General features: G+C 49.6%; 3 protein-coding genes across 4 annotated transcripts in view; 1 reads left to right on the plus strand and 2 right to left on the minus strand.

The window, feature by feature from the left end:
• The window catches only part of Rps6kl1 (ribosomal protein S6 kinase like 1), a 14,939-nt gene extending 10,483 nt beyond the window's left edge, over window positions 1-4,456 (minus strand). Inside the window, exons 1-4 of the mRNA XM_051196343.1 lie at window positions 4,290-4,456; window positions 2,770-3,054; window positions 1,384-1,508; window positions 448-540 (exon numbers count right to left, since the gene is read on the minus strand). Coding sequence (XP_051052300.1) covers window positions 448-540; window positions 1,384-1,508; window positions 2,770-3,034 — 483 coding nt within the window. The 5' untranslated portion in view covers window positions 3,035-3,054; window positions 4,290-4,456. The remainder of the gene's footprint in view (window positions 1-447; window positions 541-1,383; window positions 1,509-2,769; window positions 3,055-4,289) is intronic.
• Window positions 4,457-16,502: 12,046 nt separating this feature from the next.
• Window positions 16,503-27,051, minus strand: Pgf (placental growth factor). Of its 2 annotated transcripts, XM_051196346.1 has the most exons (7): window positions 26,642-27,051; window positions 25,446-25,491; window positions 21,313-21,509; window positions 20,990-21,069; window positions 19,203-19,232; window positions 19,032-19,094; window positions 16,503-17,317 (listed from the first exon to the last, which is right to left on the minus strand). In XM_051196346.1, exons 1-7 carry the CDS (start codon window positions 26,717-26,719, stop codon window positions 17,290-17,292), a joined length of 522 nt encoding a protein of 173 aa, XP_051052303.1. In that variant the 5' UTR covers window positions 26,720-27,051; the 3' UTR covers window positions 16,503-17,289. The 2 variants fall into 2 exon arrangements, with proteins under 2 accessions (XP_051052303.1, XP_051052304.1); XM_051196347.1 differs by lacking the exon at window positions 19,203-19,232.
• A 36,844-nt stretch (window positions 27,052-63,895) lies between these two features.
• Eif2b2 (eukaryotic translation initiation factor 2B subunit beta) overlaps window positions 63,896-70,217 on the plus strand; it is a 6,789-nt gene continuing 467 nt past the window's right edge. The window contains exons 1-8 of the mRNA XM_051196354.1: window positions 63,896-64,132; window positions 64,244-64,364; window positions 64,544-64,692; window positions 66,314-66,477; window positions 67,200-67,295; window positions 67,849-67,986; window positions 68,998-69,064; window positions 70,177-70,217. The exon at window positions 70,177-70,217 is cut by the window's right edge and continues 467 nt beyond it. Coding sequence (XP_051052311.1) covers window positions 63,970-64,132; window positions 64,244-64,364; window positions 64,544-64,692; window positions 66,314-66,477; window positions 67,200-67,295; window positions 67,849-67,986; window positions 68,998-69,064; window positions 70,177-70,217 — 939 coding nt within the window. The 5' untranslated portion in view covers window positions 63,896-63,969. The remainder of the gene's footprint in view (window positions 64,133-64,243; window positions 64,365-64,543; window positions 64,693-66,313; window positions 66,478-67,199; window positions 67,296-67,848; window positions 67,987-68,997; window positions 69,065-70,176) is intronic.

Genomic DNA, 70,217 nt, shown 5'->3' on the forward strand with positions numbered 1-70,217 from the left:
CGAACTCACAGAGATCCACCTGCCTCTGCCTCCCAAGTGCTGGAACTAAAGGTGTGCCCCACCAATGCCCGTGTAATTGGTTTAATAAAGAGCTGAATGGCCAATAGCTAGGCAGGAGAGAAAAGGCGGGACTTCCTGGCAGGGAGGAACCCAGGAGTTGAATCTAGGTGGCATGAGATACCAGAGAGACATGGATTAAGTTGGACACACAAAATGGAATAGATATAAAAAAGCCACATGGCAGAATGCTGAAGTTATAAGAGCTAGTTGGGAATGTGCCTAAGCTAAGGCCAAGGTTTCCTAAGTAATACGTCTCCGTGTCATTATTTGAAGGCTGGTGGTCCAAAGATAATCTGACAAGAAAGCTTGCTATATTTCCATCCTGCCCCACTGTGCCCTCACCTGCCACCCCAGTTGCTTCCCTTCCCACACCCAGCGCTTGCTCACCTTCTCAATGATCCCAACCACCCTGCATCCCTTCAGCTGCTCCAGGGCAGAGCTCAGGGTGCGGATGGGCCGGAGCCTCAGGCTGCTGAAGCCCTGCAAAGCAAGGAGACAAGGCCTCAGCCAGGGCTGCCTCGGCTTGGGCTATGGGCGGATGCTTCCGGATGCCAGGAGAGTCCCAGGGACTGGGATAGGGCTTGGGGTCCAGGAAGACCCCACCTCACAGGGACAGACTGAACAGACTACCCCATTCTTGACTCAGTTTGGGAGCACACCGATTCAAGGCATCCAGGCTGACTTTGTGCTCAGCCCCTTCTGGGTCCTGCTAGGAGAGCTTCTTGGGGACTTAGAAGCCTCTTCTCAAAAGCCTTGCCTACAAAGGGCAGATGATCTTAGGGTTGGGGGTAGGAAAATACTTAAAATTTTGACAATCTACTTTTGTAAAAGAAAAGCCACAGGACTCAGTGAGCCTAGGAGTGTGTGGGCCTGTGGCATGGGGAGTGCCTTTGGTCAATGGGTCAGGAGCATTGAATGCATAGTAATAAGAGGAGCATTGAATGAATAGTTATTCGAGAGTTTGTGTGTGTGTGTGTGTGTGTGTGCGCGCGCGCGCGCGTGCGTGCGCCTGTGTATGCATTACAAATACTTGTGGTTTACCCACTTAACAGAATCCAGAGGCTCTGCGAGCACATGTGAGAATGGCATGGAGTCCCATGCAAACTGGGGTGGGTGCCTATGTCATGTATGCCAAGTGCTCTGTGAGGCTGAATGAAGTGTGAGGGTGTGGGAGAGAGGATGGGAGGGCACACCTGCCTTGCACTTGGACTCACACCCTCCACTACCCACTCTTCCAGAAGCAGGAGGGAACGGGGGTGCGAAGTGACTGTCTCCCCCAGAGCCCCCTCCCCTCCCTGAGGGACCCAGGGAGGCTGCCCTCACCGTGTTGGGGCTGGCTCCGCTGCCCAGCGTCCGCTGCAGGTGGCAGTTGAAGATCTCCTCTGCCCTCCGTAGGTACTTAGTGATTTTCAACTTCACAGCTTCACATCTCTCCTTGTTGGGGTCAACTGTGGGGGGGTGGGCAGGAACACGGTCGCCATCTGTGGTCACCAGGGCTGCACCCCCATCCTCTATCCCCAGCTTTGCTGGTTGGCTGAGACGCCGTCTCCTGATAACTACCTCTGCCTATCATGGCCAATGCCTCGTATTTCCCAGGCAGTTTTAGCTGGTTCATCCTCTGTGTTTGAGCCCCTGCTCCGGGGTGAGAGCAGGGGCTGAGAAGAAAAATGGGGAGGGAACTGGGGGCCACAGGTGGTACCCACCACCTCACTGGCTGTCCTCACATTATGGGATGGAGCAAGGTAGAGATTTGTGTGCCTTTTTCCTTCAGAAGAAGACAGAGAAGCTTCCAGAATACAGTGCTTCCTCTATTTCTGCCAGCCATGGAAAAGACCAGGGTGGAGACCAGATTAGCTAGAAAAGGAAGGCACCTGGCACTCCTGAAGCTTAGGCACCGCAGGGTCTCTTCATCAGAGGGTTAGGGTGACTGTGGTCACCATAGGCTGGTTCCAGGCTCTAGAGTCTCTGCCCTGATCAGCCCTTCCCTTCCCCCTATGAGCCTGACCCCCCCCTTCTTCAGAACACTGCCAGGTCCTCTGGGGGACAATACACATACTGTCCTTCAGCAGTCCCGTTACTTCTCAGGTCTAGAACACATCCCATGCGAGGCCCATCCGACCTCAGTTTTCCTCTTCCCTCCCTTTGACCTCCCCGCCTTTCTCTCCCCACCCAGGACTACAATTCCGCTGTCAGTCAGCCCTCTCCCCTCATCTGGAGCACAAGCTTCCAGAGGGCCACTGCCCAGCCTGCCTCCGCGGCCAGCCAAGAGCAGCGGGCCAAGTATAGAGCAGCAGGAGCTGAAACAGTTCCAACTCCCGAAGTACTTGGTGTGGAGTCTTTGTCGAGCCTTGGGCAAGCTCTCCAACTGCTCCGTGCCTCAAAAATTAGTACGAAAGTTAGTTCTTGAACAGAGCCACACATATTTGTAGTCTGAGCAGTCAGGAGACTGAGATAGGAAGGCCTATCTCAGATAATGATGGTGATAACAATTCCTGAATACTTGTAACTACCTGCAATAAAAAATCTATTAGTGTGAGACTCAAGTGAGTTACTACAGGCCAAGCCTAGTGGGTTCTACCTTGTAGGAATGCCTTAATAAATTCAAGCCCTCATTACTGTCCTTCACGGAGGCCTGGCAGGGTTAGCACAGTGCCCCGCACCCCTTTCCTGCCCCCCTTCTTCCCGAGCCCCAAGCATCACCGCCCTCACCATGTACACCACGAAGCAGCACATCCACACCGTTCTGGTAGTGGTTGAAGGCCGCCTCATAGTCCTCACTAACATCTCGTTCCAGTGCCAGGTGGATCTGTGTCGCCGCATCTACCAGGTAGTCATGCTTGCTCATGTCAGATGTCCCTGTAGCTACCCGGTTACGAATCTGTTCCAGGTACGTGCAGGCCTGGGACCGTGCACGCGAGCAGGGCTCCGGCTCCAGGCCTGGGCCAGGTGGACATTCACAGGCTACCAGGCTCATAGCAGCCCTGCAGCTATGACCTGCAAGAAGCAAATGCATTAGGGAGGCGCTTGCTGGGAGCCACACCCCCCAACCTGTACTCCAGCTTCCTGCGCTAAATAAACACTGGAGAGGTGGATACCCACGTGCAAAGGCTGGAGGGATTCAGCTAAGGCTTGCTAAGGTCCCTTCCTTGAGCTGGGTCCCACCTCAGTGGTGGTAATGATAGATTAACACAATTGGGACCTTTTCTTTTCCATTTAAATTCACTTCCACAAGTTTTTCCCCAGTATGTTGTCTGTGCCGGGCTCTGAGAGCGGGAGGTGCCTGTGGTCCACAGCTGCCTGCAAGGGGTGTCCACAGAGCGAACTCAGCGTCGAGCATGCAGAAAGCAGACCGAGCCACACTGACTCAAAGCTTCTGCTCCCACGGCTCCCCACCTCCTCTCCCCCCACTTCCCTTGTGGAATTTCATTCAACCTTGGGCTTCAGCTCAGTGGTACCTCTCCCCTAGACAAAACACATGTCTCAGATTTTTGTTAGCTTTGCCCCTGAGGTCTGGAGTCAGTGAGTAAGGAACCCCCTCATCCTCCAGGGACCAAGCCGGCTTGCAGAGCCCATCAAAGCCCCTTGGCAGATGAAGTGACTGACAGATTAGATGACAGTTCACGTGGAGTTCAATGACTGTCAGGGTGAGTTAATGGCTTTTTCTCCTGACCAGGAGGCCAGTGCGCCCTCCCAAAGACCTGACACCAACCCCTCCCTAAGCAATGAGCGACAACGGTGGCCCAAGGGGTAAGAGCGGCAGCTGCCAGAGGGGAAGGAACTGAGAGAAAGCAGCCAGCACCGTGGTCTCTGACCTTCATAGCAGCCAGGCAGCCACCTCTGCTGTCTCAGGTACTCTGGAAAATGGCTAGGGAGCCACAGGATAAAGGGGGGGGGGGGAGGAAATACACATCTCCAAGCAGCCAGGAGCTAAGCCTTGGCCAAGATGAGGCCAGGGGATGAAGAAAGGCGGCCCTCCTGCTCTGCCAGGCACAGCGGGACAGGTAGCTTTGAGGCCTGAGCTCGGGTCACCAACGCCTGCTGCGCAGGGCTGCGGGTTTCGGGTCCAGCCACACGCCTAAGACTACACCGGCAAGCAAGCAGCACGGGCACGCCCCGGGCACACAAGGTGCATCATTCCAGGGAAAGTCCAAGGAGGTCGGGCTGAGGAAAAGAGAGGAAGGCTCCTCCTCGCCTGGAAGGATGGCTGAATAGCAGAGCAAACACTGTACCTGTCCGCGTGCCAGTTCCGGGCCTCCCTGCTAAAGCTGTCCTCCCTACACCACTGCAAGGATCCGTGCCTACCACCCTTCCGCAGGTGCCTGGGGGAAGGGGTGGGGCGTCTAGGCGGGTGCCTGCTGGCCATTGGCTACGGATGAGCTCATCCTCAATCCGTTAGAATAAACCTCCAATCACCGTCCTCCTCCTCGGCTTCTGGCAGCTCTTAAAGCCCTAGAATTTGCAAGGCCTGAAACAGGGACTGGGGTTTGGGAATGAGTGTGATGGATGGGGATGAGTGAGTTTAGGGTGGAGAGAAGAGGTCTATTGTCACTCAGGGATGTGGGAGGGGCGGCCTCAGACCTCTAGGCCAAATGAAAAGCACCACACTTCTGAGATTTTTCTCATTCACCACTTCAGTTAGTCGATGTATCTTTATTGGGTGTGTCATCTACCCCAGGGCCTAGGTGTAGGGATGCCTCAATGGCCTCGACGAACCTTACTGCATCTTCCTGGGCTTTTATGTCGAGTGAGTGGTACAGCATTGAGTAGCACAGAAGGCTATGGCCTAACCTAGAATCAGAAAGGCATTCCCAAGGGAGCCACATGTGATGTGACAGTTACCTGCCAGAACCGCCCTGCACTCCCCAATGGCCTTGTCTCTTTGATAGCTTTCCACTATGCTGTCCTCTGGCTCCTCCACCACAACCCCTCGCAACCAGAGCTGTTGCTTTCTCTGGGGATCAAACTCAGGTCTCCAGGCTCAGATGGCAAGCACTTTACCCACTGAGCCGTCTTAGCAGCCCCAGGTTTACCTCTTTATTGATATAATAAAGCATCTCAGACCCAACAAGCTACAACAAAACTAAAGCATAACCCATAAAATGGGAGGGAATGTTTGGAAATCAAGTATCTGATAAGGGTCTGGTATCCAGAACATACAAAATAATTCTCACCGTGCTATTGCTCTGAAGAGACACCATGCCTGGGCCACTCTTATGTAAGAAAACTGGGGGCTCAGAGGTTTAGTGCATTAGCATCATGGCAAGGAGGAGCAAGACAACATAATAGAGCAGTAGCTGAGAGCCAAATCCTGACCCAGAGGCAGAGAAGCCACGGCACATATGGAATGCAGCGGACAACTTACAGGGGTTGGTTCTCTCCTGCTACCACACAGTTCCAGAGAGCAAGGTCTCGGGTTGCCAGCTCACCAGCTTTGGTAGCTGGTGACAGTCCCACCCTGAGCCATCTCACTGTCCCTGTTTTTGCTTTTAGGACAGGATTTCCCTGTGTTGGGCAAGTTCTCTAATTCATTAAGTCTCCTAACTCTGCAACGTTGAGATTACAAGCATAAGTTACCTTGCCCAGTCTTACTAATTTATTTTTCAAAAACATAAACAAATTGGAGACTGGAGAGATGGCTCAGTAGTCAATAACACTTGCTGCTCTTCTAGAGGACTCAGGTTCGATTCTCAATTCGCAGCACCAGCAAGGCAGCTCTCGATGGTCTGTAATTCCAGTCCCAGGGGAGTTAACACCCTCTCTGGCCTCTGTTGGCACCAGGCAAACACATGGTACAGACACAGATGCAAACAAAACACCCAACACATGAAATAAGTAACCATAAAAATTGCACATAGTAGCCGGGCAGTGGTAGTACAGGTTGTTAATATCAACACTCAGGAAGCAGAGGCAGGGGGATCTCTGTGAGTTTGAGGCCAGCCTGGTCTACAGAGTGAGTTCTGGGACAGCCAGGGCTAAGTCTCCAAAAACAAAACAAACAAACAAATAAAAAGAATGTACATAGTGGAGTTCCTGAATCCAGATACGTATACTTGACTTACTGTTGGAGAACCCTCACCTCATCCTCCTCTTTCAAATTTTGTCCTAAATGTAACTGACAGTGCCACCTTGGTGAGCCCCTCCTAGCGTAAGATTCTGCCCCTCTTTGCTCAAACCTATGAGGGTTCCCATCTTGCCCCAAAATGTACTCAAGGACCTCCTGTGACAACCCCCCCCAAGGCCCTTTTCATTACCCTTCCTAATTTCTTCTCCCTTACTGACCTCACCTATCCAACTTTAGCTCAACATACCAATCATGGCTTACTCCAAGGCCCTTGCCCTGGAGCTGTCCCCTTCCAGAATAGTCTTCCTCAGAAATCTGCCTAATTCCCCTTTCCCTGAAATAATAATCTTCTACTCCCCTTCTCTTCCCTAGACTGACAGCATGGCCTCTAATCCACTCATTTCTTTCTCTACACTCACGTTTTTTTCCTACCTCTGGTGTGAGAACCACACAGGCTTTTGTCTGCTTTGTTCCCTGCTGCACCCCAAATGCCAAGAATGGCTCTGTCATGTAGCATTGCTCAAGGAATGTTGGCTAGTGAGCTCTAAATCATAAGAAGAAATTAACCAGGGAATGCAATTGAGGAGGTTTGTGGAGGAGAAGGTTCTGGGCAGAGACTAGATATGTATGAATGCCTTGATAAAGTAAGGGTGGAGGTGGTGGGGTATCACATCTGCCGATCAAGCAGAAGGCATGAAGTCATTGACAGACATTAGCACTATTTCCTGATGGAGGCAGACACTTCTTCACAAACTAAGCAAAGCTCACAGATTTTCTTCTTTACTTGATAATGGGTTATCTCCCAGAAACAGAACATACCCCATATGTAACTTAGAAGCATTCCCACAGCCAGTCATCCTGGCAGAAGGCAGGATCATGCTTCTCCAACCATTTGCAAGTTAGGCTGAGTCATCGGACTTTCTTTGAAGTGCTCTGGGATGAAGCATGTGGTATTTTAGGGTGGGAGCTTCAAAAGCTGGTGGATAATTCATCTTCCCCTCCCTCCCACCAGAGTGATCATGGAAGCAGAGAGCCTAGATCCCTGGGAAATAGCAATAAGGGCCTCTCCTCCAACTGTGACATCACTTGGGTATGAATTGTGAGTGACAGAGAAGTTTTTATTGCAAAGAACTCTACAGAGATTTACAGTAGAGGATGCCTTTGATGTCCGAGGCTCTGTTTTTTGAAGCAAGAATCTTCTGCACACAAAGAGCTATCTCCAAGGATGATCATCACAGCTTTCTTAATAATAACCATCACTAAAATCTAAATGCCCAGTAGTGCATCTGTTGACCAAATTATGGGAATTCCAGATGATGAAAAACAACTCAGGACTTAAAGTCGTGTCATAGAAGAATAGCTAATGTCATTGGAAAAGGTCCACACTGGATGATTAAAAAAAAAAAAAGATTTTATTTACTTTTATTTTATGTGTATGAGTGTTTTGCCTGCCTTACAGGCAGGCTATGTAAGAGCACCACATACATGCCTGGGACCCACTGAGATCAGAAGAGGCATCAGATTCCTGGATGCTGTGTCATGTAGGTGCTGAACAGCCAGTGATCTTAACCACTGAGCCATCTCTCCAGTCCCCAGACTAAGTTCTTTTTAATTAATTTTATTTTATACTCATTGCTATTTTGACTGTGTGCATGTTTGTGTGAGAGTGTCAGGTCTAGAACTGGAATTATAGACAGTTGTGAGCTGCCATGTGCATGCTGGGAATTGAACCAGAGCAGGCAGTGCTCTTAACCACTGAGCCATCTCTTCAGCACCTGACCAGCCTAAGTTTGAAAAGCAGGCTATGAACTAAAGCATGGATCTTAGTTTCATTTGCATCTTATGCAAAGCAGGCTTGCAATGGCTCTGCATCTCTTTTCTGTCTCCATCCTGTTTGGTGACATAAAACACCCCATAAAAATGATGACAGGAGAGGCACAATCTTCTTTGTCCAAAGAGGGACAAATGAGGATGGGCCACAGACATTCACTCAGGATTGAGCCGGGTTCTGATGGAGAGGGCAGCGAAAAGGAAGAGGTAGAAATAATTTCTAGGGAAATAGTTTCTGTCTGCAGCCTAGGCCAGTTTTGTACCAAAGCTTTAATACAAATGTTTTGCTTGTTCTTTGGATTTTGGGAGAATTTGTGGTAGATCATAAGAAAGATTTCGGAGGAGACTATTGGAAGAATATAAGACCACCAATTACGTGAAACAAGAAGCAGTTGCTGCTTGCTTAAGCAATGGAGAGAGATGTGTGGGCACAGCATCTCTGGGGGAGGGTAGAAAGATTATTGTTACCCAGTAGTCCCCTTTTTCCTCAGGGGTAGGTGTTCCAAGACTCCCGGCTGATGCCTGAAAACCTGCCTAGTACCAAGCTCCATACACAAGCATCGTGGCACCACCACAGCTGAACTTAAAGTCAGCAACCGACAGCTAGTAAGTGACTACTAACGGGAGGGTAGCACATGCAGTGTGGACACACAAAGAGAGGGATGAGGCACATTCCTGGTGGGATAACACACTCCGGGACCCACTATGGTGGGATTTCAACACTACCAAGAGCAGAATACAATTTTAAAATTACAGATCGTTTATTTCTGGAATTTTCCACTTTATGTTTTGCAATTCTAAGTAACTGAAATGTTGGAAAGTGAAAACATAGATAGACTACTGTAGGGGTCTGGGGAAAGGACAGTGTTCGGGAATGAGCCAACTTTTATTGGCTGTCCTTTGATGCTAGGAGCATCGCCAGTAGAATAGGGCAGCTGCTAATGGCTAGTTTCAGAGACTCGGGCCTCTTACTGACTGGGTGTGGGTTTCAGGAGTCTGATTAGTGACCAAGTGGCCATGTAAATCAGGTTTATAATCTGTCCTAAGAGATACCTGTTATCATAGCTACATAATGATCAGGCTGTCTTAAGAGTATTAGATACAGCCAGGTGTTGGTGGCACACACCTTAATCCCCACACTCTGCCTCCCTAGGACTGGGATTACCCCCTTGTGCCACCACACCCAGCCTGGGGCTGTGTGTCTGTGGTGGAGCTAATTTCCACTGGCTAGGACTCCTCTCTCACGAAGGAATCAGAAAGGGGCCAGAGAGATGGCTCAGCAGTTAAGAGCACTGACTCTTAACTTCTTCCAGAGGTCCTGAGTTCAATTCCTAGCAACTGTTTATAGTGGGATCTAATGCCCTCTTCTGGCAAGAAGTTTTACATGTAGCTGGAGCACTCATATACATAAAATAAATACATTAATCTTAAAAAAAAAAAAAAAAAAAGGGGAGTCAAAGGCACCTAGGGATTCCTAAAGATTTTGACATGAATGGGGTCCTCATGACCCCCTCAGCTGCCTGTGGGGTGAGAGCTTGTATTTCCAGTTTCCTGGGGAGCACTGATCTAGGATTTATGAGTTCTAGTTGAACCCCGCCGCACACACACACACACACACACTCACTCACACTCGGCCCACAGGCCTGGATGCACAGGAGAGGAAGGAATGACACTCCATGTGATCCTAGCCTGCTGGGGCTGGCTTTGCTCCCTCCCTCAGACTGTGGCTTCTGTGTCTGTGGTAGCCAGCCGTGGCCAGCTGTCAGTGTCTGACCCTCCAAGATGCTGGCTGGAGAAGGAATTCCTTGGGCTGATCTCACCCCTGGGGACCTGTTTAACAAGTGAGAAGAACTTCACAGGCTTCTTGGGCCCACTGATGGCCCTGGGGGTGAGGGGGTGGGTGACAGTGTAGGGGCTGTGCAAACTCATGCTGAATCTCAGACCCTCCTGGGTCGCCGTGTTTCTCAACGTTGTCACTGTGGGTTGGGAGGCCGGAGGTTCCTGTTACTGCAGTGGCCTTTTGGTGTTGGGTGGCCCTGGCTGAGGCATGTCAGGGCAGGGCCACAGAGGAGGAAGCGGGGACAGGAAGACTGAACTGAACAGCCGCACAGAGGGGCAATGTTGCCTCACCTGCCATCCAGGTGACTTCCCATAGCCCAACTATGAGGGTGCCTCAACCCCTTCCTGCCTGCAGGCCATCTGATGTTTGCCATGGCTACAGAGACCAGAAACACCATGTTTCGGGCCTGGCATCTTTAAGGTGGGAGGGAGCCTCATATTCCTCAGACACAGCGAATATTATGGGAGGGTGTGCTCAGGCTTCCCTCAGGAAAGGGAGGGGTTGGGCTTTTCTAGAAAAACAGCTGTTAAGCTTTGTTTCTGACAGACAGCCATCTTTCCACACTGAGTCTCTGCTGTCACCGCCCTGTCTGGAGCCTTGATTTCCCACCCGAGTTTGTGGAAAGGCCTTTTGTGCAGGCCCACCCAGACACACCTCACAGATGGTTTGGCCAGCTTCTCCAGTGGGAAGTAGGATTCTCTCCTCCTCCCGAGTCTGCTCTCCATCCTGTGGAGGAGACACTGTGGCAAGGGGCAGGGAGCAGGGCTTCAGGTCTGGATTCCATCCATGTCAGTCCGTCCTGGTGAGCTTGCGAATCTGGCTCAATTAATCTACATGGCTTTTGACAACCCAGACCTCCATGTCTTCATCTGTACAAGGAAGGGAAAAATCGGAAATTTTTCTTTCAGTTTTGTAGTGTTTGTTTAAAAAAAAAAAAAAAAAAGTCAGCGGCTCCCAGTTCCCAGGAACTGCTTGAGAATGAACTCTGTTCAACACATGTTTCCCAATTCAGTCAACAGCTGGCCCTCACCTAGAGCTGGGAGGTGATTTGCTACCCCCACCCTGTCTCTGTGTGTGTGTCTGTGTGTGTCTGTGTGTGTGTGTGTGTCTGTGTGTGTGGTGTGTTATTTTATTTGTTGAAGCACCATCTGGCTATGTTGTTCAGGCTGGCCTTGAACTCATAACCCTGCTTCCTCATCCTCCTGAGTGCATATGCCACCGCATTGGTCCACGATGAGTCTAATCTTTAAGGTACAACTCAGTTGCCACTGACGTTTCCTTCCTTCTAGTTATAATCTTAATCCTTTGACTAACCTTTTTTTTTCTAGTTCTGAGAATTGGACCTAGAACCTTCTGTGTGCTAGGCAAGTGACCTACCCCTGAGGTATACCCCCTAGCCCTTTCAATGAATATTCTTATAAATATAAGATAAATGTAATAACTATTAAACCTTTTAAAACTTGATTTTTATGTTATGTGTATGAGTGACCCTCATGTATGTATACCACATACACGCCTGGTGCCCAGGGCAGCAGGAGACGGTGATAGCTCCCCGGGTGCTGGAGTTAAGGTTGTGAGCCACCATGGGGTGCTGGGAACCAAACGTGTGTTCTTAATCAATGAGCCAGCTCTTCAACCCCTTTTAACAAAAGTTCTATGGGCAGAGACGATGTTTCACCAGCTCCAAATGATCCCGCTGGGCTTGGTACCGAGTAGACCAAGATTCTGCTTGGTACTGAGTAGACTCTCAAGTAACTCTAGAGCCTTGCTTAGCACTGGGAGGCACAGCACAACGCCCTTCCTTCGTGCCCCAGGCTGTTCTTCCCCAACAAAGGCTCCTTGACAAAACTCCAAACGCCTTTTCCACTCCCAGGCTCTCTCTTCATTTGCCTTTTCTCTTTGGTTTTTAGGTAGACCAGCTTAGTCTCTCAACTAAGACTGCTCTGTAGTGGCCTAAATTCTTTAGTATGGAATTTCCTTTAGCAGATGGGGAAGTGGGAGGGGGAAGGGTGTTTGCATGCAAATATATTTTGCCCCATCACAGTCTACTATCTACTACCACTATCTATCTACCCCAAAAAAACCTGGTCCTAAGACTCGGTTGATGCTCAGAAACCAGCTGGACAGTCAGTGTGGCAGGAACACCCTCCATCTCCCCATCCCTCTGTACCCTGCCCCTCTTACTAGAACCATCTACCATAATTGTGCCCAAATTTTCTCCAGTCCTATAAAGCATTTATGACCTCTCAACTTTGTGTCCCTAGAGAACATTTTCCAAGTGACAGGTAGAGTGATCTTTCAAAAAGGTATCCAGTGGTAGCTAGGCAGTGGTGGCGCACACCTTTAATCCCAGCACTTGGAAGGCAGAGGCAGGTGGAGCTCTGTGAGTCTACAGATCTTGTCTCAAAAAACAAAAACCAAAATAAAAAAAAAAAAAAAAGCAAAGACAAAAAAGCTGTGTGTTGATGTCTTCTATAGCTTAACACCCTTTGGTGGTTTCCTGTGACATTACACCCAATTTTGATCTGCTACCAGCCTTTAGGGTAAAGCCATTGGCTCTGCCTCCTGACTTCCTCCCTTCCCATCATGCTCCAGTCATACTGGGACCCATCCTAACTCCATCATCCATGTCCTCAGTTTGGAGCAGTGTTGTCTCTGAATGGCCATAATATCATAAACACTGTAAATGTCCTATCCATGATGAAGTTTCCTGTGGCCTCCTGGTCCACAGTATTTCCCTGGTACATTGCCTCTTTGCCTTTTCATTTCTGGGTACTTACTGTCGAAGAGCAAACTTCTCTAAAACAATCTTGTCATGGTGTCTCCGGACCTCACCAGTTAGGGAAGGAAGCATGGTGGGAGCAGTTTGTCTTTGCTCTGTGAGGTCTGAACCCTCAGATGAGTCCTATAAAGCCCTTTCTAACTTGTATTTTATTTTAAAAAGAATTATTTAGGGACTAGAGAGATGGCTCAGCAGTTAAGAGCACCAGCTGCTTTTTGCAAAGGACTGGGGTTCAATTCCCAGCACCCACGCGGCAGTTCAAAACTGTCCGTAATTCCAGTTCCAGAGAATCTGGTACCCTCACACAGACATACATGCAGGCAAAATATCAACACACATAAAATAAAAATAAACCATTTAAAACCTTTTTAAAGATGCTTTTCACTTTATTTCACCTGTATGGATGTTTTGCCTGCGTGCATGTCTGTACCACGTGTGTGCCTGGTGCCTGCAGAGATGAGAAAGTGGGAGAGAACACGGGTCCTCTGCAAGAGCAACAAGTGCTCTTTCCTGTTGAGCCCTCTATCCAGCCCCATGATCTTGATTTTTAGTACGTGTATATGTGTGTGGGCCAGTGCAGGTGCACTGGAGGCCAGAGGCCTTGTGGACTTGTGGCCTGGAATTAGAGGCAGTTTGTGAGCCACCCAAGGTGGGTTTTAGGACTTGAACTCAGGTCCTGTGCAAGAGCAGCCTGTGCTGTTGACCCTGAGCCCTCATCCAGCCTCCTGAGGTGTCAGCTAAGATGACTATGAGGGCTGGAGACGGAGGAGCTTGGGTCTGGCTGAGCCTTTTTCTCTGCTTCCCACCTCCACGGTGGTCTGAGCTTCCTTTCTACATGGTGACCTCAAGATGGCTAACACCATGACAGCTCAGTGTTCCAAGTGACCAAGGTGAAGCTCTCTTGAAAGCTGAACCTGGCTGTAGGTCAAAGCAAATCAGCCCAACTGAGGCAAGGGAAAGGAGATGAAGGGTCACCTTTAGCTGAGCAAGGTCAAGGCCATCTCTAATATTCCACAGCTGCATTTTGGAGAGACAAAATGCTTGCTTTCCTTCCTTCCTTCCTTCTTTCCCCCTTCTGTTTAATTTTGACAGAATCTTACTGTGGGTTTTTTTTTTTTTTGTTTGTTTTTTATTTTTGTTTTCTGAGACAGGGTTTCTCTGTATTGCTTTGGAGCCTGTCCTGGAACTCCCTCTGTAGACCAGGCTGGCATTGAACTCACTGAAATTTGCCTGATTCTGCCTTCTGAGTGCTGGGGTTAAAGATGTGTGCCACCACTGCCTGGCCAGAATCTTACTATGCAGCTCAGGCTCACCAGGAACTCTTGACCCTCCTGCCTCAGTTTCTACTGGGATTACTGGTATGCACCACCAGCTCACCTTCAACTACAGACATTTACATTTTTATTATTGTTGTTATTAGTGTGTGTGTGCATGACATGTGCATGTGTGTGTGTATGAGACACCTGTGACACAGCACACAAGTGTAGAGGTCACAAGACCATTTTTTCAGAGTTAGCTAATTCATTCTTTCTACCCTCTTGTGGGGTCCAAGGATTGAACCCTGATCACAAAATTTTCAAGATAAGCACTTTTACCTGACTAGCTATCTTGCCAGCCCCTCTTAATCTATATCCCTGTCTCTGTTCCCCACTTCTATGTACTCATCCATCCCTTCATCCATCCATCCATCCATCCCTTCATCCATCCATCCATCCATTCATCCATCCATCCCTTCATCTATTCATCCATTCCTTCATCCATCCATCCATCCCTTCATCCATCCATCAATCCATCCCTTCATCCATCCATCCCTTCATCTATTCATCCATTCCTTCATTCATCCATCCATCCATCCCTTCATCCACCCACCCACTCACCCATTCATCTATCTATCTATCTATCTATCTATCTATCTATCTATCTATCTGTCTATCTGTCTATCTATATCCATCCATCTAATGTGTATAAGTGTTTTGTCTGTGTATATATCCGTGTACCACATGGGTGCCTGTTCCCTGAAAAGATCAGAAATAGGGTGTCAGATTGTCTGGAACTGCGGAACAGATGGTTGTGAGTTGTCTTGTGTGGGTGCTGGGAATCAAACCCAGGTCCTCTGGGAGATCAGCATGTACTCTTGATCACTGAGCCAATTCACCCCTCCCCCCAGGTTATCATTAATGAATTTATTAGGCATGTGTTTCTGGTCCCAAGTTGTTTCTTGTTTTAGAATTTGGGGTGCTCAAGGGCCCCTTTTTCTTGAGTCCAGTCATCGATTTGAGCAACTGAAATAATAGCCTACAACGTCTACACACAGCACTCTATGGAATGAGAGCCCAGGGCAAAGGGCATGTGTGTTTCAGTCCCCTCAGTGCCTCAGAACCCGTGACTGAGTGCTATTCCACCAATGAGTGACAAGCCCATTCATTACACAAGTCCCTGAGGACTCAGATGACCTGAAAGGACCGGCAGTTTGGTCAACTGCACCCACCATGATGTTCCTTTCCTAACTGTTCCTGCGGTGAACACCCTGGCCAAGGACAAGCGTTTCTTCTAACCCAGGAACTGCCCTGGTTTGTGTCTAGGTTACTGCAGAGGTTGCTGGCCTGAGTGGGAGCTGACAGCCTTGGAGATGTTGGAGATGCTACAGGGTGGGGTTGGGGTCCTCAGGGCCCAGCCGAAGGCCTGAGCAAGGGAGGGGCCCTTTCTTCAGAGAACACAGCCAGAGACAATGTCTTCCAACAGCTGCAGATGGAGAGAGAAGCAAGAAAGTCATTTCTTTAGCTGAGTCCCCTGGGGCCAGCCCACACTCTGATCCCCAGCCAGGAGCACATGCTGACCGGATTGCTGGACTGTCCTCCAGGGCTCCAGGCGTCCGTGAATGGACAAGTGGAGGGCAGCCACCTGCTCAGAGCCCCCTCTACCCTGCTTGCCATCATGACCTTCAAAGTCTGGAGCAGTGGTTCTCAACCTGTGGGTAGCAAGATTACAGTTATGAAGGAGCAACAGTTATGAGGAACTGTATCAAAAGGTCTTCAGTACTAGGAAGGTTGAGAACCACTGACCTATAGGCAGGTCCCTTTCTGCCAGGAGCAGAAAAGGGTGTGTTTCAACTTTAAGAGATAAGATAGGGCTCTTCAACCTGCACACACAGCATATAAAGATAGTCATACCACCTCAGGTGTCAAGAGCAGCTTGGTGTCTGTTAGAAAGTGGTTTGGACTCAGAATGGAAATACAATGGTTTTTGTTTTTTGTTTGGAGGAAAATGAAGGAAGTTGAGAAGCAAAAGGAAGTTGGCAGCTGATCCAGGCATCCTAGGCCCAAGTAGTGAGGGGACACTATGATTCAGCAAGCCTAGGACAGGGTGACCCTCCTGAGGCCCGAGGACCCTGGGGGACCTTCTTATAGGCTATCAAGAATGTGTGTCCCAGGCTGGGTGTAAGGAAATGAGTCTTAGAGGAGGCTGGAGCCAGACCTCTCCCCAACTTTTAGAGGTGAGACCATATGTTTGGGGCAGGGTGGGCTCCAGGGGCAGCGCTAAAATAATCCCTACAGGGACAGCCTGTGAAGACCATCCAGGGCCACTGAGACAGTAGCAAGGATCCTTTAGCGCGTGTCAAAGCTGGAGAGGTCTAGCCAAGAGGATGCAGAGAGACAGTCTGGGATAAGGCCGGCCTGACTCTCACCCCAGTGCTCTTAGATGCTTCTGCATTATTCACTCTGCCTTCTCGGGCCTCAGTTCCCCCAGCTGTCGTAGGGGAAGCGCATATGATGTCACCCATGGTAGCATTCACCCTCACAACCCCAGAAGGCTCTTTGAGACACGGGAGTGAGGCTTGGGTCTACCATCATGCCGTTCCCGCACACCCCCTTATCTGCCATTTCTGGCTTTCCGCCACTGCTCTATGGAAGACACACATCCTTGACAGGTTGGTTCCAGACTAGAATGTTTTATTCAAGAGAATCTGGCTTGGCAGTTAGACAGTCCAGGAAGAGACGACTGGTGGGCTGCAAGGGCCTTCCAGGAATCTGCTTGTGCTCCGTAGCCATAACAGTAGGACACATGCCTCTGACTTGCAGCTGTGGAAGTCCACCAACCTATTGGGCTATTATCCCTCATACAGCCTGCTCTCTGTTCAGCCCCAAGCCACTCTAGCTGTGTCCCAGACAGGGGCAAGGTGGTGGTGCTTTGCGAAGTGTGAAGGCTGAAAGGCAAAGCCCACAGGCAAGCTCTGTTCTCCAGAGCTGGATGTCTTCTCCCGGTCTTCAGGGTAAACAGTTGATTCCAGAAGCAAGAGGACATGGCTGGGTCTCCGATACATATCTTCAATGCAGCCAGGGCCAGAGCTGCTTGTCTCTGTGGAGCCAGGGACCAGGATAGGTACTGGGCCTTTTCTTTCCTTCTCATGTGCCCTGGAGACCAGAGCCTCGGGGGCCTGGCTTACCCCTTGCAAGGCCATGTCCATGTCTTGCTTCTTCCCAAGCCGAAGCACCCACGGAACCGTGGATGGCTTCTTTCTTTCTCTCACGTTTTGTTTAAGGCACTGAATTCCTGAGGGTCCTGTCCTTCTATGCCCCTTATCTTGGAGGGAGCAAGTCATTCAGCAGGGACGAGATGGCTAATAAATAGAGGGTAGGTACCAGCAGGGAGGGATTTGAGAGGGTGACGGTAATAAATATATGAGCTGGGCGAGGGGTCTCTCCTCTGAGGGGCTGGTCACCTCCGGGGAACAGCATCACCGTACCTGCCAGAAAGAAAACACAGACAAGTCAGGGAGATCAGGACACTGTGGAGGACGAGGTCCCCTTCTGCAGAGAGGGTGGACACAGAGGGCATGGAGCAGTAGGAAGAAGCAGAACCCTGGGAAGCCTGCTCACACCCAGGCCAGCAAGCAGCTACCTCCCTCTCCAAGCAGTTACTCAGACGCCCGGCTTCGCGCCTGCCAAGTGCTGTCTCACTCACACTTTGCAACACCCCACAGTGTCACTTGCTCGCCAACGAGGAGTTGCTGTTCAGAGAGTTTAAGAAACTTGCCTAAGATCACTCAAGTGTTCGGTGACAGAGACATCTGAAGCCAATCTGGCATCGTGTAACAGTGCCACTGGTAGCCCCAAGACACCAATCTTCAGACAGATGTCCCCAAAGACCGAGAACTGGTGACAGGAATTTCACTGTTTGTGCTATTTAATTATTTATTTTGACACAGGGCTTCTCTGTGCAGTAGCCGTGGCTGTGCTGGAAACCGCTCTGTAGACCAGGCTGGCCTCGAACTCACAGAGATCCACCAGCATCTGCCTCCCAAGTGCTGAGAATAAAGGCTTCCAGCCTATCTGCATTATTTTATTATACATTTTGAGGTGCTGGAACTCAGGGTCTTATACAATAAGCAAGCTCCCCCTCACCCCACTGCACTAGATCCCCACTCCCCCAATAGGTTTTTTTTTTTTCCCCATTAAAGAAAACTTCTTGGATCAACTTTCTTGGCTCTTCCACTTTAACTTCGCGTGGGGAAGTGCCTGAGGCCTGTTGTCCTAGCGACAGTCACGCTTTTCCCTAAAGGAAGGATAGGTCTTCCAAACCCAACTGTTTGTTAATATGATTTTAAAAGTTAAAAACAAAAGGAAGGAGGAAAAGGGGATTTCACAGTGGCAGTGGCGCATGTCTGCAAGCCAAGAACTGGGGGGCTGAGGCAGGAGGATTGCTACAAGTTTAAAACCAACTCGGGCGACATAGCATCCTATCTAAAACAACCCTGCAAATGTTCATGGCCAACCGAAAATTAAACAAGAGGCACGTGAGATTTTGAAATTCTTTTGGGAAATATCCGAACGAGACACCCGAAAAACCCATATCTAAGAAAACGGCATGGTGGCATGATATCCCTGTGTGTGTAAAACTCAACTCCTGCTAGCTTGGCTACCAGGTGGGGGCGTCCCTTCCCTGATCCTCCTCTTCCAGCTACACGGTAGCCTGGTACTTCAGTCTGCTGCCCTTAGGTGTGGAGCAAGGATGGGCAAGAAACAGAGAGGACAGAGGAAGGAACCCAAAGAAAGAGACTCTGGCCAGAGAACCCAAGAGGGAGGTGTGCACCTTCCCTAGGGCTGCTCAGAAGTGGCCAGCTACCCAGAAATGGCCAGCCGTGTAGCAGAAGGTAAACATTGGAAGAGCAGGGAACAGGGCTGTCACCTACTTGCCTGCCACATAGCAGTTCCTGGCAGATCACCCTGTAGAATAGCCCAAATGCTTGCTGTGATGCTTGTCCCATCATTTTATAAGGAAAGTGATTTTTTTTTTTAAGGCCACGAGAACTAAGGTCCCCTTGGTGCACCTTTGACCTTAAAAGATATGCATTCCCTGTTCTCACCCCAAGATCTCATCCCAGCTTTACCTCGCTACTCCCTGACCACTGAGCCCTGCTGCCAGCCTTTCTGCCAGCCCTGGGCCCCTAGCACACTCACAGGTGGGGTTCCTCAGTCTGTGGCTTCTGCTTCTCTCTCTTCCTCTTCCCCTTGATTTTCCTCCTGCAACAAGCGTAACATTAGCACAAACGTAGCTGGGCTCCTCATGCTAAGACAGGGGCTGGCAGGTCCCACATTCGCCCGGAGCCCCTGGCAGAAAGGTACACTTACCTTTCTGACTTTGTCTTCTCTGGAATAGGCCTAGAAAACAGAGGTGCAGAGGAGAAGAGTTAAGTAGGCCCTTCCCACTTCCCGCAGTTGCACCAGTGCCACTAGAGGGCAGCACCGAGCTGGTGAAAAAGCGGCGGCGGAGGCCCCTGTGCTTGGGCTCCGGCCCTACCTAGGTCCTGGCAACTTCCAGAGAGGTCCGAGTTCCCCCTGGGGGCTCTTGGTCACACGTTTCTGCTCGCCCTAGCCTCTTGGCATCAGATCTGGGATCTGTTTTCTGCTATTTTACTTGGTTTTCATTTCCCCCTTTTCTTCCAGGGTGCCTTCTGGGAGTTCCCTCAAGGAAAGTAAATGATGACCACGACTGTGGATGGCAGGGCAATGGTGGCCACCAACTAGGGCTGCCTGCCTGGGCTCAACACCCGCCCCACCGTGGCAACAGCAGGGAGCCGGCTTCACAGTCATCAGGCATGTCCCAGCTCTGCCTTCTGGGGCCGTGGCTGTTGTCCCAGAAGTGAGAAGAAAGGTGTCCCTGTTGCCTGGCCTGATGGAAGGGGATAGCTTCAGTATTTCCCAGGGACAGTGTTGCAGATGGGAGGGGCAGCAGGGGCCCTGAGTGTGTGCTGTCCTGGGCTGGCTCACTTTTCCCGTTACACCTTGCCCTAAGAGTGGCTGGGAGGGCAGACGTGAGAGAAGATGAAAGTCACCATTCAGCCACTTGGGGTGGAGTGTGTGTGTGTGTGTGTGTGTGTGTATGACGGAGCCATTGTTACCTCACTGGAAGTGAACAGTTTGAGTCAAGGCCCCCAATATTGGCCTAATGGGGAGTGCCTGGAGCCAGGGCTCGGGTTCAAGAGGGCAGCTAGAGTAGTGGTCCCGGGCTCTAGGCAGGGCCAGGCAGAGCACTGGAACTGTGGCGAACATGGTGACTGCTGAGAAAGGGGCAGGAAAATACAGTTCAGGAGTGAGCCGGCCCCACCCACTAGCTGAGCAGGTCACAGGACTGCACGGAGCCTGGCTTTCCTCATCCATGAGATGTGGCTAAGGTGCCACGGGGGCCTGAACCTCATCTATGACACGGAGTGGGCATTGAACAAAAACACGCATGAGACGTGGTTGTCCTCCCCTTCTTTCAGCTCCAGACTGGGCCCCAAATCCCTAATCTGGTGCCCTTGTCCAAAGAGCAGCATCAAACCCGGCTCACTCCTCCTGAGCCAGATGACATGGCAGGCTGCTGTTCCCAGTAACAAATGTTCCAAGAGCCTGGAGGACAAATAGCAAGGCTAGAGCTCCCTGGGGACAGTTAGCAGTGTGCTGTGACTCTGAAGACACCGCTGTACCTCCTTTTTCTGGTCTCCTTCCTTCTGGTCTCATTCTGCCCTTTTCTCAGCTCAGGGCAGGCAGCCCGGTCCAGAATCAACACAGGCTTGTGATGTCTTTGTCTCTATGCACCAATTTCTGAGGCCTGTGGCAGGTGCTACTCGTCTCAGAGGATGAAGGTATGGCATGCACAGGGGCCCTGCAAGTCTAGGAGAGACTCAGCCTTCCCTCCTTACTGTGTCATTTCAGCAGTTGTGCCCCAGCGGCCGAGGACAGCTCCCCGGGCCAAGTTGGCTGGTAGGGTTAGGAAATGGAAAGGCATCTCCCCTGGGCCACTTGCTTAGGGAAACAAACACACCTTGCAGCAGGGGTGGTAGCCCCTCTTCTGCCCCAAGGGCCTTGTGAGGGTTTGCTGAGGCCTAGGATTTGCTAAGTGCATAGTCTGTCCCTGCTGCCCACCCAGGACCTACCTGCATTCGCAGAGTACATCCTGAGAGAATGTCATCTCCACATAGGAATGTTGGTCCCCAATGGCAGAGATCTTCAAGATCTGTGGGAAGTTAAAAGTTGGTAACCGGTAAGGAGCCAGTGAGGGGCTCAGAGCCTAGGTGGGGGCTCAGGAAGACAAGCCCTGTGCTGGGAGTAAGGAACACTGGCTTGGGAGCTAGGTTCCCATGGCAGGGCTTTGTTTGGCCTGCCTCTGTCGCTCTCTGGATTCTTCCTAGAGATTCTGTGGGCTCTGGATATGGTGTGGGCGATGGCAGGCGGCGACAGTTCGGGGAGGGCCTCCTACCTGCATGGTGATGTTGGCTGTCTTCAGCGGTACACACTGTAGACTCTCATCACCACAGCAGCCGCTACAGCGAGTCAGGGGGACACAGGATGGGCTGAACATGTGTGCCACCTCATCAGGGTACTCATCCACAATCTCCACCAGCTTCTCCATCGGCCGGCAGTAGCTGCGGCCCCACACTTCATTGAAGGGCACCACTGCAGGGAGACAGAAGGCCAGCCGGGTCGGGTTAGCAGACGGCTGCCCCTTGATGTCCCAGACTTGGCTCCTGGGTTCCATTCACACGAAGTTCAACTCTTCCACGAAGCCCCTGGCCCTCTGTGGGGTCCCCTGCTCTAGACTACTGCTGCCACCACTCGGGGGTGCCTGCTGACCCCTTAGCTCTGCGGGACTCAAATTCCAATGGAGCAGACTCTCCCAAGTCCTCATTCTGTTTTCCTCTCTGGCTCCAACCCTCCCTTGGAGCTTTGAGGACTATTCCCTGGCCTCCCCTCAAGCCTCTGGCTCTTTCTCCAGTCTCACCTGGTGTCCCTGGGCCTTGAGGAACTTGCTGAAAACAGTTCTACCAAGAAGGGCTAGCCTTCCCTTGCCCTCTGCCCCAACCCCATTAGAGCTCCCTCATGCCTCACCCCACTTCACATCGCTCCTCCGCAGCCAAGAGCACGCCCAGCCACGTGGTCCAGCTCCTGCCTGTGTGGTCCAAGGTGGACCTGTATCCAGCCCCCACTCCTCTCCGAAGCCTTCTCCAGTCATTCTACCAGGAGTGTTGCTCCTCTCTGGAGCATAGCTTGGGTCCCCAGCTCACATCCTCCCCACCATTACTGGTGCTTCTTATCTCCACCCCAGCCAAAATGAGGCTCTGGGAGGGCAGGAGCTGACCGCCCCCCTCCCCCGGTAAACACAGGCTAAGTGACTGCTGACTGATGAGGTGACAGTTCACGGAGGATTACCAGGAACATTCCCGACCCCTGTGATGTCCTGGTGGTGGTGGTGGTATCTCTGGGGGACTGATCTGGAATCCCTCCAAAGATGCTGTTCCTTCAAGGGGTAGCCTGGTACCAGGGTTCCAATGAAGGCTCTCAGGGAGCAGCCAAAGCCAGGCCATCTGGCTACAGTCCCTATACTGGCTGTATGACCTTGGGGAGGTCACTTAGCCATTCCAGGTATATCGGTTTCCTGTGCTTGAAAGAGAGAAGCAGCCTGGGAATAGATGGTTGCTAAGGTCACGTATGCCCTGACAGACTGTCTGGATTCAATGCCCTGGATCACAGCCCTGGTCAGCCTTGAGACCAGGCCTGGATCAGCCTGCCCCACATCTGATGGCCATCCTCCGCTCATGAGAGACTTGGGACCTGGGTCACCTACAAGTTGGCCTTAACAGAGCTCAGTGGCCTTTCCCAGCAGACCCTTAACTTCCATGGTCCTTCCTAGGAGGCAGAGGGGGCCAAAGTCCATCCCACAGATCCTGTTAGGATATGTGGCTCCGGGTAATCTCAGAAGAAAAATAAACTTCAGACATAGCAGAGGCCCTCGGGAAAGGCTGCAAGCTGGTGGAAAATACCCAAGAGGCAGTTCATCCATGTGGAGTTGGCTGGGCAGCCGCCGAGGCAATAAACCGTACTTATCTGGGCGTCTGGTGCTCCATCCTACACTGCCCTGTTTTGAAGGCACGTGGGCTAAACCAGGGGCAGGAGGGGGCGTGGGGACTCTCTGACTCTACTTTTTCAGGCTACTGAACACTCTCCCTGGACCCAAGTGGGGAAACAAATCCTCTCTCCTCATAGGCAGCCCCTGAGTCCAGGGAAAGCCTGCCTTTGCAACATGGGTCAGAGGCCACCTCTCTTTCGCCAGCATCGTGAGCTTCATGTTTAGTTTAAAATCCTCTCGAGCACTACGCCACTATGAACATTTAATCTCTGCCGTGGAAACGTAAATAAGGGAGGGGAGAAGCAGTTGGCTGCACAAAAATTTCAGCCACCAGACAGGGACAGCAGCAAAGGGGGCCAGCCTCCTACCTCCATTCACACAAATGCCTCTCCCACATCCCATCATGTAAACATTTGGGTTCCAGGACCCCCGAATCCTGAGACATATTTCTTTGTGCCCTAGAAAGGCCAAGAGAGAGCTGAGCTAAGGCTTGGTTTACCCAGAAGCTCCAAGAGACATTCATCCCTGGAGGTTCCCTGTCTGGGCGTGCAGGAAAAGCAAAGGCCTGGCGAGAGGCTGGTAGAGGGAGCACAGGCATCGGTTGCTCCCAGGTGTGTGGTGTGCCCCTCAGGAAACAGTTGTGCTCTATTGCTCCCAAGAGCCTTTCCACTAATCCCAAAGCTCTTCTGGACAGGAAGTGGGTAGTGAGAGGACTGGAGGCTCCTCCTGCCAGGATGGGGCCCTCCTCTGATGAGCCTCTTTTGGGGCCAGAATGGCCCTCAGCTAGCTGTTCAGCCATCTGTCCCCAGGGACATACTATCCAGAATGGAAGAACTCTAAGAATAACACTGTCTAGGCCTGATGGCAAGCTTCTGGAAAGGTCTCTCCAGTAGCCACTGGCCACCAGCGGAGCCTAGCTGGTATCCTCCTCACTGGCAAGGCACCCAGCCAGCCTGCCCACAAGGGACACTCAGTTCCTGCGTGGCTGGGAGGCCTGGGGATGAGTATGCTGGCTCAGCCAGCTATGCTGAAGAGTGCCTGGAGCTTTGGCTGATCCTGGGGCCCCTCTGAGCCTCCGATTCTTCATCTGTGAAACATTGGTACCTTCCTACTGCACAACCTATGGTCAGGGCAAGTAACAGCACACGCGCACCACTGGGGCCCGGAAGAATGGTGGTGGACATCGGCGCCCACGGCTGCATCGTGCTACCCCTGACTCTGGCGTTAGCGGGAGGGGACAGTAAAGTCAGATTTTAACAGCTGGTGTTTCCTCAGCCACAATGCAAGCCTCTTTGCTTGTTGGCATTACAGGTGAGCTGGCCTACACTCTGAATGTACACCTCCAACCCTTCTTATCAGGGTCCTCGGAAGTATATACACTCACGTCTCTTCTAAGGACTCAGAATCTTACAGCCTTGGGAAAAAGAGTCTTTAATATCAAGTTCTTATCTAACTCTCCCATTTCACAGATGAGGAAACAGAGGCTGAGACCTCTTTGGAAGTGGGGGCCTGATCTACATACTGAAATCATCAATAAGGGGGTATGATGTTGGGGTGAGAGGTGAGGCCCTCTTCAAACCCCAGAGAGAATGATGCGATACCAGTTCCAGAGAGTTCAGAAAATAGGCAAGTCCACAGTGCTGAGAAAGCGCCTTCTCTCACCCATTCCAGTGGTCTGGGCTCCAGGTGTGAGAGCAAGGACAGGCAAGGTGATCCCAAGGGACCGGCGGATAGACAAGTGGGCAGGCCAGCAGAGGGGCTTCCTAGCCCAAGACAACAATTCAGCTACTATCTATGTAAATGAGTACATCCCTTCTCCTATGTGCTGTTGGAAGCCTCAGCAATGATATGTGGCCATCCTCCAGGTCTCAGAGAGGCCGGAAGGGAGAAAGAACCCGGCATAAGCTCCTTGCCTTCTGCATGCATGTCTCTTTGGCAAAGGTCCTACTGCCCTTTGAAGATTATGTCTTGACACAACCCAGGGCAGAGAGTGAAAGGGCCAGGGAGGGTGTGACACAGCCCGCCTGTTTGTAATCAATGGAAAGGCCTGGTCAGAGCCACACAGCTCCTCCAGGGTTGGGATACTGGAGGACTCTTCGTCCTGACCAAACCCCTTGACTGCTTGCCTACTACATCCAACTCCCAAAGTCCAGTCTGGCCCCTGGCACTCCACACCAACCCCATCCACCAAGACTCTATGTGCACCCTTAACAGCGTGCTGGGCAGGGGTCCGAGCCAGCTGGATGAGCCCTAGCTATCCTGTCCTGCTTTCTGTGTGCGTGATGACGCTAACCCATGACCACATCTCTCTAGGCTGCTGGGTCCCGAGAGGTACACACTTGGGCTTCAGCCAGCATGTTTCGCTTGCAGACCCTCCCAGCTTACTATTGGCCTGCTCCCTCCCTTCAGACCAATCCCTTCGCTGTGGGGGCTCATTAGGAGAGAAGAGAGGGGCTCAGCTTGCATAGCTGGTCTGGCTGGCTTACCTTCCACTTCTGTTGAGTTGTTCGAGGCAGGGGCAGACAGGGTCCCCTGCGGAGGACACAAAGGTGCAGCCATGAGGAAGGAGCATCTCCTTGGGGCTCTGCTCTTTGAGTGCGCTCTGAGTCCCTCCCCATCCCCTGCACACACTCTGCTCTGTTACCGAGCTGTCTCTTATTTTGTACCACTAAAAAACACCTGACTCTCTGGCCTCAGTCTCCTCATTTGGAAAAGGGTCGGAGACTAGAGGTTTGGGGAGGCTTCTCGTGTTCCAAAGCACTTGTAATCCTGTGGGGTCTCTCTTCTACCCAGCCCCCAGGCCAGCCCTGCTGGGCCTTCTACAGCCCGCCTTGGCTGGGTGCCAGAGCCCAGGGGGAGGTGATCAGCTGGTGGGAACTCAGGGTCTGGAGCGGGCGGCGCCATGAGCTGGTGCTGCCTGCCAGTAACGTTACACCTCTGGCTAACACTGCAGCAAGCAGGCTGCCGGCCTGGCTGCTCAGCAAGGGGACTGCACAACCCATCCGCTGCTGGGCTGGCGCTGAGGACTCCTGGGGCAGTGGGCAGTGCAGGGGCAGTACAGCAGGAAGGGAATGCATTGGCTTTGTCAGGATTTTGCTGCCCAATCTGGCTCCCAGCCAGACTCACCCAGCTCCTGGGAAAAGGGCTGTGCTCATTTCCCCAGGCCCTGCACTCAGGACCTTCTGCCACCCACTAGGAGGAAAGGGCATGACAAGATCCCTCATCATATCTGAAGCCCACCCAAGATCCCCGTGCTCAGCTGGTGGGGGAAGGGCCTCACCTCCCTACCACAAACTTCTTTAGCCAACTTCTTCCCCACCAGGCCAGGTCAGAGGTCCTGGGGGCGCCTGGTTGGTCATGGGGCCTCAACCCTGACCACAAGGCCAGGGAACTGACTGGGATTAGTGGACAGATGCTTTTAGCAAAGCCACTTGGGCTCCAGGGGCCAGACAGGAAACCTCCCTCATTCCCTGTGGCTTCCCTGCCCCCACCAAGACAGCCCCCAGGAGTTGGGGACTGCCCAGCCAGAGGTCTCCTCCCTGAGGTCCAGATGAGCCCCTGGGAAATATGTGTACATCTCCTGGGAGCTGCTTTCTGGAGTGGGTCTGTAATTTCAGACCGTAGCCCCCGTGTTGCTAAGGCTGGGATGAGAAGGTCAAGAGAAGCCAGGACAGGTCCTTACCTGGGAATGCACAGCCAACCCAGCCAGGACTTGCAAGAAGCAAGTGAACAGCTTCATAGCCAACATCGTATCAGACATCCAGAGCTAGAGTTCTTCAAGGTACAATCACCATGCTCGTCCCCTTGCGGGAGAGGCTGATATGGGAGGAGAGCTGTGAGGGTCTCGGTGTCCCACTCAATGCAGTCCTAAGTCTCTGCCGTCAGCTTGAGCATCCACTGGAACCCGGGAAAGTGCAGAGCTCACAGGTAAGGTTATGGCTGAGGAAACTGGTCGGGAGTTGGCCCAGCGAGTCTGATCGGTGTGAAAGGGTCTTGGGCGTCCGGTGACCCTAGCTCCTCTCGTGGCTGAGCAGAAAGTCTGAAGATGCAGTTTCCTGCTCAGACTGCAGCTCGCCTATGCACTGAAGCTAGTGGGCCGCTGGTTTTCAAGGCTGTGTATGGGGCGTGGCTGCAGTCTGCCCCGCCCACTGAGCCCCGAGGCCCCTGGAGCAGCCCCGGAGCGCTGAGAGTGGGTTGGCGGTGAGACCTGAGTGCGCGTGACCCCGCAGGGCGCGGAAGGGGAGCTGCCGGAGCAAATCGCCAGTCTCCTTCGAGCCTGGCGCTAGCTTGCTCCAGAATCAGCCCGCCGCGACGGCCACGGTTGCACCTGGCTCTTCTGGTGCCACCTTCGGTGGGAACCTTCAAATGCTGACGTCCAACATCTGCCTTGGAGATGGCTGGGTACTTTAAGAAGGCAGTATCTATCTTGCTGTGACCCTTCATGACCAGTACATGCCATACATACCCTCAATCCCCTGGGTGTGTGTGTGAAAGGATTACCAACCCCATTTTATAGACTAAGAACCTGATCCTATGAGAGGGCTCTACCTGCAAATGCAGAACAATGTTCATATTCACACTAGGAAAGTGTGTGTGTGTGTGTGTGTGTGTGTGTGTGTGTGCCTGCGGGCATCTGCCTGCGTGGACAGGGTTCTGGCAGAGAAAGAAGGCAAGCTACGTGCCTCCAGAACCCTCCTTCTATTCCATCTACCACCTGAACTTGTCTGTAGGCACAGGAAACACCCTAGGGCACCTGGCTAGACCTAGGTCCAGCGCCACTTCCTCCTGTCAGGCCAGGCCAACCTACCAGGTGTAGGGAATGAATTAGCCTGCTATCACCTCCTGAGCCCAAGTGGAGGAGGAAGTGCTAAGAGCATCAGGGATGTACTGAAAGGAGACCATGTCTTCACGGGCGTTTGTGTGTAACCATGAAACTGTCTGTACGTTACTCACTGAACATCCGATGTGACTCTGTGTGTCGCAGATCTGGGACTTTGGGTATCTCTGTGTATTTGTATGGTGTGTGTGTGTGTGTGTGTGTGTGTGTGTGTGTGTGTGATAGTGATTGTGTACCTGCTATGTGTGTCCTGTGTGTGTGACTACCTGGGCATCAAGGTGTGGCCATGCATGTCTGGGATTGTGTGGTGATTTCCTTTGCCCCCCCCCATCGTTCTTCATCACTGCCACCCTCACAAATCACTGTGACTAGCTCGAGGACCGCAAAAACCTGGCAGGATTCAGAGTCAGAAGTTGGTGGGTGGCTGTGGGGGAGGAGATGGGCCTGGGAGGTGGCTTTGGGATCACATTCCATTCAGAGGCAGGGAGGCCAGGGCAGTCCTGGATCTCACCCCCAGTGACCTCTGAGTCTGTGGCTTGCTGCCCACCCACAAGGGACTGCCAGAGATGCTGCCTCTCTGTCTGGCAGGCTCTGAGCCCAGGAGCCAGGGGCCGGTCACTGGCCAGCAAAGCGGGGGCTGCAAAGAACATTCTGACAAGCTCCAGCATGCTGGGACTGCACATCAGGCAGATTGTCTTCCTGGCTCCAGAGCATGGTGCAGGGTCACTGTGCAAGTGGGTGGGGGTAAAGATGCTGCAGACAGTTGTGATACATACACACTCACTCACAGCATATTGTTCCCATAGACATTTAAGTGTCTGTTCCCAGATGGATTTTTGGATGTGGGCACAAGTGTGTATGGTGCACCAGTGGGTGCCCTTTAAGCTTTTAAAAAAATATTTATTTTAGTGAGTGAGTGTGTGTGTGTGTGTGTGTGTGTGTGTGTGTGTGTGTTGCTATGGTGCGCGTGGGTAGGAGTGATCGGAGAACAACCTTCTGGTATTGGTTGACGCTCTCCTCCCACCATGTACGGTTTCCCCAAACTCAGGTTGTCAGGTTTGCTGGCAAGTGCTCTTATCTGCTGATGCCTGTCACCGGCCCAAGTGTGGTTTTCTGTTTTGATTTTTAGATTTATTTATTTATTATGCACAGTCTTCTGCCTGCATGTACGCCTGCAGGCCAGAAGAGGGCACCAGATCTCACTATAGATGGTTGTGAGCCACGGCGTGGTTGCTGGGAATTGAACTCAGGATCTCTGGAAGAATAGCCAATGCTCTTAACCTCTGAGCCATCTCTCCAGCTCCCCAGGTGTGTATTCTTAATTATCTGTGTTATATGTGCTTGTCCATATATCTGGAGCACTCATGGATTGAGCATATTTGCCTATAATTGTGCTTGAATAGGGATGTATACACTATGTGTGCATGTGTTTATTCACAAATGATTTCATTTGACATGTATTACTTTAGCCCCATTTGGCTATAGGCTTTGTCTCAAATGCTGGGGATTCGGTATAGATGACCCTTCCACACTTCCACTCCCACAGATGGCTGTGGATGCTGAAGTACTCTTCTTCATTCCTGCATGAACTTGACCCTTGGATAATGTCTAGATTTCCTACAAGTGTCCCCTACCCCACCCCTGTCTCTTGTTCCTAAACCTCAGACCCTTCTAAGGTGGCAGAAACTAGGAAGGTGCCAAGACCTCCATAGCCTGAGGATCCTCATCTCCTTCAGGGAAGGTGATCTGGTGTCTCTGCTCTCATGTACTGTGGCCCTGCTTCTGGACAGCGCACAACTAACGTCAAAGCACGGCTTTCATCTTTGAAGTCCATTCATTCCACCTGCAAAGTGGGAATGATGCCAGTGCTTACTCATAGGGTCTTGGAGAACTGCAAAGGCACTGTGTGTGTGTGTGTGTGTGTGTGTGTTGCTAATGGTAGTTCTTGGGCATGGTCTCTAACTCAATTTGGGGTTCCTATTAGAGAAATAGAAATGTTATAGTTATAGCCCAGAGTCTTTCAGAGCACAGACAAAAGGAAAAAAAGAAGCCATCTTCTGCCAGTTACAGAAGAGCAAATGAAAAGGAATTTTACACACTAAAGCACAGGCATATATGCACAACCATTCTGTCTGTCACAGTCCAGTCCCCCTGCCCTCCACACAACTTTGGCATTCACTACCATTGAGATATTCTAAGTAGATCCATCTGCTAAGGTGATGACACAGGCCATATCTCCAGTTCAGCCCTTAGCTGCTTACCAACAAGGTACTTTCTTGTTGTCTTAAGGGAGAACTGATATTTACTAAACACTTATTATATGCAAAAACAAAAAACAAAACAAAACAAAACAGACCTGGTGCTTTCAACACCTTAACTCACTGCATTTTGCCCACATCCCATAAAGTAGGTCTTAACTACTCCCATCTCTTACTTTGTCCTGGTGGTGCTAAAGATAGTGTGTAGGAGGGGGAAGGTTCTAGTCTTCCCAGGGTGCTGGGCAAACGTGTGTCAACATTCAGGGCCAAGCAGCACGGATTCCCCGAATCACAGGTCAGCCCCGGCCACAGAGCACAGAGCTCCGCACCCTAGTCCTCTGAAATGCCTGTCCTAGCCCAGCTCTACTTTTTGACATACAGCTTCCCGATTCAGCTAGACTTTGTAGTGCTGGCTTTTCACTCCAATATTAGGTAGACTGAGGCAGGGGGATAGCAAGCGAAAACCACAGTGTCTCAAACAAACACCTCTAAATTGTTTTCTCATTTGGTTCTAGCCTTCTCCATGTCATGGCCGTTTGAATCTTTGCTCTGCTATGACCTCTCCCTGTAGTGACAGTTCATCTCAGCCTGTGAATGGTGACATGGTGGCCCAGGAAATGCACCTTGTCCTCCTGCTCTTGGGTCACCTGCCTCTAACCTTTCCCTGAGGCCTGTTCATATCACCATCCTACAGCTTCCTTCCTAGATGACACTTCCCTGAGAGGTGACATGATGGCCCAGGAAATGCACCTTGTCCTCCTGCTCTTGGGTCACCTGCCTCTAACCTTTCCCTAAGTCCTGTTCCTATCACCATCCTACAGCTTCCTTCCTAGATGACATTTCCCTCAGAGGTGACATGATGGCCCAGGAAATGCACCTTGTCCTCCTGCTCTTGGGTCACCCAGCTCTAACCGAGGGCCCTTTTCCTGAGGCCGATTCCAAGCACCCATCCTACACCTTCCCTCATTCAGGGTTGCCCCTCCATAGTGGCACCCAACACCGGTGCGGTCACTGTCCTGTTACGTATCTGCTTGCTTCCAAGACCATAAGATCTGTAAGAGCAAATTGGGTCTCTCCTATGTCTGTGCTTCTCTAGCAGTAGAACATGCATACAGAAGGGGCTTAATTAGTGTGAGCCAGTCCATCCCTCCGAGGGTCCTCCTCTTCCTACAGGGAAGATGTGCCCAGTCTGCCAAGGGATGTGCCCTTACATTGTACTCAAGACGTTTCACTGTGGGTGGATGTCTCTGGAGCAGGGGCGAGTGTGGGAACGCCATCTCCCATTACTGTACAATCATGTCCTGTTGGTCGCCACAGGCTTGCTAGCTTCTAGGGGACAAAGCTCCTGCCTTTAGCCAGAGCCCACAGCCCAGAGGGAGGCCTGGGGTGGGGCCGACTAGGAGGGGGCCCAGAGATGAGCCCATGAGTGACCAGAGGGTTCCCAGGGTGGGAAGCAAGATGGCACCCACCACAGGGCTGGGAACATGGGAAGCCAGGCGAAGTGCCTGAGGCCTTGTCCCAGGCATCTTGGGCTATGTGCTGTCACGAAAGGAACGGTACCCTGTATTTTGGGAACTTGGCAGCTGGGGCTGGGTTTTTCGTGTTTTCTGTAATTATTTTCCTTTTGTTCTTCCTTGGTGTTTAGTAAAGCCCTTTGTGGAAATGCCAGCTGGTCTCAGCTGTGCTAAGGCTGTGACAAAGGGGGACTGTGTGCATGGTTGGCCCTGTGCTTTAATGGAGGGCCTAGCAAAGTCAAGGACCAGCAAGGGCACGAGGTGGCTCTGGAGGTGACTGCCAGGACCATGTGTCCAGACAGTTTCTGGAAGCAGATTCCTTCTCCACTCTTCCAGGCTCTGGCCCTGACAGCTTTCCAGAAAGCTGGGGATCTGGCAGGCTGGCCCACCCTGGTTGCTTTGAAGGAAGGCATTTGGATTCCAGCCAGAGGTGTGGAAAGGCCTGGTGAGACCCAGAGGCCAGGCACCTGCTGAGTTGTTTCCAGCAGTGGGGGGCGCTGGGGGTGGGGGTGGGGGTTGCTCCACAGCTGGAAGCTGCTGCGGAGGAAGCCCTGATGCTCAGAACTAGCCTCCTTTCCTGATAACCCTGTTCTGGCTTTTTCTGAGCTTGGGACCCCCGTCTGTCTGCTGTACACGGGTGTGGTCCTTCAGCTGGTCTGTCCACCTGCCTGGGACCCACCGCACACTCATTTCCTGTGCCTGCCCTCGTCCGTTCCCTTCCTCTTCCGCCCTCTCATCCTCATGCTGGCTGTCAGCTATGCGGGTGAGAGGGGCCCGGAGACCATCCCCCTGAGGAACAATCACCCCTTTCTCTGTGTTGTCAGTGATACATGAGGAGGGGACAGTATCTGTAACTAATCAGCTGTGATGTGGAACGGAGCTTGAGGAGATCCCGAGAGCCCGGGAGTTTGCCATCCTGCTTTGGATGACAGCTGGACGGCTCTGTAACTCAGTCTTTTGATGGGGACAGAGGGTCACCCCTTTCTCCTCCCCCCACTACGCAGCTGGGAGGCCTGAAGCTGGGTGATGGCTCTCCTCGGCCATTCGATGTGTTTCACACACTCAGTATGTAGACACCTCCTCCACCTTCCAGGGGAGAACTATTGTCTGTACATTTCAGAAAAGAAAATGAAATCTTTTCATCTTCTTTCTTCTCTCTCCCTCTTCCTCTCTCTCTCTCTCTCTCTCTTTCTCCTCTCCCTCCCTTCTCTCTCTCTCTTCTTCCTCCTCTCTCTCCCTTTCTCTCTTTCTCTTCTCCCTCCCTTCCTCTCTCTCCTTTCTCCTCTCTCCCTCCCTTCCTCTCTTCTTCCTCCTCCCTCTCTCTCTCTCTAACTGGCAGTGTGGCTTAACTAAGAAAGCAGAAACTAATCACAAAGCCACATGGTCTGGCATAGCTTAGTAACTTCAGCTGTCATGACTGTTGCTGTAGGAGGGCAGAGACCCAGAGGCCAGCTGGCTTCTTCCCGCCAAGGTCCAACAGCAGCCTAGTGGGTGCTGAGCTGGAGGGACTATCCACAGACTTCAGGGTTCTGTGCTATCCCTTTACTTTCAAGGGTTGAAGGTGCCTCTCTCCACAGAGCATGGAACTGGGCGAAAGTGGGCTGAAAGGGGGCGCCCTATCCACTAGGCTCCTTTGCCTTGCTGAGCAGGTAAGGAGACAAATACAGCCCTGGTTCATAGACAATCAGAGTCAATTAAGGATTCTGTCTTGGACAGATACAGTGGCACACACCTGGATTCCCAGGACTTGAGAGAATGAAGCAGGAGAATGGTGGGTATGAGGCCATTCTAAACTTCAGAGTAAGATTCTGTCCCTCCCCCCAAAAGGCGAGGGCTGAGGATTTATCGTAGGCAAGAGCAAGGGGTGAATGATGACAAATTAACAAAAAAGACCAAAAAAAAAAAGCAAGCAAACAAACAAGGTTACTGACACACACAACCTTTTAGCCAAAACACTTTTGTGAGCTGACATCTGGAGTCTCCATGAACAGTTCACCCACTTCATAGGGAGAGCGGGCTTTTGAATGAAGAGCACTGGCCCAAAGGCCAGTCTGTGAGTTGCTACCCCTGAGCTAGCGGAGCGTGGCGGGCGAACTCCTTGTGACAGAAAACACAGTGTTTGCTGATCTCAAGAGCCCTGGGCCTTCAAGAGGAAGGGAAGTCAGGCAGATTTGGACAAGGTAACTGGTACAGCCTCAGTGACTGACTGGGATGTCACTTCTTGGGTTACCAATCCTGGTCTGTGTCTGTCCTTTAGAGGAAGGGAGATCAGAAGGCCCCTTGGACTTGCTCTGAGCCAGTACCCAGTGCTCTGGAATTTCTGAGATGTCAGGTGGGTAAGTGGGTCTCCTAGGAGATAGCATCCTTCACTCACTAAGTAGGGATTCTTCATTCCTTCATTAAGTAGGGATGCCAGCTTAATAACAGTGATCAAAGGGCCTCCAGTTCGGAGGGAGAGATGTAATATTATCAGTGGCACAGAGTCTCCAGAGCTTCAGGCATAGATCCCTGGTTCAGGCAGTGACCAATGCCTTCCAAATGCCCAACTCTCCAGCAACTCGGTGATGTAAAAGATGTTCTAAGGTTGGGGTGTAGCTCTCTTGGTAGAGTACATGCCAGCATGACATAAACCAGGTGTGGTGCATGTCTGTAGCACTCAGAAGGTGGAGGCAGGAGGATCAAGTTCATTGTCATTCTCAGCTATGTAGTAAATTTGAGGCCAGCGTGGGTTATATGAACCCCCTTCTAAAAGAAAGAAAGGAAGGAAGGAAAGAAGGGAGGGAGAGAGGATACAATGTTTTGGAAACTTCCAGAAGATTGAGAAAATCCCTACAGCAGACAAAACAGAGTGGAGGAAGGTTTTACTGTGGTGAAGATAGTATGTTCTTAGCATTCTACAAGATGAACCAGGAGAGGGGTGGCGTGGTCAAGGAGTGTGGGTTGACAAGGCATGGGCTGCTAAAGGGACATGGGTGCCTGTACAATGAGCTAGACAGTATGCAAGGAAATGGGGAGGGCGAACTGCCTGGACGTGACGCTGCAGGGGAAAGTGGGGCCTCGTTTTGAGGAACTTGAAGAGCATGCTGAGAATCCACAGGTTCTTGAGCAGAGGAGAGGCACGCCGGCACGTACCATTTGGAGAACCATCTGGGGGCAGATAGAGAGTTTAGCCTAAAAGCAGGTTTAGTGCCAGTGTCTCTTGGATAAAGGATGCCATGTCTCAGCTGTCTTTCCAGCCAGCTGTGGCCTGGTCCTAACTGATCCCTACCCATTGGGTCTTCTTAGGATGATGCTGGATATAAATGTGTGGGATTTAACCTCTCGAAAGCACCCTTGAAGTCTCGGCCAAGTCCTGCCCGGAGCATGAGCACCCTGGCAGGAGCTATTGCAGTCATCTTGGACCATGAGTTGCAGACAAGTAGAATTCTCCCAAAACATCATGAAGTTTTCCTGTCTTCCTTGTTCTACTTCCAGCCAGAATTAATTCATATTAAAAGTTATTAGACTTGTATGTTATTAAAGCCAGTGTTATGTTGGAGTTCTCTTTTATAAAACGTTCTGTTTCACATTTGCTTCCCCAAGGTGGGACGGTGAACTCCTTTGTTCTATATGAGTTTTACAGGAAAAAGGCTGCCCCTGGCTTATCCTGGGGAGTGAGTCATATCTCTGTCTCCTGGGAGGAACTGGGGCTGTCCCATCCCCTCCCAGCTGGAAGCAGGGATGGAGAGGCCACTGTTAAGGATACAGACATGGAGGCCCAGCTGTGCTGGACCAGCCCTCCCAGACACATCGCTCTCTCCCAGCCCTCATCTTCTCTCAGAGACTACATGAAGGGAACTGATGGGGGCAATAGGTGCAAAGGGGAAGCCAGATCTGTTCCTCTTATGCTTGGATTCCCAGGGGTAGAGGAGCCAGAAAGTCTAGCAGAGGCTTCTGCAGACAGACAGCGGACCTCCAGCTGGCTCCCTAGGCTGGGGAGTCTTCTTTGTCGAGGAACACTTGGCTGCTGCTTCCAAGAGCCTTTCTGCCTTCAGCTTCCCTCATCTCAATGAGTGGGGCCTTGAATCTGGGGCTTCAAGTCTGAAGCCCAGGAGGCCCTCAGAGACAGTTCTGGAACCTACTTTGGTGTAATGAGGTGTGGCTAGGAGGCCAAGTTGGGTTGGAAGCTGACATCTTCTATACTTCTCTCCAGTCCAGCCTTGGGCTCACGTAAAGAATGTCTCAGAGAGTGCAATTTCCCCTCAAATGATGACTCGAATGTTATAGATGACAGCCCACATTCCAGTTACTTCCTCATCTCTCCAGGAACCTGAGGAATTCCCTGGAATCCATAATCACTGTATGCTATGTGGTCGGCCCTGTGTGCATGCGTGTGTGTGTGTGTGTGTGTGTGTGTGTGTGTGTGTGAGAGAGAGAGAGAGAGACAGAGAGACAGAGAGAGAGAGAGAGAGACAGAGAGAGAGAGACAGAGAGATCTCATTCAAGCCTCTTGACAAGCTGACATCAGCTGCATTTTAGCCACAAGAAAAATATGTCACAAAAAAATAAGCAACTTGCCTTGAGCCTCCTGACAGTCAATAGCAGCTGAAACTGGAGCCCTAGTCAGATGACCCCAAAGCCTGGGTTTCCATAGGAGACATCCTGGGAGCCCCAGGGACAAGGATGATAGTGTCTGAGGTCCCAGCTGGTGGCTGCTACCAGGAGGCCCCAGGCCGTAGACCGGATGAGGGAACCTGTCCTTTCCAATTCACCTCCTCTCTATGTTTTCTTTCTCCCCGTTCTCTCCTTTCTTTCTCTCTTCCATCTTCCCTCCCTGTTTGCTTCCTTTCCTCTTTCTTTCTCATGTGTATGCATGCATGAGTGCTGACCCCCATGTGCATGCATGCAGAAGCTAGAAAAGATTATCTGGTATCTTCCACTATGATTCTGTACCTTATTCATCACCAACATCATATGTGTGTACACATGCCATGACACACACATGGAGGTCAGAGGACAACTTGTGAGTGTCAGTTCTTTCCTTCTGTCATGGGTTTCAATCTCTGGATCTGTGGATCCAACTCAGGTCACCGGGACTGTATGGCAAAAGGTTTTACATGCTGAGCCATCTCAGCATGTAACATTTTTACTAGGCCAGTTGGCCAGTGAGCTCCCAGGGTCCATGTACCTCTAGTCCAACGCTGGGTTATAAGCATCCACAGCCATGCTTACTTTTGTGTAAGTGTTGGGGATTTAAATTCAGTTCCTCTTTCGTGTACAGCAAGCAGTCTTATCCACTGAACCATCTCCTCATCTCCTCCTCCCTCCCTCCCTCCCTCCCTCCCTCCCTCCCTTCCTCCCTCCCTCCCTCCCTTCCTTCCTTTCTTCCTTCCTTCCTTTCTAGAAAGGTCTCACTGTTGTCCAGGATAGTCTGGAACTTGCTATGTCACCCACGTTGGGCTTGAACTCATAGTCCTCTTGAGTGCTGAGATTATAAGTAGGCACCACCATGAAGGCTTAATTTGTCTTTTATCCCTTCCAATTTGAAAACATTTTAGGAACAACATTGTATCTTTACCTTAAGTACAAGGTCATGTGTACAAATCAATTGCATAATGACTGGTGTCCCCAGTGAATACTTCCTGCCTGAGGCCAATTTTCTTTTTGTGAATAGGAAACTTTGAGGCGTCACTCTTAGTGAGGTGTCAGAGGCTGACCCACTAGAAGGTTGGGAAATTTTGTGTCATGGAAGTCCATGAATCCAGCTAAAATGATCCCCTATGCTCTCATCTCACTTATTTCCAATTGTTGTCCCAGAATACCCAAAACTGAATGATTTGCAAAGGAAAGGAGGGTATTTTGACTCATAGTTCTGAAGACCAGGAATATGGCATAAACATCTGTTTGGGTGAGTGGCCTAGCAATATAGACGTAAACTTTATCTTAGTTAAACAACTAATATAGCTGGGCAGTGGTGGCTCACACCTTTAATCCCAGCATTTGGGAGGTTGAGGCAGGTGGATATTTGTGAACTTGAGGCCAGCCTGGTCTACAGAGCCAGTTCAAGAACAGCCAAGGCTACACAGAGAAACCCAGACTTGAAAAACCAACCAACCAACCAACCAACCAACCAACCAACCAACCAACCAACAAAAACCCTGCAATTAATAGATATTTATTACAGAAAATACATATTAGAATAAAGATGAAAGGTTTTAAAATCTCAATCTTTTTTGGTTTTTTTGGAGACAGGGTTTCTCTGTGTTGCTTTGGAACCTGTTCTGGAACTAGCTCTGTAGACCAGGCTGGACTTGAACTCACAGAGATTCGCCTGCCTCTGCTTCCCGAGTGCTGAGACTAAAGGTGTGTGCCACCATCACCCGGCCTTAAAACCTCAATCTTATCACCCTGTGAAACCCTACTATAATTTTGTAGCTGGCTGGAGAGATGGCTCAGGGGTTAGCACTTGCTAATCTAGCACAGGATTGGGTTCAGTTCCTAACACTGGCATGGTGGCTCACATCCATCCACAGCTCCAGTTCCAGGGGATCCAGTGCCCTCTTCTGGCCTCCACAGGCAATACACACACACAGTGCACATATATATGTTTATATCTCACACACAAAATCAATCTTTAAGAATTTTAAGATATAAACCAGGAGGTGGTGGTGCACACCTTTAAAATCCAGCACTAGGTAGGGAGGCAGAGGCAGACAGATCTCTCGGATTGAGGCCAGCCTGGTCTACAGAGTGAGCTTCAGGACAGTCAGGACTACACACAGAGAAACCCTGCCTCAAAAAAACAAAGAAAAAGAAAAGAGAAGGAGAAGGAGGAGAAGGAGGAGGAGGGAAAGGAGGAGAAACGTGGTAAGCATTAGCCCCACAAAGTGGCATAATACAAGTGCAGGGACTCTGTCTGTCCAGGGAAAGTGACCTTCTGACAGGAAACAGTGCCTATGGTGGCAGCCTAAGTCTGTTTCCTGCAAAAAGGCTAAAACTACAGGAAGATTTGCTGAAGCCTGAGTGTGTCGAGCTCAGCCTCAGAGCAAAGAGGATGCTGGGATGCAATTGCAGAGACAGCCGAGTGATCAGTTCTGATTGTGTTATGAAGATAATAGAATCATGAGTGTTAACTCACAAAAAGAGGAGATGGAGGAAGAGGAGGAGGGGAAAAAAGACAAAAGACAAACACAGTGCCAAAGGGGGGCTGGAGGGATGGTTCAACAGTTAAGAGCGCTTGTTACCCTTGCAGATCCAGGTTTGGCTCCCAGCACTTCCACGGAACCTCACAACTGTCTGTACCTCAGCTGCAGAGATCAGACACCTTCTTCTGGCCTCTGTGGGTACCAGGCACACATGCGGTGCATGTACACACAGGTAGGCAGAGCAGTCACAGATATAAAAGAAGGAAAACTAAAATCATAAGTAAAAGCAAAGCAACAACAACGGTTTTTGAATGTCTCTTTTTAGCAGTGAAGATGGTAAGCTTTGCTAATCGAAGGATGGTTTTGGGATGAGCACTGGAGGGACATCTCAGTGGTCAGGAACACTTGCTGATCTTTCAGAGGACCCAGGTTCAGTTCCCAGCATCCCTAGGGCAGCTCACAACTGGTTCGAAACTCCACTTCCAGGGAATCTGACTTCCTCTTGTGGTCAGATATTGCAGATACATTCAGGCAAATGTTCTTATACCATTCAAATGAAAATAAATAAATCATTAAATTAAAGAAAAAATTAGTCAGGTGTGGCCACACATGGGACTGTAACTAGTGAGTGCAGCGTGAGGGACAGAAGCAGGAGGGTCTCTGGGACCTCCAAGTTGTCAGCCTAGCTCCAGGTTTGTGAGAAGCCCTAGCCCAAGGGAATGTGGCAGAAAGTAGAAAAGTAAGACATTCAAAGACTTCCTGTGATCTCTACTCACACATGCTCACACACACATAATACACACACACATACACATCACAGGCATGTTGGGTCAGAATCTGCATTTTAATAAGGTCCTTGAGCAATTCTTGCGTACATTAATATTGAAGAGTGTCACTATTTGAAGTCACTTTTGTGGTTACTTACCCAGGGATGATGTATACTACATGATTAAATGTAGAATTTTGATACAATTTTTTAATTTAAATTTGAAACAAGCTTGTTTTACATGTCAATCCCAGTTCCCTCTCCCTCCCCTCCTCTGCTGTTCTCCCTGCAATCCCTATCCCATCCCCTTTCTGCTCCCCAGGGAGGGAGAGCCTTCCATGGGGAGTCTTCAAAGTGTCATATCATTTGGAGCAGGGCCTAGGCCCTCCCCTGTGTGACTAGGCTGAGAGAGTATCCCTCTATGTGGGATGGACTCCCAAAGTCCATTCGTATACTAGGGATAAGTACTGGTCCGCTATCAGAGGCCCCATAGACTGCCCAGTCCTCCTAACTAACATCCATATTCAGGGGGTCTGGGTCAGTCCTATGCTGGTTTCCCAGCTATCAGACTGGAGTCCATGAGTTCCCCCTTGTTCAGGTCAGCTGTTAGATGTAGAATTTTTAAGTAAAAGGGTCTTGATATTGCCCTGCAAAAAGTTTTGTTATTATATGTGTGTGTGTATATACATATACACACATATATATGTATGTAAATATGCATGTGCATATGTATATGTATATATGTATGTGTGTGTACAGGTACACATCATATGTATGTACACATATATATGTATCCATATATATCCACATGTGGATATAGTTCGGGTGGTATTGTCTGGCATATGCAGGTGCCCTGTTGAATTTCTAGTGCTACTGGGGGAAAAAGTCTCAGTTTACTTTTACTGCCGCTTTCCACACTATGCTGGGCCCTGGTGTTCTCACATCTTTACCCAGGAGATGCACAAAAGCCATTCCTCAGAGCTGGTCCTAGGCCACCTTCTTGGCTCTCGACTCATCAGGCTGACATTTCCCCATGTGAGCATTAGCCATTCATTTCTCCTGGCTGTGTGTCCACTGCAAGGCCACCAAGAGAGTGAGAGGTGCTGCCAGGGAGAGGAGCCACGGCCAGCCTTGGTGCAGAATCTGACAGTTAGAGGACATTCGTGTTGCTGTCTGACTGAATGAAGCTCAGGGAGCTAAAGCCAAAACTCAGACTGAGCCTCGTGCAGAGTCCAGGCTCCAGCACAAATGCCCAGCCAAAGCCACACCTCCTGGTTTGGCAAGGCCTGGGTGCCTGCTGCCACCCAGGCAGGGCACCCTGTGGTTCTCCAGGCCAGTCAGCAGGCCAACCAGGTGTGCTGGGGGGAGCAGGCAGCCAGGACAATTCAGGGAAGTGGCCCCTCTTCACTTCAGAGTGCCTGCCCCAACAAGCCTTATGAGTCACCCACTGGCCACAGTTGCTGGGGGTGGGGGCAGAAGGAAGTGAGGCGCTTACTCAGCCCTCCAACTGCACGTGGCTGTTTGCAGCCTCTCCCTCCCCTCCTGCCAGCAACACAGCCAGGGGAAGCAGTGTGGGGAGGAAACAGGAGGGTCACACCCCCACATCCCCTGCAAAGCTGCACCTGTGCCCACCGACACTGCCACCTGTTGCCCAGCTGAGTATGAGCCTGGTCTCCAGCTCCTGGGTGGCAGGGTCAGGAGAGGCTGGGGGAAGGGAGGCGTGGAGGAGCAGGCCCAACAGCTAAGTTTCCCACTTCATTGGCCTCCCATTACCGAATCCCTGGCCATTAGAACTCTGTGTATTGTTTTCTCTCTTTGGCAAACGAGAAAATAATAGCTCAGAGAGTATTAGTGTTACTGACCCAACCTGGAGATGGCAACCTGGGGACACTGGGACCGTTGCCAGAGCCCCTTATACAGTAGGTACAGGGCTGAGGAGACGATTCAGTCAGTAAGGTGCTTGCCCTTGGCGCACAAGCATGAAGGCCTGAGTTGGATCTTCCAAATTCAGGTTAAGAAAAACAAAAAACAAAAAGCAGGACATGGTAGTGGCTGCCTGTAATCCCAGCTCTAGACAAGTAGAGACAGGAGGGTCCCTGGGGTTTGCTGCCCGGTCAGTCTAACTGTACTGCTGAGCGCAGTGTAAGACCTCTTCTCAAAAAATAAGATGGAATGGCTGAAGAGATGTCTTAGCAGTTAGGAGCACTTGTTGCTCTCCAGAGGGCCTGAGTTCAGTTCCCAGCACCCATACTTAGTAAGCTCACAACTGCCTGTAGCTCTAGCTCCAAGGGATATGATGCCCTCTGCTGACCTCCTCAGGCATGCATATAATGTGTGGCATTCACTCACACATCTATACCACATGCACATGTATTATATGTACCTCTATCTGCATAAACACACGCACACACATGTGAACATGCACGAGAGTGCATGCATGTGCATGCATACACATGCATGCGCGTGCACGCACATACACACACACACACACACACACACGTACGTTTCCAGGGAGATTAGTGGGTACAATAGTGGCCTATCTACTAGATGAGAAAACCAAGGTCTAGAAAGGTGAAGGAAGTATTTGCTCTAAGTCATACCATCTGTGAGAGACAACCTCAGTGGTTGATCCTAATGGGAGCAGTTAACTTTCCTACCTCCACCAGGCGGCACTTTCAAAGTTCAGTGGGTAAGAGGAAGAGGCCTAGCATCCTCTTTAGACTCTCAGCTCTAATCACACATCTTCAGCTTTAGACTTCAAGCTGCCTGGGTGCTGTCCAGCAGGAGTCCCTGACTAGAGGCTTCTGCCCCACATCCTTTTCTGTGTGGTCAGACATCCTCAGGGACGATCCCTAGGATGGGTGTCTCTCCCGGCTCTCGTTTCATTTGGTGTGTGTTTCAGGTTCCCTTGGGGACCAAGAGGACATGTGTATGAGGTGGAAGAGAGTTTCTGGGGGCACTTCTGGTTGGGGGCTCTCTGTTGCCACAGAAAGCAGGACAGCATCTCCTGACTGTGAGCTGAAAGGGTTGAGGTGAACCTGAGTGTCAAGGAAGGAGCTACCTTTTTAGGCTCCTGACTGAAGTATGGACAGGGGCAGCCCTGGGCCCTTCCTTGCCTTTTACTACCCTTGGTGGCCCCAGGCTGCTGATGAGGCAAGCTGTCCACTTCCCGAGAGAGCAGGAGGAAGGAAGGGTTGCTCTCCCAGTGGGGACAGTCTACATCTCTAGCCTGTATGACCATTCATTCTCTGGGTCCCCAACCAGAGTGCCTTCTGTCCCTAGTGGGGCTCCAAGCCAGGCCTCCAAGGCCTTTTGCAATCAGGATGGAATCAGCCACCAGCTGTCATGGCAACATGCATCTCTTAGCACATCCCAGAAGAGCAGGGAGACACAGCCCAGAGTGCCAGGAGCTCAGAACTGTGTAGTGATGGGTTGTACCGTGGGTGTGCCAGGACCAATCTCACAGACCAGGCCTCAGACAAGAGGCCCTGTTTGGCCCCGTGCTTTCTTTCGGTTTTTGCCTCTTCCCGGCAGAGTCTCCTGGGTCTGGCCTAACTCAGTTGGATTCTAGCCAAGCTGGCTGGTCTCCAGGTGGATTCGGGACAGACAGCTGGGATGTGGTGTTTCCCGCTCCAAAGAGATGGAGGCTGGAGATGGGGCCACAGCAGGGCTGCTCCATCTCAGCTGGATGCTGGTTGGATTGGCTTTGGTGGAAGTTTCCCGGGGAAGAGGTGTCAAAGGGTCAGAGCCAGGCTGGCCTGGGCACCTCTAGGCGTTCTCTGTGCAGACGGGGAAACAAATGGCTGCTTCCTGAGACCTGAGTGGGTTTCACGGTCAGCCAACAGGCCTTGGAACTCTCCTCAATCCCCCATGTCCCAGCTCCCCCTCCAGAAGACAGTGCTCTTCTCCTTGCGGCCAGGCCAGCAGGGGCTGGGGTAGTATCAGGGACTGTTTGTAGCCTTTCTCGTTTGTCCCTGGGGACTCTGTCATAGCTGCCTGGACTCCATGATTCTGGCACAGACACTGTGTTCAGCTCCTCAGGACAACCTGTGCTTGGCTCTATGGGGCATGCACAAATGAGTAACATTGTCACCACCCCCTCTCCTAGCCATGCAGCTGCCAGGTTCAGTTTGGGTCACCTTCCTGTCCCTTCTTGCCTGGACACCTCTGTTCCATCCCTGAGGACAATGTCAAGTGGAGAGCTGTCTTTCCCTCTGCATCACTCCAGGCTCAGCTCGTAGTCTCCCCTCACTACCCCTCCTCCCTGCTGCCCACTCTGGGATCCCTTGGCCCAAAGCACAGGGCAGGCACTGTGTGACTGAAGCCTCCCAAAGAGCCATTTGGATCCTGACACTATTACTCCAGAATGCCCCAGGCTCCCATTGCAAAAAGCCCTTTTATGTTCTTTAGCTTGATCACACTGTGGAACCTACCATTCCAATCAAGGCTCCACTGACCTTGGCCTCCCTGGTGCATGCCACTGCCCCTACTCTTGGAACAGCTTTTACCATGCTTCACCTACTCAGACTCTCTGCCTCAAGACCCGGCATCTTCTGGGCCAAGGAAGGTAATGGCTCCCAAAGGCCAATGGGTTTTGAACAACTCCTACTGTATTTTCCAAAATGTTGAAGGCAACAGAAGCTAATTAATCTCCCTCTCTCGTGTGTGTGTGTGTGTGTGTGTGTGTGTGTGTGTTTGTACTGTGCCACTGTGTTGAGATGAACATATAATATGTTCAAGCATGTACATGGAGACATGTCCTACATGTGTGTTAGGAATGTGTGACAATAAGGAGCCTGTGTAACTGTGGGCGTGTGTATGTGTACATGTAAACATGTATGTACAGGTAAACATGAGCTGGGCACACATGCCGTAGATGGTACATGTGTTTATATGCATTGCAATGAGTTAATACTGGAGAGGGGCTTGTGCTAAACTACCTTAGACAAAACAGGAAACTCAGTGTAAAAGGACTTTAAAGCGTCATGAATTGGTGGCGCATGGCTATAAAGTCAGCATGCAGGAGAATGAGGTAAGATCAAGAGTTCAAGGCCAGCAGAGACTGAGACTACACAGTAAGAGTTTGGGTCTGGTTGATTAATTGTAGCAAGGAGTCCCTTCACTGACAAAGGCCACAAAGTCTGCAAATGCAGAGATCCAAGACCAAATCTGTGTCACCCAGAGCAGGCAGGAGACTAGCCCTGATGACTTTTTGAAGAGCATCTCCCCTGACTCCCACCCCTGGCTCTGTCCTTTGACCTTGCAGCTCTGTGGACCCGGAGAGGACTGTTGAGGGGGATGACTGACAAACACACTTCTGTCCTGAGTGCATCCGACATCTCCCTCAGGAACGTTTCCTGCCCTCGTTTTCTGTGGTCTTGTTCTCCTCACCTAGTGACTGCCCCAGCCATGTCCCCAAAGTGCTACCTCCCTTCTTCTTTGCTGTCCCTGGGTTCAGTTAAGCAGTCATAAATCTTCCCAGCCGACCACCCCACAGGCCTGGCTGCACCCGGCCTAGCCCGGCCCCTGGAGTGTAGCCTTCCACCGACTTGGTGAGCTGTGCTGCGGCTTCAGCCTTACTCTGCATCTGTGAATGCAGCCTTACTCTGTCTGCATCTGTGAGTTTGTTCCTTTCATTGCGCCTCTTAATAAATTGGTTTTTGTACCTTTGTGAGTTCATGCTTAATTTTAAAAAATGTTCTTTATTCTTTTTAGCCTCTGTCCTTCCTTCCTTCCTCCCTTCTTTCCTTCCTTCCTCCCTTCCTTTCTTTGTTTTTTGAGACAGAGTTTCTCTGTGTAGTCCCTAGCTGCCCAGGAACTGTCAGACCAGGCTGGCTTTGAACTCAGAAATCCACTTGCCTCTGCTTCCCGAGTGCTGAGATTAAAGGAGTGAGCTGCCACCTCCCAGTTCTTTATTCTTTATAAAATAGGTCATTTTTGCTTCAATCTCTTCAAAGGCAACTTTATTTAATTAAAATATAGCCTTATCACCAGAGGAGCTTTTGTCCTCCCTTACATATAGATTTAGTTATTTATAATATGAAGAGAAAACTTTGTCTCACCACAATGACAGTGACTCTAGGAATAATCACAGACTATTTGAGATTTTGAAAGTCAGTGTTTCAGCTATTAATTAGACAATTTAAATACCTTAAGTTGTGGAAGGCATTAACCTAGACACCGTGGCGGTCTGAGTAAGAACGGCCCCCATAGGCTCGTGTGTTTGAATGCTTGGCCCATAGGGAGTGACACCATTAGGAGGGTGTGCTGATTTCCTTGCTGGGTTCCCGGTGAAGTTCCAGGGCTCCATCATCTCTTTCAGTCTGTCTTTGCATCCTGTCTCTTCAGAGCAGTGGTCCCACAGCCATGGCATGTGGCCACCAGAAATGTGTCAGTTCCTTTCATCCAGGGAGCAGGGCAAGTAGAACCTGACTGAGTTAAGATTACAAAGACAAGAGCAGAGCAGGTAATTAGAATCGAGCATCCAAAGAGCTTAAAGTCCCAGTCAGACAAGGAGGGGGATGTCGCCGGAAAAGATCCCTGGACCCCAGGGGAATCCAACTAAATGGGACTTTAATAGGTCTCTTCCAGCTCAAATTTCATGGATAATTGGAAGCAGGTTCTGAGTTGAGCACAGTGGGCGGCCCTACTGGCCTGCTGGCAGCCACTCCATCCAGGAGATGAGTGGGGACTGAGGCGGGCCAGGGAGACACCTGTATGCCATCCACCCACCCACAGCAGGTCTATGGGTTCACCTTTTACTTTGCTCTGGGGGTGCTGGGGTTCAAGGAAAAATGTGGACAGGGCTCAAGCCAGACATGCACTAAGCTTGAACCCATCCATCCATCCATCCATCCATCTGTTCCACACACCCATCTATCCATTCATCCATCCCATCCCATTTATCTGGCCAGTCAGCCCTCCAGCCCACCCACCTATCCATTCATCTACTTATCCATCTAACAAATATATGGTAGCATTTAAAGTTGCAACAATTCTCTTAAATGTAATATTGATTTTTAAATTAGATTTATCTTATGTTACATGCATGAGGGCTTTGCCTGCATGTATATATTCATACCACATGCATGCCTCATGCCTGCAAAAGTCAGAAGAGGGAGTCAGATTCCCTGCAACTGGACTTACAGATGTTGTGGCCATCATGTAGGTGCAGAGAATCAACCCCAGTTTCTCTACAAGAATGACAACTGCTCTTAACCACTGAGCTCCTTCCTTGCTGCCTTTAATTACAAAATAAGATATGTAGTTGTTGAATATTCAAAGTCTGCTGACATCAAGACATAATAAGAAAAAATTGAAAGCATTCCCCAACATACCCCAGCATCCTGCCCCTCCCCCACCACACCTGTCCTTTGGGGTATTCTCTGCCTATGATTTATTTTTTTTATTTTATTTTATTTTTAGTATTTTGAGACAGGGTTTCTCTGTGTAACAGCTCTGGCTGTCCTAGAACTCCCTTTTAGACTAAGCTCACCTTGAACTCACAGAGATCTATCTGCCTCTGCCTCCCAAGTGCTGGCATTAAAGGCATGTGCTATTACCACTAATGCTATATTAATTATAAAACTGTTGGCTGGTGACAAGGGTTTCTTATAGGCTAGCTCTGTCTTAATTATTAACCCATTTCTATTAATCTAAATATTTCCATGGGGTCTTATCTTACTGGAGAAGGGTTCAGACCTCTAACTCCTTTGGCAGCTCACATGGTGACTGCTAAGCATCTCCACAGAGAAGAGGGATTTCCTGTTTAGCCCTGCTTTTATGCCCAGCTTTCTGTCTGTCTGTACAGACCTCCAGACCTCCATGGTTAGCTAGTAGAAAGTTTCTGCCCAGCTACGTCACTTCCAGTCTGGCCAATCAGCCAGTGCTTTATTCATTAACTAATAAGAGAAACATATACAGAAGAACATTCCCCATCAGTTTTTGGTTTTGGTTTTTTGAGACAGGGTATCTCTGCGTAGCCCTGGCTGTCCTGGATCTCACTCTGTAGAGCGGATGACCTCAAACTCAAGGATCTGGCTGCCTCTTTCTCTTGAGTGCTGGGATTAAAGGCAAGGGCTACTCCCATCCCTAACCCTCACCATCCCCTACAAAATTGAAGTTCTTAAAGGTTCAGTGGCAGCCCCGGGCTGCATGATCAGTCCCTACTTTTAGCCTACCATAGCCTCCAGAACTTCCTGGGGAAGGGCTGGTTTGTGAGGCAGAGGCTCTAGAATCCCACCCCCATCCCATATAGAACGTAGGGACAGGAAAGAGTGAGGTTGAAGCATTGAGCAGGAAGGTATGGCAGGCCTGCTTGGAAGGCATTGGTGTTCCTCTCCAATGGCCCCTGAACTCCTCCTGTTCTCAGACATAGAGCCTGGGGCCCTGCAGGCCTGAGCAAAGCAGGGATAAGTGGTTGGCAGTAGAGGGATTTTCAATCTGTACCTGGCAAGAGAATAGGGAGATCTGCTTTTCAGTGTTGGAGTGCTGCAGACACTTCATCTCCATCCAGGCTGCCCCTCTAATGTGCATTGGTAGGTGATGGCCACTGCGCCTGCTAGAGTGCTAACAGATAAGCCTGTACTCTCCTGTAGGATCATCATCCTTCACCCGCCTGCTACCTCTAGCTGCTTTGCCTCCACTTGCTTGTCTAGGAGCAGAGAAAGACACCTCTAATTCCAACCATGTCCCAGAGCAGCCAGGAACCAGCTCTTATACACAGAGGGCCTGGAGTACCCTCTCTGGAAGGGATAGAAAGCTCAGATTGAGCCTGGGCTTTGAAATGTTCTAAGGCAAGTTCTGGAAAGGTTGTGACCCAGACCTCCACCCAGACTATCAGTTTTCCTCCCTGCGTGGGACCCCCAAGGCAGGGAGCCCAGGAAGATGCAGAAGGAAACAGGAAGCACACGGAAGAAAACGTCAGCACCCGCACTGGGCAGATGAACACGGACACACAAGCACATGAACACACAAGCATGCACATACATACACACATGCGTGCACGCACATACACACACGGGCACATGCATGGACCCATACACTCGGGTACACCACACTGATTCACAGGGGAGAAGTCCACAGGAACACAGTTGCCAGCAGAGACAGCAGGGGGATGATTCCCTCAGGACAAGAGCACATGGGTGGTCTTTGGAGAACTCCAGTATTAAGATCATCTGGAAAATGCTGCCAAAGGTACCTTTGAGGGGCATCACAGAGATCCTCCCACAGGACACTTGAGCTAGTCAAGGAAGAATACCCTATTCACTCATTTTCTCAGTATCGTTGACAAAACCATCCTGTGCCAGCTGCCAGGTTGGGGCTGGGAGCATGTGAGGCTCAGCTAGCACCAACAGCCAGGAAGTACCGCTGGGAGGGCTTATCCATCCATGTGAGCCGCTTCGAGGTCACTGAGGGATCTGCAGAGTAGTGGCGGCCGCCCAGTTAGCTGTACTGAAAGTGGAGACCCCCTACATCCAAACCCAGCTACCACCCACTTAAAAGGAGTCTGACAGGGTTTGAGGGTCTCCTCCCTGCCCACAACCGCCACTCCCACCCTCACACTGCTAGTCCTAGCCAGGGCCCCAGGAAGGAAATCACTAAGAAGGATTGAGTGTCAATTCCCCAGCTAATCCTTTCAATGCACACAGGCCCAGCACGGGCTGTTCTGCGCAGGCCCCCTCCCCTGCCCTGCAGACCCCGGCCGGCGGCTGTGCCCTGTCAGGCTCTGCCTGGCTGTGAGACCAATTACTGCAGCCTTAATCATCACAGTGGCGGCAGCTCAGCGTTAACAACTGTCTGCCCACCAGTCTCCTTCCTGGGGCGTAGAGGAGGGGATGACCCCTCACAGTTCTCCTCGAAGGAGCATGAAATTGTATCCCAACAACAGCGCAGTGGCCGCCATCCAGGGCAACGCCTGGCTCCCTTGCTGACTGCTGGTCTTTTGCATGTTTGCTCGGCTACTCTGGCCACGGGGCTGAGGACAGGCACTGGGCATCCTCCGAGCACTAATGTCATTGTTCCCTCCAGCCAGCACTGCCAACTGCTGAGCTCAGGAAGGCGGGCACTCCCTGCCAGCCAGAGCAAATTAGGTGCCCGGATGTTGAGGTCTGTTGGCATTTCCTGTGTTGGCTTTGGCTGATGGGGCTGCCCTCTTGACCTAAGCCGAGCCAAACAGGCACGGCCCAGAGTCTTGAGTCCACTGACTTCTGCCCTGTGCCCACAGGGGATAATGTTCCAGAAAAGAAAAAAGAAAAAGAAAAAAACAAGGCCACCTTTCCCTGCCATGGTTCATACTGAGTAGCTAGCTATTCCTCCCCCTTGTAGGGTACTACAATAACTCAGGCCTGGCCAGTCCCCAGCTAGTCTGTCCCAGAGCCCCACCCTTCAAGCTCAGGAATGGAAGTGGTAGACTCTACGATCCTCCAAGACAGTCAGGGCTTGTCCCTCTACATGCCCAGGGCTATCAATACAAGACTTGGCCTGGAAACTCCCATGGGTGTGCAGAATGACTTCCTAGGGTCCATTCTGAGCACTTGACACTGGGGCTGTAGCTTGGGACCCATCAGAAGCCCCTACCCCACCAAGTCCGGAGGAGGTGATTTTACCTGCAGGCCTGAGTATTGCTGGCTGTCTCCTCAATGTTTTCTTTGGCACGGGGTCACTGGGACACAAGATTGTCCAAAATAAGACAACTTCATGATACTTACTTTCCCAAAGAGCAAAATCTGTAACACAATCAGGCCCTTTGTGTGGAGCATGGTCCCAGGCCACCCCCTCTCCAGTTGGGCCTTTCCAATTCCAGCCCGGTCCCTTGGGGACTGAAGTATTCTTCATTCCCCTTCACTGGAGGTCTCTGGCCTAGGAGAGGATAGGACTGGGCAGGGAAGGCAGAGCCAAATCCCACCCCAGAGAGCATTGGTAGTCTAGACAGCTCTTCCCTCTTCCCGTGCTAGACATGAGGTACTGTCAGCCCCGGGGAAGAGCAGAAGAGAGAGAGATTTGCTAGGAAATCAGCTCTGCTACCCTCCAACCTCATTCTTCAACAAGGCACCAAGTGGCCGTGGAACTCAGTAGTGTTGTCAGCAAAATGGGTACAATGGAAGCACCTATGATTCAGGGTCTGTGCTGTACTCGACAGAGTAACCTATTAAAAATGGCGCCTTCGGGACTGGATCAATCCCCAGCACCCACAGTTCACAACAGTCTGTAACTCCAGTCCCAGGGGATCTGATGCCCTCTTCTGGCCTCTGAACACCCTGCATGCACGTGGTGCACAAATATACATGCCTCCAAAACGCCCATACATGCAAAATAATAAAATAATTATTACAAAAAAGATGGCACTGTTTATACAGCTGCCTCCAGATAGGGGTTGGCTGGGCAATCCCCAAGGCGTCTCCAAAGTGGTCCTGGACTATATCTAGGAGGAATCCAATTTCCACCTCACTAGCTGCTCATTTACCCTGAGGTTGGCTCTATCCTACCATCTCCATGTGGGCTTCAGGCCGGAAACTAGTTCTGGTGCATTCTGCCCTGTGATCATCAAAACACAGCTCCTCCACCAGCATGGGCCACCTGCTCTAGCAGAGCAGTGTCAGGAGATGCTGGAAGGAGGTAACTGGGTCTCCGGAAGCTCTGCTTGTAGCGGTTCCTACCTTGCTCCTAGGGAATGAAAGCACAGCATGGCACCTTAACTCCCGGGTTCTCTGAGTTTGCTGGGGGTGGGTGGAAGGGAGGAAGGTCTGCAGATTCCCTGTGCTGCACATGGGGGGAGCAAAATGCACAGTTGCTGTTTTCTAGGAAGTTTGAGTGGTATTCTTCAAGACACCAAGAATATTGGTCACTGAAATGGTAATACTATTCCTTGAGAAACACCCTGAGACTCCAGAAGTCAGGCAGGGACCCATAAAAGATGCCTAGAAACATGTACTTCTCAATGTCATTTATAGTAACATATAAACACAACAGAGAACACACTTTGTTATGTAACGGTAGAAGTCTGGTTCGATACATTGCTCCAGTTAAAGAGCAAATTCTAAGACGTGTGTTTGGGAGAGTACTCAGTGACGTGTCAACACCTGATGGGAGAGTCAGGGGTCTATTCACTATGTGTAATCTTTATTGTGTTAAAAATAGATTATGAATGAATAAACAAAATGTGACACACCACGGAATATTACTTGACCTTAAAAAGGAAGGAAATTCTGACACATGCTGAAACAAAGATGAACTTTGGAGCTATGCTCAGTGAAGTAAGCCAGACACATGTGATTTCATGCGTAAAGAATGGGTGCACAGTTGCTGTTGGAGATGACAGAATGTCCTGGGGATAGATGGTGGCGAAGGTTGCAGTGTATTCCTTAGTGTGGTAGTGGTGACCAAAAAGCCCGAGAGAGCCACTAAAAGGAGGCTTGGTTCACTGCTTTGAGGATTACATCTCTGGCGCTTGGCCGGGTTCATTTAGGCCGAACATACTGGAGATAGGAGTGTGTAGCAGAGAAGGAAGGAGGGCAGGAAGCAGAGAGAAGGGACCAGGTAGACCTTCAAAGGTGTGCCTTTTCCTCCAAGTAGGCCCCGCCTCTCATTTTCCAAAATGTCCCCAAATAGCGCCACCACCTGGGCACCAAGCGTTCACCATGAGGGGAACTTAAAACCGAATCAGGCGGACAATGGGGGTGTACTTAAGCAACCGTAAAAATGGTAAATTTTATGTGCTGTGTATTTTGAAACAATTCCAAAGTGTAGGTTATGGGGAAAGATGTCAAAATGTTCATAAAAAATATTTGTGTACATTGGGTTATGAGGGTCGTTTCTCTTATTCTTTTCAGTTTCTAACAATGCCCCCCTCCAATAAATGAGATGTTTTGTTTGTTGTTGTTTAAAGGAAGTGTGATCCAGAGTCTCCCAGATGTGCAGAGATTGATGGAACTTCCAGCTGCAGTTGGAAACAGAGAACCACAGTTAGTTGTCTTAGTGGAGAGGTTGGCCTCGAGGCTTCTAGCCTGCCTCTGCCCCCCTCCTCCTCCAGCTCACTGTCCTGCTGGCCGGCCTCCTCTGCTGGCCCTTGATATTCTGGGTCTGGGCTTTGCCCAGGATCCTCTCTTCCCAGGAAAGTCCAGTCACTAGCCCAAAGGCGCTGCCCCTGCTCTAGTGGGAATGTGGGTTCGGGGCTTTCTCAGACAATCAGTACCCAAGACGCCTTCCCATGCTGCTCCACCCCAGCCCAGCTGCAAAAACAACATCCCATACCCAAAGCCCTGTTATTGCAGGGAGAGTGAAGCCTGGTGAGCAGCTCAGGAGAGGAGATGGGCTCCTCTAGGGGAAGGGGTGCCTTGGGCAGCGGGAGGTTCCCTTCTTGCTGCCCCCTCGGGAAGCTTGGCTCTGAGGTGTGTGGGGAAGGGATTTGGGGAAGCCTGTGGGACTTAAGGATTGAAGGACAACTTTGCCAATGGCCTCCCTCACTCCCCAGGGACAAAAGGAGGTGGGAGTGGAGAAGGAAGTCAAGCCACTTGGGAACCCGCTGAGCCAAGCCGTGGGTAGGAGGCGGCACCACAGTGGCTCCTGGACTGGCCTGGGGCAACGCTTTCCCACGGGGTGCAACCGGCCATTGGACTCTGTGAAGTACACACCCCAGGCAGGTCTCATGTGCCCGGAGAGGTGTCTCTGCTTCCCATCTTCAAGGGCAGGAGCTGGCAGCTGAGACTTTTCCAGGACCCTTCCATCGCAGCTGTGTGGGCATCCTAGTAATACGAGTGCAGTAACTAAGTGGGCTGCTCTTCAGACTTCTTAGCTCCAGCTGGTCTCAGCCATGGGATCCCTAGTCATGTGACAGGGACAGATACACAGTGCCTTCCAACACTCAGAAGGACTAGGTCCCGGTAAAACCCTGTCCCCTGTTGGATGACGCGAAGAACTAGGGATGTGTCCGGTGAGAGATAAACCTGGGTTAAAAGCTATGTATACCCCGTCCCCTACTAGCTGTGAGACCACCATGGCTCTGAGCTTCAGATTCCTCTACTAGGAACAGATGTTAAGCCAAACATGGTGATACGTGACTGCCATCCTGGCTCTTGGGCGGCAGAGGGAAGAAGAACTCAGGATGGGCCAGCCTGGGCTACACATTAAGATCCGTTTTTTGCTTGCTGTCTTCCACTTCCCTCCACACAACTCTCCCAGAGTGGAAGACATTGAGACAGCATTTACCTTGTGATCTCTAGAAGGCTCTGAGGTCATATATGCAGTGTCCGGTACAACACAGCTCTTCATGCATGAGTGCATCCATGTGATGTCTTTTGGTTTTATTATTTTTCTTTTTTTTTTAATTAACTTACAAAGTGGCAGGTTTCAACATGGCACTTTCCATACTTAGCCTTGGCTGGTCTTCTCCCAACCCCTCCCTTCTCCACTTCTCTGCCCCCATTCCTGCTTATACCCTTCTATCTCAGGGATTCTCCTTTCTGCTTTTTAAAAAGAGATACGTGTGCGTGCTTCGCGTGCATGTGTGCGTGCCTGTGTATCCAGAAGAAGACCTCAGATCTCCTGGAGCTGAATTACAGATCAACATGAGCCATGCAGCTGGAATTGAACTCCAGTTATCTGTAAAAGTAGCAACTGCTGCTCTTACATCTTCAGTTGGGCAGTGGTGTCTCATGCCTTTAAAAGAGGCAGAGGCAGGCTGATCTCTGTGAGTTCGAGGCCATTTGGTCTACAGAGTGAGTTCCAGGACAGGCTTCAAAACTACACTGCACAGAGAACCCTGTCTCAGAACACCCCCCCCCAAAAAAAGGCTACATCTTTGTCCCTCCCTTTTTCTTTCACCTCAAATATTCTGGTACTTCTGTTACCTCCCCATCCCCTCCTTTAAGCTCTCCACCATAGGCCCTTTCCAGTTTCCTGGCCTTCCTGGCCTCTATACACATTCCCACATATACAAGAGTATCAGTATGAGAATACACATACTTTTCTGAGCCCAAGTTACCTGACTTAATATATTTCCCTACAAATTTTGTAATTGCATTTTTATTAATCACATGTGTCAATGGACATCTAGAATGATTGTTTCCTGGTTGTGAGCAGAGAAGCAGTAACTATGGATGTACACATATGTAGGATTCAATGTCCCCAGCATGCAAGTCCCAAGAAATGAAATCAACCCAAATTGTAAAGAACTTTTGGGGCCAGGTGGCAGCAGAGGCTCAAGCCTTTAATCCCAGCACTTGGGAGGGAGGGGCAGGTGGAGCTCAGTGAGTTCAAGGCCAGCCTGGTCTACAGAGAGAGCTAGCATCACACAGAGAAACCCTGTCTCCAACCCCCATAAAAAAAGAATGAACTTTTGGATCTCAGCTCTAGGCTTAATTATCCCCCCAGCCCCACTCTGCTCAAAGCAAGGAGCAGCTTGAGAATCCCTCTCCCCCTCCCCCATGCTCAGGGCAAGAACCAGTCAGTGAGACACCACTCTCACTCAAGTCAGACAATGACTGCCTGTTGTTGGGATGTTTCTGGCCACATGCATCATGCCAGGGAAGCCATTCCTGGTGGTGGAGGTGGTGGTGAGGGTCACAGATGGGAGCGGGCCTCTGGGAGCAGCCAGCAGGCTCTGTCTACAAGTCAGCCATTGAGTGTCACTTATGCACAGAGTGTCAAGAAGCTTAGGAGACTCAGGGCACAGGATTCTGGTACAGGGCATGGGCGTGCAAGCTGCTGCTTGCTGCGCTCTTGGGTAGGTGCAGTCGTGAGCCCTTGAAAGCAGAAAGGGGGTGTTATTTTTGTCTTGGTTATCTTTGAACTAATGACTGGGTCCTCATTAAACACACTAGAATACAATTTTATTGAGATTTGTAAAAATTCGTCTAGGCTATGGAATCTAGACCTACTGATGTTAAACCATCATACAATGGTCAATACCTATACAACCTATGTTTCAAAATCCCCAGACTGTCATCTACCAATGTCACTACTACTACCACTATTACTGTATATCAGTCTCTACCAACAATTGAGACCACCAGTTAGTTAATAAGGGGTAAGCTTGAGGCTGTCTGTGTGCCTTCTAAACCCAAGCTTTTATTTCCATGGCTGACAGTTCAGTGTCACTGCCACCACAGCTGTTGGTTAGTGGGCCTTAGTCTTAATTCTTTTTTTTTTTTTTTTCTTTTTTTCCTCTTCAGGATCACAGATGGCATTTGTGTTTGTCTACCTAGGTGCTTGGTGCATCCTCACATAGCAGAACAGACCTGTCGTTTGGGATAACTCATCTTGTCCTAATGGGGCTGCCGTAGTTCCTGAAGGAAAGAGAGATATAGCAGTGTGGTGGATGGTGCTCTCCTGTCCTCTCTGTGATGCCTGGAGTGAAGGAACTCAAGAAGCACGTGTCACACAGTGAGTGTGTGGATCTGTGAGTGGCTGCTAACATACAGCTGGGAACTGAACAGGGGGAGAATAGATTTTTCTAACCACAAGCCCCGACTCTGTCACTTGTCTCTCTCCAAATTCCTATCACTTGATCATGTTCAAGGGGACAGCACCAGATTCTACAAAATATAAATCTACATTTAGACCAAGAGAAGCATCTAGCTCACTCAGCACAGGCAATTGAAGAATGGACCCCCTCCTCGCCTGAGCACAGTGCTGGGCTCCTGGAAGACAAAAGGGAGGTTTCCCCCAGACTCCAGCAGCAGAGTGAAGAAAAGAGTGGGTGGGTGTGTGTGTGTGGGGGGGGTGTTCCACTTTCAGTCCTGGCTGGGTCTAAAAGCCCAAGGCAGCCTGTTTCAAATCATCAGCTCATTTGCAATTCATCACTCTAGGACTTGGCTCTGCAAACCTCCCTTGAAGTAAATGCCAGGTTTTCTTCTGGGCAGGTACCTGACTTTCTACTAAAGCAGAGCAAGCTCTCTCCTTGAGGAGAAACGTGGCCCCGACAGTCCAAAGCCAACTTCTGCACAGGAGCTAATGTGAAGGAAAGAAACCCCTTCCTCCCCCGGTCTGTCTGGCAAGTCACAGACAGCAGACCTTCACGGTGTGCCCTGCCTGTGTGAGGGGCCACTTCAAGCACCAGGAGGTGCCAGAGTGACAGTTCCACCCAAGTCACATGGGATCTGGAGGGGCAATTCCCAGCGGAAAGGGGGTGCAGGGCAGACGAAAACAACAGGTGTCCATGACAATAGCACTTGTTCTCAGGTTGCGTGGAGACATGACTTACCCAGCAAAACAACCAAGAAGGGTAAAAACAGTGATGCTTTCGAATGCCCAAGTGTTGAGTCAAAGCCCTTCAGGAAAAGGAAGTGATCTGTTGCCTAATAGCGAATTTTTATCTAAGGAGGACAAATACACAAATGTTTGCATCAGCCTCCAGCTGAAAATCACCACTGCAATCTGCTAGACACCTGGCCACCTGACAGAGACAGCTGTCAAGAATGTCTGATATGGGGACACTTGACCAACAGCTGGAAGATCCTATCAAAATCACCATATTCCCGTTGAGAGAAAGAACCTGATGAAGGATTTCTCTTATTTTTTCTTACAAATAACGTCTACTTTTGGTTGTAAGTGGGCCATATTCATTGCTTGTGTTTTGAGAAATTCAGAACAGTTCTAAAACTTTTTTAAAAACCCACTTTTGCATGTATTTAGCTTGGGTGTAACTGCAGGTCTTTGAAACACAGAATAGCAATGACTTGAGCAAAGCCCACATTGGATTTGTTGTCTGCTATGTGAAGTTCAAAGACAAACAGTCCGGGCTGGTATGGGAACTCCTCCTCAGAGACCTCAGGGTGTCCGTGTTGATGCCAGCTTGTTACTCATCACCAGCTCTCTACCCTATCCCTCAACTGTATTATCTCAGCTGACAGAGAGGAAATGAGCAAGGAGGAGAAAGCAACATATTTTAGCACTTTCCTAGGGAAGCTTCTAGAAGCAGCAACATACTGCCTTCCCATCGGCAGTCACAATGGCCACATCTACCTGCTACAGACTAGGAAACGCAGTCTTTATTCCAGGGGGTCATTTTGCCCGGCTAAAGTTCTATTAGAATATGTTAAAGAAAAGGGGAATAATGGTTGAGGGGCAGCTAAGGGTATGATAAGCTTGTAAGCATACTAGCCAGACCATCACTTGACATCTATATATATATAGGCACATCATGCCCATTGTCTTAGTTATGGTTTCTATTGCTGTGATGAAACACCATGACCAAAGCAAGGGAGATAAGGGCTTTTTGGCTTACATATCCTCATCATAATCTATCACTGGTGGAATCCAGGGTAAGAACTTAAAATTGGGCAGGAATGTGGAGGCAGGAGCTGATGCAGAAGCCACAGAGGGGTGTTGCTTACTGACTTGCTCTTCATGGCTTGCTCAACCTGCTTTCTTAGAGAACCCAGGACCACCCGGGGATGGCCCCACTCACAATGGGCTGGGCTCTCTCCCATCAATCATTAATTAAGAAAATGCTCTATAGGCTTTCTTACAGCCTTATCTCACAAAGTCATTCTCTTTCTCTCTCTGCCTCTCTCTCTCTCTCTCTCTCTCTCACTCTCTCTCTCTCTCTCTCTCTCTCTCTCTGTTTTTTGTTTTGTTTTCTGAGACAGGTGTCCTGCAATTTTCTCTTTATGTAGACCAGATGGCCTCAAACTCAGAGAACCACCTGCCTCTGCCTCCCCAGTGCTGGGATTAAAGGTGTGCTTTTTAAAACAAAAATAAAACTACTGTTCAATTCCCAGCATCCTCTGAAAAACTGGCACATGGCTGTAACCCCAGCCCTGGGGAGGTGGAGACAGGAGACTCCTGGGGCTTGCTGGCCAGTCAGTCAGTCTACCCAAACAGGCAAGCTCCAATTCATCCAGAGTGACATCTGGCCTTCGCATGCATGTGCAAATGTATAAACACGAACACATAATCACCCAAAGGTCACGCTAACATAGCACCATTTAACAATTATAGGTTAAATGAAAACAAAATAAAACCTACCTACTGCATCAGTGAGCTGGCTCGGTAGGTGAAGAACTTACCACACAAGCCTGATGATCTGAGTTTAGGTTCCCAGAACCCATGATGAGCAGAGTGAGCTGGCTCCCGAAAGTTGCCCTCTGACCTCCACACATACATTGTGTCACCCATGAGCCCACACATCATACACATATACAACACAAAAATAATTTAAAGCTTGGCTGGGCCTAAACAGAATATTTTATAGTTTTCATATATATGTGGATATATTTCATAAATTGTAATTTAATTTTTTTTTCTTGGAGAGCATAAGCACCACAATCAAGAAACCTATGATGGGCTGTGGTGGCACACACCTTTAGTTCCAGCACTCAGGAGGCAGAGGCGGGTTTCTCTGACTTTGAGGCCAGTTTGGTCTACTGGGAGAGTTCCAAGACAGCCTCCAAAGCAATACAGAGAAACCCTATCTCAAAGAGAGAGAGAGAGAGAGAGAGAGAGGGAGGGAGGGAGAGAGATAGAGCTGACAGCACTATTGCAAGACTTCCTGTGTTATTCCTAATCACTCCATCACACACCCACAAATACATAACTTGTGGTAAGCACTATCAGTTCTTTATCTCTAGAATTATATTATTCCAAAATGATGACATAAATGGCATTGTAGGGTATGTACAGTCTTGAGAATTTTATGTATGTGAGTCTGTGAGGATGTGCATAAGCGTGCATATATGGGTGCGTGTGTGTGTGTGTGTGTGTGTGTGTGTGTGTGTAGGTACATGTGAAGACCAAAAGACAACCTTAGGTGTCATCCGCAGGACAGCAATCAACTTCCGTTGAGACATGGTTTATGACTGGCCTGGAGCTCACCAGCTACACCAGGTCAGGCAGTCAGCCCCAGAGGCCCTGTCTCTTCCTTCTAGGCACCAGGATTACAGACATATGCTGTAGTCACATAGGTCCTGGTATCAAACCCAGGCCCTCCCACTTCCAATTTTAATGACTAGGTCATCTTCCGGATCCATGGGTACCTCCTGAGGCTTGCCTGAGCTGTTGCAGGTTTCACTGTCCCTCTTGGCGAGCACTATTCTACAGCAGGGGAGTAGCACAGTCTACCTTAATATCTGACTGTGAGATAAATGGATAGTTTCTTTTTCTCCTTTTGGTTTGTCAGACAGGGTTTCTTTGTGTAGCTTGGAACCTGTCCTGGGAATCACTTCGTAGACCAGCTGGCCTCGAACTCACAGAGATCCACCTGACTCTGCCACCTGAGTGCTGGGATTAAAGGCATGTGCCATCACCTCCCTGCTTGGATATTTTCTAGGTTAAGGTTATTATGAATAAAGCTTCAGAAACATTTAAGTACAAGTTCCAATGTGACATTCTTTCTCTAGACTAAAGGACCAAAACTCAATCACTATTTACAAGACTATTTACAAGAGTGCCTAGGTGCAGTGCTGGGCATAATAGTGCATGCCTGTAATCCCAACACATAAAAGGAAGGCAGAGGATAAGGAGCTCAAGGCCAGCATCAGTTGAGGTCAGTGTGATACACATGAGATAGCATCTCAAAACAAACCAAAAGAGAGTGCTTATATGCAACCTGCATTTAAAACTTAATGTGGCCGGATGTTGGTGGCCCATGCCTCTAATCCCAGCACTCGGGAGGCAGAGGCAGGCAGGTTTCTGTGTGTGAGTTGGAGGCCAGCCTGGTCTATAGAGCTAGTTCCAGGATAGGCTCCAAAACCACAGAGAAACCCTGTCTTGAAAAACAAACAAACAAAAAACAAACAAAACAAAAAAAAAAAAAAAAAAAAAGAAAGAAAGAAAAAAGAGAAACCTTAATTTAATGTGCTGTCAACAGTTCTTTTAAGTATTTCTCATGTTGTTACTCTTTGTGTTCGTGTATGGGAGAGACGTATTTCTGTGTGAAAATAGGGGACAACCTTTGGGTATCCATCTTTGAATTTCCTCCTTTTTTTGTTTGCTTGTTTTTTGAGGCAGGGTCTCTTTACTCTTGCATAACTCAGGGTAAAAGTTCCATGGATTTCTGGAGATTCCTCTGACCCTCCCTCCCATTCCCTGTAGGTGCTCTGAGGTTACAGATGCATCGATGCTGCATCAGCTTTCACAGTGGCTCTGGAGATCCACACAGGTGAGCTCCACACAGGTGACCAGGCCCATGCCAAGTGCTTCATCCACTGACTCTCCCTGGCCCCATCATTAAAATACAGTACTCCACTGAGTGACTACATAATAATGTTCTAAACCACCCTCTTAACTTTTTATATTTAGGGTTTAAATTGTGTATGTGTGTGTGTATGGGGGCATGCACATGTCATAACATGCATGTGGATGTCAGATGGCAACTTCATGGCATCCGTTCTCTCCTCCACTTTCTGTGTTCCAGGCACCAGACTCAGGTCATCAGGTTTGTGTAGCAAGTGCCTTTATCCACAGAACCAAGTTGCTGACCAGTTCTGTTTCTTTTTGTGTTATAAAAAAAATAGTGAAAAGATTACTGTGAACTATTTATTGTGATATTTCTGGTTATTTGTTTGAGATATATTTCTAGGACTGAGAAAATACCTTGTTTGATAAAGTGCTTGCCTTGCCAGCATGAGGACCTGTGTGTGGATCTCCAGCACCCATATGAAATCCAGGCACCATGGCTCACCCGTACAATCCCAGTGCTGAGGAGGGGGTCAGGCAGAAAAGAGGATCAGGTGACTCCTTGGAGCTCATTGGCTCACTGCCAACCATGTCAGTGAGCCCCAAGTTCAATGAGACTGGGTCTCCAAAATAAGGTGGAGAATGACTGAGGAAGATACCCATTGTCAGCCTCTGGCATCCATACACAAACACACACACACACACACACATACACACACACACATACACACACACATACACACACACATACACACACACATACACACACATACACACACACATACACACACATACACACACACATACACACACATACACACACATACACACACATACACACACACATACACACACACATACACACACATACACACACACACATACACACACATACACACACACACATACACACACACACACACTTGTGCACTCCCTAAACACATACACATTCAAAAACACAACACACACACACACACAGGTAAAAGGAAAAAAATGTGTAAATATGGTCTTGAGGATCAGAGGGAAGGAAAGAACAGTGAAAACTTCTTGGTGTCCTTTCAAAACTATCCAGCTAAAAGGTATGGCTAACACTCTCTGAACAGCATATGAAAATGCAGGCAAAGTTTCCACACAGTATTGTGACACCGTGTCAGCGAAGCAGTTCATGTCTTTAATACATAAACATATCCCACAAATCCACTAGGGAGACATAAATATGGACTATCAGGAACTTTGGGCGGAAAATGATAGAAAACTCCATTCAAAATCAGACATGGAGCCTGGAGTTGTGGCATATGTCTTTAATCCCACGTGTAGCATGGTGAGTCACTGAGACAGATGTGTAGCTGTGCCTCAGTTAAAGAACATCAGTTGCTCTTTCAGAGGACTGGGGTTCGATTCCCAGCACCCATATGGCAGCTCACAATATCAGGGATATTAGGTCATCATCTTCCCTTTTTTAAACTAAGAAATGATACACATTTGTCACAGTGACTTTGCCATACAAACATACAAAACACCCATAACACATAAAATAATGTTTAAGAAGGGATGTGGTCAACATTCCTTCTCAGCCACCTCTCTGAGTGGGTGTTTGTGAATGTGTTCGCATACATAAGAAGGCCACAGGAGTCATTCTTCAGAGGGTATGTGTCCTGTTTTTTTGTGACAGGATCTCTCACTTGGCCCAGGGCTCACCACCTCCCAATATTAATACACAAAATGCTAAGCCCTCAACAAACTAACTTTTGAGGAACATGCTCCAACCATATGCAAGCTATCACAATGAGCATAATAAGGTGATAATGTGGGAAAACACACGCATCATTGGCAAGCAGGAAAATGCAAGTTAAAATGATCCTGAAGTATCTTTTTTATGTCTACAGAGATGTTTGACAGTGCTGTGTGTTGATAAGCATGTAAAACATTGCTAGGAGTAACACACACTTATTTGACCAGTGTGCAGATTTAACCTATTTGGGAAGGTGAATGAATTCATGTAGCTTGTGATGTTACAGTTACAGTAATGTGAAAACATGCACAAGAGTATTTAGAGTTTGAATTTATTTATCTCCTTCTCAAACACTGGAAACAATCAAAATGTCTCAAAAAAAATGGATACCTAAATTTTTGTATAACACTGTGCAGCAGTGTAAAAGGATGAATTTTAGTAATGTTATACTGAATGAAAAAGGCAAGTTGTAAAAAGTTAAATTATGCTTTTACACATCGTAATATAAATTTTTGAGCTTGTTTTCATATACATTAAAAACAAGGAAATTAAACAATATGCTGTTTAGAGATTACAAGTACTTATTCTTTTCAATGCAACCCTGCTTTTTATTTACTAATTAACTTGTTATGAATTTTTTTTGACTAATGACAGCTAGTTTTCTTGTCCTATCTTTGCATGATTTTGATACTGATACAATCTCTCTGGGAAAAAAATTGTCAGCTGTAAGGAAAGTCTTAAAAGCCTGGAAGATTCACCTTTGAGATGTTGAAGAAATTCTAATAATGCAGACTATGGTTTCAGTCGACCCCGGATTTTAAGCCTAGCTTTATCCCCTCCCTACCTCCTTAAATACTGCGATCCTCTTTCTCAATCTGTAGAACGAGGGTAAGAGAACCTATCTCACTGAGCTGTGTAAGAGAAACACAATTTAACACACAGCGCTCAATACCTAGTAAGCTTTGGACCAGTGGGAGCGCTTATTACTCTGTATGTATTCGCATGCCTCCAAATTGGAGGACACCATTTTCGTGTTCTACTTATTAGCTTCTACTTTGAATCTCTGATTAGTGACTGCTTCCTAGGCCGAGGATATACAAAGGCAAACAACTAGGAATAGATACTATAGCTCAATGGTGGAGCGCTTGCCTAGTACCTGTGGGTTCCTAAATTCAATTCCTCTCACCGAGGGGGAAAAGAAAGATAACGTGGGTGGGGAATGGAACCCATTTGGAAGATGCACTCCACATCACACGTTGTAAGAGCACTTTTCTGGGCGTCCAGAGCCCTGGACGCGCACTTAAGGCGTCCACCAGGCAACAGTAGCCACGACGCTCGTCCAGGAAAGAGGAAGACAACTCCTCCTGATCGCCGGGAGGGAGCAACGCTCGCTATTCCCATGGCAACCGTGCTGCCGCGCGTCTGAAGGGTTCCTCGCCTCGGCGCGCAGACTCCCGAGAGGCCGCTTCCAGCCGTCACTTCCCAGAGGCTCGCCCCGCCCCGCTGCTCCACGTTTCTGATTGGCCCAACAGAGGGAGGGGCGGGCTTACCGCGTCTCAAACTCAAGCGTGCCTCACTGAGCGGAAGTCGACCTCTGTCGCCCCGGAAGTGAAACTTTGTGGTTTGGCAGTCGAGGTTCTGGCCAGTTGGGGGACTTTGGCGAAGATGCCGGGTGCCGCGGCGAAGGACTCAGAGTTGTCCGGGAGGATAGAGGGCTTCGTGGAGACTCTGAAGCGCGGAGGCGGGCAGCGCAGCTCGGAGGACATGGCTCGGGAGACCCTGGGGCTGCTGCGCCGGCTCATCACGGACCACCACTGGAGCAACGCGGGTGCGGCTGACCCAGCCCCTGCTCTCTGCCTCTTTCCATTCCATTCCTGAAGCCGAGACCACACACTCCCCGGGCGCCTGCCCCGCTCACCCCGTCCCTCTTGGGTTGCAGGGGAGCTGATGGAGTTGATCCGCATAGAAGGCAGGAGGATGACGGCCGCCCAGCCCTCCGAGACCACCGTGGGCAACATGGTGAGGAGAGTCCTCAAGATCATCCGGGAGGAGTATGGCAGGTCAGGTTCACGGCCTGGGTCTGGGTGGGACCAGGGGCTCTTTTTATTTTTTTAGCACGCCCCCCCTCAGTGCTTGCAGCTTCTGTTGTGGCTGTGCCGGGACTGTGCTGCTCCGGTTACTCCCCCCCCCCCCCGTTCACCCTTCCCCAATTCCCCCTTGGGTCTTGTTGCCTCCTTAGACTGCACGGACGCAGTGATGAGAGCGATCAGCAGGAGTCCCTGCACAAACTCTTGACATCCGGAGGCCTGAGCGAGGATTTCAGCTTCCATTATGCCCCACTAAAGTCCAACATCATTGAGGCAATCAATGAGCTGCTAGTGGAACTGGGTAAGAGGCCCGATCACAAGTGGACAAGATAGGTCGCAGGCAGATGAGGAAACAAGCCCCCAGAAATCGTTCATTGACAGGGGTGGGAGAGATTACCAGTCCTCTGGTTTCCACAGTTTGCCCTCCATTGGGTAGCAATGGATGGAAAACAACAGGACCATAGCAGCGGCATCTTTAAGGGCAGGCCTACTCAAGTCCATTGTGACGGAGATTTCTATTAGGGCAGGTTATTTATTTATTTATTTATTTATTTTGTGAACAAATGCACTTGCTGGGGATATAGCTCTGTGGAAGAACGCTGTGCTTGAAACCCTGAGTTTAATTCCCAGCAGTTCAAAAACAGAAGGTGGATTCCCCAAAGCCACATTTGGAAATTTTTTTTTTACTAAACTTCATCCTGACTTAAAAAAGAAATCTTAGTTGTTATTGTGTATATGTGCATAGATGGGGAGGGAGAGCATGTATGCCATGGCCTGTGTGTGGCCGTCAGAGGACAGCTTTGTAGAGTCCTATCCACCCACCTTTCTGTGGAGTCTAGGGAGGGGATTCAGGTTTCCAGGTTTGACCAGCAAGCACATTTACTGCCATCTTACCGGCCTATTTGTGGATTTACACACACACACACACACACACACACACACACACACACACACACACACACACCACCTCCATTCTTACTTGTAGATTCTTGTTAAACCAGTTAGTTCTTCAGAGATTGAAAAAAACTAGGTACTGGGGCTGGAGAGATGGCTCATGTAGACTCCCCAAGTTCAATTCCCAGCATCTACACAGTGGCTCACAGCCCTCTGTAACTACTGTTCCAGAGGCTCTGATGTCCTCTTCTGACCTCCACAGAGACCAGGCACACACAGTGCAGACACACATGTTGGCGAAACATTCATACAATAAAAATGAAGTATAAAATTTTAAAAAGGGGGTTTAGAAACAAAAGAAACTGTATCATCTGTGCCTCAAACTGCCACTTTTTGTTTGGTTGGTTTTTGTTTTTGTTTTGTTTTGTTTTTTCAAGATAGGGTTTCCTCTGTATTGCTTTGGAGCCTGTCCTGGAACTAGCTCTTGTAGACCAGGCTGGCCTCGAACTCACAGAGACCCGACTACCTCTGTCTCCCAAGTGCTGGGGTTAAAGGCGTGGGCTACCACTGCCCGCCTCAAACTGCCATTTTCAGACTCCTCTTTTTTTTCTTCCCTTTTGCTCCCCACCCCCCTCCAGTGGAGGTGTTGTGGCCACCTTTTGGAGGAAGAGTTCTGTCAAGGGAAGAGCTGTTTACTCTACAGGTAGCCCTTCAGAATTTCCCAGATGGCCGTTTCTGTCCTTACATCATCTAGAAAGGTTGTAAGGGCCTAGTGTCATGGCAGTAAGGTGACTGATGAGTAGAGTGCTGCTGGGAAACAGGGCAGGCTGAGGGGAGGAGGTAGAGCACCCTGAAGGAGTGAGGCTCTAAGAGGTTGGGATGTTCGTGGGGCCTGTTAACCTGGTGACACCCGGTCTGCCAGGTGGGCAGTGCATGAGAAGGGCGGGGTTCCCTTCCCGAACCATTGCCATGCCTATCTGGGACGAAGCATGGCAGTTTCACATTCCCTTGCAAAACTGTTCTTGCAGAAGGCACAACGGAGAACATTGCAGCCCAGGCTCTGGAACACATCCACTCCAATGAGGTGATCATGACCATTGGCTTTTCCAGAACAGTGGAGGCCTTCCTTAAAGAGGCAGCCCGAAAGAGGAAGTTCCATGTCATTGTTGCAGAGTGTGCTCCTTTCTGCCAGGTAAGGGGCTGCTAGAGTTACTAAGAAAAGGCCAAGAGGGAATAAAGGAGGATGGAGTGAGTCTGAGCCAACTGTGAATTGATCAACATGACCTGGAGTCATTCATTAAGAAAGTAAATCAAACCAGGTTCAATGTTGTACACCTTTAATCCAGCACTCAGGAGGCAGAGGTAGGTGGAACTCTGAGTGGGAGGCCAACTTGGTGTGACCTAATTAATGAATTCCAGGACAGTAAAGCTTCGTAGTGAAACCCTGTCTCTAAACAAACAAAAACCACCAAAAAATAAATAAATAAAAGGAAAGATTGTTAAGGATTTTCAAGTTACTATAGATATTTTGAAACATTAGCGTAAGGAAGCTGAGTGTTGCTGGGTCTCCTAGCAGTCAGTAGGGCATATGACCTTGGGGGTGGCTGTTGTTTGATTTGATCTCACTCTATCCTTAAGTAAATAATAGGTCTCAGGAAAGAAACACATATGGATGTCAGATGTTATAAAACAAGTCAGGAGCTCTTGCCAGCTTGCTTGATTGTGTAAGCAGTTGTATTTCCAGTTTTGGAGTAACGTTTATTAGCGTCTCTATGGCTCACCAGACTGTGTCCACGGCAGATGCGTGGGTTATCCTGGAAACTAGATTACAGAATCATTTAGATCCAGTTACAGTTGAGAGCTCTTCTCCCTGTCTTACCCTCTCCTAGCGTCAGCCTTTCCCTCCTGTTTCAGGGTCATGAAATGGCCGTCAATTTGTCCAAAGCAAACATTGAGACAACTGTCATGACCGATGCTGCCATTTTTGCTGTTATGTCAAGAGTCAACAAGGTGGGTGGTACTGGAGTTACTAAGATGACCCCGGGAAGTTGTGCTTCTGGAATACTGATTTTTTTTTCTTGTCTTGTGAGGTCCATGGTGAGAGAAGGTTCCTAGCACTGTGTGAAAGTGTGCAGTTAATGCCCTTTTAATCTGTTAGCTGGACTTGTTCTCTCTCACCCACATCACTGATCCTGATTAGAGCAGCCTCTAAATATGGCTAAAGTGTTGAGCAGACTGAAGTAGAGCTAAGAATGTTAGCTGCGAGGGATTCGCTATGGGTTGTGGCGAGGGTAGGTGGTAATGACCGGGCTCTTGGTTTCTAGGAGGTGCTGCACATAGATTTCTAGGAAAGACGGGAAAGAACAGTAGCTGTTGCAGCTTCCCATCCCACTCCCTGTTTGGCAAAACTAGAACCCTGTAGTCTTGCCTTGAGCCTAGGAGGCTTCCTTCCCCTCTTCTGCCTGTGAGCCCTCCAGATGCTAAGGTAGAGGCCTGAACATGCAGCCACAGGGCCTGTTAGGATTCCACCCCAGGGCGGCTCATGTTTCTTCTCCTTCCAAAGGTGATCATTGGTACGAAGACCATCCTGGCCAACGGTTCCCTGAGGGCTGTGGCAGGGACGCACACTCTGGCACTGGCAGCGAAACACCACTCCACTCCACTCATCGTGTGTGCACCCATGTTCAAGCTTTCTCCACAGGTGTGTCCCTTTGTCTGTAGCTGGTGAGCAACAGAGACGGAAACTGATGGTAGGCTCCAACTCTGGCCCTCAGCTTACTCTAGATTCTGTTTTTGATCTCTTCCTTGCTTAATGGATTTGATCCACCACAGGCTAAAAAGAGACACAGATGTTTTAAGCCAAGAACAGAATCAATAGTTATAATTCATCACCAATAATGCCAGGATAACACGGGACAGAGAAAGACCCTGTGTGCCAAGTTGCCACTACTCTCCACTGTACCCAAACACTTCTGGGAATCCCAAGCAGGGTGAAACTGGTATTATAGAATCCATTCAGGGCCTGGCCTCCTCAGCCTGAATATCAGCAGCTGTTAAATGAAAAGTCATTTGGCAGTGACAGAAGCTATTTGTATGGGAACAACCTACTTAGAGGTCTGCATGGATATACCACAGTTAAATTAACCACTTGTTTAGATTTTTATGTATATGAGGTTTCTGCATGCATGTATATCTGTGTACCACATACATGTCTAGTGCCCAGGGAGATCAGAAGAGGGCCTTGGATTCCCTGGAGTGTGAATTATGGATGCTTGTGAACTGCCATGTGGGTGCTGGGAATCAAACCCAGGTCCTCAGCAAGAACAATAAGTACTCTTAACCACTGAGCCATCTCTGCAGACCCCTAACTAACCATGCACTTATTGACAGGTATTTGAGTTGGTTCCACCTTTTAGCTTGTGCATAGTGCTGCTTTAAGCAGATATATAATATATACATATATATAAGATTTCTATGGGCCATGTATTTCTGTATGTCTTGTCTACATGTCTATGAGTGGAATTGCTGAATCCGTTATTTAAAAAAAAAATGTTCATAGCTGGGCAGTTGTAATCCCAGCACTGGGGAGGCAGAAGCAGGTGGATCTCTGAATTCAAGACCAGCCAAGTCTACAAAGCAAGTTCCAGGACAGCCAGAGCTATTACACAGAAATCTTGTCTTGAAAAACAAAACAAAATTTATTTTTTTCTAGTTTCCCAGTGAAGAAGATTCATTTCACAAGTTTGTGGCTCCTGAAGAAGTCCTTCCTTTCACAGAAGGTACAGGTGTGTGTGTGTGTGTGAGAGAGAGAGAGAGAGACAGACAGACAGACAGACTTGTGTGGACCATTTTTGGTTGCTATAAGTAATCATATGATGAATTGGCTGCCCAAAACAGCAAGATCTAAATATTTGTACTTATCAAGTAACATGTAACCTAGATGCCCCATGGTTTTTTTTTTTTTTTTGGGCGGAGGGAGGGGGGGTGGTGGGTCTAAGGCCTCTTTTGAAGGCAGCAGCTCTGCTCAGTGAGTTCACAGCCTTGTCAGTAGGTCAGCTGGTTGCACACATCCTGTGACAGCAGAACACTTCATGTTGTTCTGATCCTTCTTGGAAGCTCAATAACTTTATCCTTTTATTTAAACAGTTTAAAGCCGGGAGTGGTGGCACTTATAATCCCATCACTTGGGAGGAGGGGTGATGAGGCAGGAGGATCATCACAAATTCAAGACTATCCTAGTTTATCTATACAGTGAGTTCCAGGCCAACCAGAAAGATATATGATGAGAGAGTATCTCAAATAAGTAAGTAAGTAAGTAAATAAGTAAATAAATAGGAGATGTCTGTTATGCGTTGCATCTTGGTTCAGGGAATAAAATATAGAGCCCTGTTTCCACAGACTTAGTTGTCAGGCGAGAAAAGGTTGGGTCCCAGGATGTTTTAGGAGAAAACATGATAGTGATAGGACTGTACCTAAGACTAGTGAAGGGTCTTACTGAGATGACATTGCTAGAGTCCCAGATGAATGGCCTGCACCATGTGAAGGTTGGGAACGCTTTCCAGGGAGGGACTGTACAAGGGCATCAGTTAGAGATGCTGGACTGTTGTAAGCATGGAGAGTGGTTCCAATTATAGTTTGTGTGGTTGGTGGAGAAAGACTGGGCCTTTAAGGTTGCAGTCTTGAGTTGAATTACTATATATATGTGTGTGTGTGTGTGTGTGTGTGTGTGTGTACACATGGGAAACGGTAGACATGAGAATCATGGGTGGGAGTCACCTCCCTCAGTTTGTTTTGCCACAGCTTTCTAGCTTGCCTGCATTACTGAACTTAGACTCCATGCTACTTAGAGTCGGAGGCTCAGTTTCATCTCTAGCATGTGACTGTCTTGCAGGGGACATTCTGGAGAAGGTCAGTGTTTATTGTCCTGTGTTC

The sequence above is a fragment of the Phodopus roborovskii genome, unplaced genomic scaffold, assembly GCF_943737965.1.
Source record: "Phodopus roborovskii unplaced genomic scaffold, PHOROB, whole genome shotgun sequence".
NCBI classification, from domain to species: Eukaryota; Metazoa; Chordata; class Mammalia; order Rodentia; family Cricetidae; genus Phodopus; species Phodopus roborovskii.

Excerpts from the sequence above, each read along its gene's own strand:
- Pgf (XM_051196346.1), bottom strand. The coding sequence starts at position 26,719 with ATGTCTGATACGATGTTGGCTATGAAGCTGTTCACTTGCTTCTTGCAA. Across the intron at positions 21,510-25,445 it reads CAACTCAACAGAAGTGGAAG|TGGTGCCCTTCAATGAAGTG; the intron begins GTAAGCCAGCCA and ends GTCTCCCTGCAG. Across the intron at positions 19,233-20,989 it reads GATGTACTCTGCGAATGCAG|GCCTATTCCAGAGAAGACAA; the intron begins GTAGGTCCTGGG and ends TCTGTTTTCTAG.